Here is a 71,211-nt window from a genome sequence, read left to right on the forward strand (position 1 = left end):
TTTAGAATGGGATTTAGGCTTCATGCACACATGAAGAAACTCTTTTGATTCATGGATGGTGCATAAATAAATAGTCTGAAATGAACGGAATCTCAAGATTAGTCCTCTGACATCTTCCATGATGGTTTTACCTAGTTTTCTGATTTTGACACTGGAATTCTCCAGGGGCTGATGGAGAAACACCACCAAGTACTTGGTGATCAATGAGGTTCATTCCCAGAAACTCAAAGCATCCAACTGAAATCAGGTCATTATCTGTGGCTACACTGTGGCATAATCCATGTAGGGGAACACAGGAGGCCTGGAGCATTCTAAGTGGACAGTAAAATTTCAAAACGCCCTTCTTAGGCGACCTCAGTGCCACCCAGACACTCAAGGTTCGCCCATCCTTGTGGGTCTCCACAGACCTAGAAACTTGGCGTCTTGGTCTTTGGATGCAATGAGAATAAAATAGGGTCTCTGGGCCTCACAAAACCTTGCCTGTCATCCTGCTACAAAGTCTTTCCTGAAATAATATAGTCATGGCCAATGAAACCATCCAAATTAGCTTTCATTAAAATCGTAGAATTATATAGGTAGATCACACTTGCAAATGTGTCTAAATTAAACTTTATAAATTACCACCTTCTGGTGGGGGAGAAGGCTGCTCATAACTGACAGATCTTCCCCTAACATTTCCCATCTCTCCCTACCCAGGGACACAAGGCTTTCAATCAGCAGATGATCAGAGGATGAGTAAGGATGAGGTGGCTGTGGGCAAATGGGTGGCCCTGCCTGTGCTGCCTGGTCCTAGATCAAGGTCCCCTAAATGACGACTCCTGCTGAGGACTCAGGCTGATGGGATTATGCAGTGACCTTAGCCTTAGCTTCCCATCCAAGGAGGAGAAGGAGTTCCACCCAATCTTCTTTTGAGTTATCCTAAAGCTGCCTGTGTATGTGTTCTAATTTGGGCCTGAAGGCTTCTCCACACACAGTGAACTAGAACCCAGTTGGATGTGTAAGCAGACTGCAGCTCACTCTTGGAACAGGTAGCAGAGTCCAGGTCCTACACAGCCAGCCCATCTGTCCCCCACACAGGGATCTGTGTGCCTCACCCCTGTTTATGACACTTCCTTTCCTCTGGCTCTGTGTCTAACTTGCATGTGTGGTGGGTGGGGTGGGGAGTTCTGAACAGCATTCATTCTGCTCTGCTGCTGTATTCTAAGATCAAATAAAGGCAAGGAAGATCTGCAATATGAGATGTGTCATCACTGGTTTTTTTATGGGTTTTTATGACCAAAAAGGGACTTAAAGATATTCTGGTGTGTCCAGACTCCTTGGATTGTATAAGGACTGAGAGTTGCATTTGTCCCCACACAGCCCTAGGGATAAGGCACCCAGACTGCTCTTTGTATTCCTCATCTTTTGACTCTAGGTTCATTTGTGCTGTGAGACAGCCCACAGCTGTAGGATGTCATGACAAACAGGACCGGTTGTGTAAGCATGGCCGGGTCAGAAGGGGACTGGGTTCCACTCTCTGGAGTGCTACTGAAAGGTGCACATTCCTTTGTGCATCTGCATCAAACGGTCTAGATCCCCTTCTGGAACACTGGCCAATTGCACCTGTACAATCTAGGGACCCAGAACCCATGATTTTCTACAGAAATGAGTGAACTTCATAAAAATTAACTGAGGGCCTGGGGACACAGCTCAATGGTAAAGCACTTGCCTAGCATGTGGAAGGGCCTGGGTTCCATCCCCAGAACCACAAATGTATGTGAACAAATAAATGAATAAGTAAATCTGATATTGATGTGACCCCAGGGGGAAGTTTTAATTTGAAGAAAATTATCTCACTGTGAGGAGAACAGGGCCCATATGAACACAATGAAATGCATTGTTTAATTTGAATGCTGGTGAGCCTTTCTCAGAAACACCCTTGGTCTGGAAAGTGAAATGTTTTCCTTCAAATGGCAGCTGTCATTTAAGATGTCCATCCAGGTGCTAACCAAGAGCCTTATAAGTCCTAAAAAGAAAAGAGAAAGTTGGACACAGCAGAGACTCCTAAAACCTACACGTGAGAACAGGGAGGGAGAAGCACTCTTTGGTTCCCCTACAAGATAAAGGGTGTTTGGGGGGGTATTGGCTCAGCAAGGAGGCTTGAGAAGAATAAGCATGCAGAGGGAATGTCTGTCATTAGCCTGTCATGATTAAGTGTGTTTGCAATGCTTAAAATTAATCTAGAATTGTTTGCTGTGAATTGATTATGTCTATTGCAGTGCCTAGCGTTAAAGACTGTCATTTTTCTTGATTAAGAACCTATAGAGGGCTGGGATTGTGGCTCAGTGGTAGAGCTCTCACCTAGCATGGGCGGGACACGGGTTCAATCCTCAGCACCACATGAAATAAAGGCATGGTGTTGTTTCCATCTACACCTAAAAAATAAATATTAAGAGTGAAATTGCATTGAGTAATTTGAGTGAATAAAGCACCAAAAGGGGCAGAAGCACGTGGACATTCTTTATTCCTCCCCTGGACTGCATACATTGCAATTTGTCTCCTTGTGACAGATGCTTTGAGAGGGGGCTTCTACATCCCAAAGCTGAGGTTCTGGAAGTGACCTTTAAGGTGTATAATGAGAGAGGTGAGAAGGCCTGAAAGCAGAGATAGCAGATGCTCTCTCAAGCCATCTGTCCCTGGTGTCACTGGCCCATGGGACGGTCCCTCAGGACCACTCAGACCCTGTTTTAAATGTGGTCAGATGGGTCACTGGGCTCGTACATGTCCCAAGCCTCATAATTTCTGGATTTTTGTCCTAAATGTCATCAAGAGGGACACTGGGCTGCTCACATTCCCTGAGTACATGGGGGCCCCCCAGCCACCTGGTCCTTTGGGTTCCCCTTTCCAACTCTTAGGACTGGCTGCAGAGGACTGAAAAGATCCAGGTCCCCATCACTCAACCACTACCATCACTCCATGGAAACTCAGGGTAACACTGCATATGTCAGGTAGGACCTCTCCTTCCTCCTAGACACCAGGGCTACATATTCAGTCCTTAAGGTGTTCTGGGGGCCGACCACCAACCCTTACAGACACCTAGCCTTGTTTGTGCTTGTGGCTCTCTAATATTTACTCATTCCTCTTTGGTCATTCCACAGTGTCCTGTTCCCCTTATGGGAAGGGACATCCTCACAAAGTTGGGGACTATGCTCTGCTTCTCCCCTCATAGATGCTTCCATGCAGACTCACCTGCTGCTCCCCGACCCTCACCCTTACCTTAGGACCATCCCCTATTCTGTTGGCCAGTACCTTCTTATGACCCACTTCTGAGGTGGACGATTCCAGTCCTTCTATCACCTCACACCATGAGCCCATTCACATCTGTCAAAACCTCCTCCATTTTCTGCCCAATCACAACACTTGCTCTCCCTCCTTGCTGATGCTGTCCCTCTCTTTGCAGAGCAGACTTCATCCTAACAGACTTTCTCTCCCCTCTGAGGATTTGAGCTGGTTTGGACTCTGGTCTGAGGGCCCAGGACAATGACCACACACCTTTTTCCATTCACCTAGGGCTCTTCTCCTTTATCCACACACCAGTCCCATTGGAAAGTGACTCTACCCTTCTCCTCCCCTCCTCCTCACAAGTCTACCCCCTAGAGATGGCAGTGACAAGTCTCCTCTTGAGACACAAAAGTTAACTTAGATCTTGGCCCAGCACCAAGATTCTTGACCTTCCCATCCCTTCTCCTTCCCAAGTTCACTCTGAGTCTTGGTTCCCAGATGGCTCCTTCTTCCTTCAGGAGGGAATTCACGGGGCAGGGTAGGCAATAGTCTCTCTAGCCTCGGTTGTGGAAGAGCCTCCATTCCCAATATCAGCAGGCTGAACTTGTTGTCCTCATCAGAGCCTTCACTTTGGCAAAGGGAGCTTCCCTCAATGTCTACTGTCCCTTGAATTACATTTAGACTGAACTAAACTCCTTCCTTGGCTCTTCCTCTGTCACAGGCCCTCCCAAAGAAGCCACTCGACACCTCCCCTTTGAGCTTCTATATGGACAGCCCACCTCCCTGCTCAGCTCACCACCCTCTGATTCTCCACTACCCCTTGCTCCTCATCTTTTCTGGCCCCTTCTTGCATACACTAGGATCCTTCTTTGGCAACACAGGGATGTTGTTCTGGCAAAGCCAATTCTGCCTCTTCTCTTTCTCCCTCTCTCTCTCCTGGTGACCTGGTACTTTTCCCACTCCCAACAGCCCTCCACCTCCTCTCAATTCTCTGCAAAATGGACTGGGCTCTATTGAGTCATTCTTATCACTTGTTTGGTGGCCCACTTTGCGGGCATCCCATATCGTGTTGCTAACCCCAATTTAAAACAGTCCTCATCCTGTGAGAGCACAGGAGTTTTTTTTTGTTTGTTTGTTTGTTTGCTTTTTTTTTAAATAGATTGTAGTGGACACAGTGGCACACACCTGTAATTCCACCAACTCAGGAGCTAAGGCAGGAGGATTGTAAGTTCAAGAACAACCTAGGCAAGTTAGTGAGACCCTGTCTCAAGATAAAAAACAAAAGAGACCTGGGACATGGCTCAGTGGTCAAACAACCTTGTGTTCAATCCCATTTCTCCAAAAAAGAGCAGGTTAGGAATTGGTTCAGTGTGTAATAGGGGCTCACATGATGCTCTTTTACATATCTCTTGTAGCTTTGAATCTCACATTTTTCTCCCCCAAATCTTCTTCATTACCTCTCCTCCATGATCTTCTCCTTCCTAGTTTCTCCTTTCTAATGTCATTTTCTCTGAAACTGCTCTTTTAAAAAACCTGTTCCTGCTGATGGGCAGAAACACAGCCTTTGGAACAGGAGTTCCCTCATTTCCTCTTTTGCTAGCAAATTAACAAATATTCTTTTTCTTTTTTCTGAAAAATGTGTACTCCTTATAAGGGTTGGCATCAGGGAGACTGAGCTTTTAGCAACCAGTGGTATAGCTCCCTTGGGTTCAATCTCCAATACTAAAAATAAATAATCAAGCAAGCAAGCAGGATCAGCATACCTTTCCCCAGGCCATTGGCAATTATTTCTGTTATAGTCACCATGCTTGCCTTCCAAGCTTTAAAGGGTTTTAAACATGTTAGGTTCAGGACAGGATGACAGCGTAAGCTCTCTGCAGGGCATGCCAAACAAAGTTAGATGCAGGGTGACCTGGCCACTCCAACCCTTCTGTCTTGGTCTTTATCACCTGTTTGCATCAAGCCCAAATGCCCAAGCTCCTGTTCAAGGCTGAACACTTTACACCCCTGCTCAAGGCTGAACACTCAACCCCCCTTGTGCCAACAAGGCAGCTTGCAGACCCAGAGACCCCATTAGATTTGGGCTCTAAAACTTCCTTCCACCAGGCCCCTCTCTCTTGCTCTTGCTCTATTGCTCTTGCTCTATTGCTCTTGCTCTCTCTTTCTTCTCTTGCTTTTGCTCTCAATTGCTCTCTTTTTCTTTTCTCTCTTTTCTCCTCTGTTGCACTGCTGCAATAAAGATCTCTTGTTCGCTCCAAGTGTTGTGGTCACTTTCCTTTCAAAACACATTCCTACAACCACACACTCCAAACTACTGCCATCAGTTTCAGACAACTCAAGGAATCCAACACTGCTTGTGTCCTTGCTGAGGATGTCGATCAGCTGTGAACAACCGTGTACTTACAGGTGAAGCTAATGGTGAAAGTGTTCCATCAAAACGACACCATTCCAACACAGCAGGGCTGGCAGGCTGCTAGGAAGTGGGCATCCTGGACCACAACTGCCTGCTAACCAGAGCCATAACAAAAGACTCACAGAACCACAGCCTTATGCAAAATCCACCACAAATTGTACATAAAAAATATTTTTCTTTCTTTAAAATTTTTTAGGTACCAGGGATTGAACCCTGGGTTCCTATACCACTGAAGCACATCCCCAACCCTTTCTTATTTTTTATTTCACAACAGGGTCTAAGTAAGATGCTTAGGCCCTCAATAAGTTGCTCAGGCTGGCTTTGAACTTGCAATCCTCCTGCCTCCACCTCCTGAGTCTCTGGAATTACACACATGCACCACTGCATCCTTCACAAAATTATATTTTTATGAAAAGACACCCTTCTCAGCAGCTGCTTGTCATCCTGGACCAAGGCCACCCTTGTTACTGCATTGTTGCAGCCAATGATAATGGTTTCAAAGCACCTTATGTGGCCTTTGAAACCCTGTCTTCCTTTGCCCCCTGGATGGGCCTGACTTTACATGGGGTCCTGCATTTTCTGTCTCTTCTAAAGTCAGTTTTTGGAGAGCCACTCTATTGTTACCTGGGTGGCAGAAACATCTACCTGTCTCTAGTCCCAAGCACCAAGTCAAGGGTGGTAGCCGAGAGTGACACCTTGCCATTTCAACCCTCTTGCTCAGCTGCCTCAAGAGATGCCCCAAAGCAAGAAAAAGGTAAGACAAGTCAAATTTGAAGGCTGGACTTCAAATATTACTCAGTTTAAACCACCATCTAGGTTTTAAAATAATCTTAAGCCTGTTTCAACTGCAAACATAAGTGAAACAAATATGGGTGATTTCTTAAGAAAAAGGCACAGCCCAAACCAACAAAAACAAACCAAAAGGACTCTCTAGGTGTAATCACAGCCACTCATGAGGCTGAGGCAGGAGGATGACAAGCTCCAGGCCAGCCTGTGTAAGATAGCAAGGCCTACCTATCTCAAATTTTAAAAAGGGATGCGCCATGTGTGACTGCACATATGGTGCGATGCTACATGGTATGCAACAAGAGAAAGGAAAAGTTGTGCTGCAATTGTGTACAGTGAATCAAAATGCATTCTGCTGTGATATTTCCCTAATTAGAATGATAGATGATAGATGATAGATAGATAGATAGATAGATAGATAGATAGATAGATAGATAATGAAAGAAAAAAGTTCTAGTTACTTGAGATTCATTGTAGAGATTGTCATTTACTGAGATGACTGAAGAGAGTGGAGATATGGGGAATGGGAAAGAATGTTTTGGTGATTTGAGTTTTACAATATGATATGGTTTATCAATTTTCAATGAATTAGAATAAATTTGCACTGAAGCTAAAAATAATAATAAATAAAAAGGGCTAGGGGTGGTGCTTGGTGGACAGCACCCTGGATTCAATCCTTGGAGCTGCAACACCAACACACACCAACAAAGATCCTTTTTGCATTTTCCCATAGGCACTTGCGTCTGACAGGTTGCATGAACGTGCTCAACTTTTTAACTCTGATGCTCCCCAATTTCTGATTGGCTGTTACTCAAACTCTCTCCTTTCATTATGCTACAGAGAATTCCCTTATGGGCTCAAGAGACATAGAAACTGATTACGGTTGATGCAGCCTGGGAAATGTCCCACTTTGGGGAGAACTCAAAAGGCTCCAGATGACAGCCACCATGGAGACAGGGACAGATGCCTATCTGTTGTGTCCCTAAGAGCCCACCATTCACTCCTGGTGTTCACTCAGGTCTATCTTTCCTTCCTTCCTTCCAGCCTGTCTCAGTACAGGGGATGGAACCCAGGATCACTAGGAGAGTGCTCTACCTCTGAGCTCCATGCCCAATCCTTTTCATTTTTTATGTTGAGACACAGTCTTGCTAAGGTGCCCAGGCTGGCCTCAAGAGCACAATCATTTTGCTTCAGCCTCCTGAGTTGCTGCAATTACAGGAGTGGGAAACCTGGATCTGTGTGGTTTTTATCTAGTAAACCTATATATGTTGTTTGTTTTTCTTTTGTTTTGTTTGCATGGACAATGAACCCCCAAGAATGATAAATTCCATTTTTCTTCCCTAATACCAGAAACAGTTTGAGACCCTTATTGGAGACTAAAGGCAGAAGTGTCTCATGCAGCAGCAAGACAGTGGACTTCCACCAGGCAGTACCAGGACATTCTCAAAAACTACACTGTGTCTGAAACGTCAGTGGATATTAAGAAACAGGCCAGGCCAGGCCTGGTGGGGGAACGCCTGTAATCCCAGCAGCTGGGGAGGCTGAGGCACGAGAATGGCAAGTTCAAGGCCAGCCTGGGAACTTATAAAGACCCTCAGCAACCTAGGGAGATCCTGGCTTAAAATACAAAATAAAAAGTGATGGGAGGTAAATCCCCAGTAAAAGATAGATGTCGAAAGAGAAGTAAAGGTCCGGGTATCAGTGACTGGAACAACATGTTTCTTGATTGTTAACAACTTTGTTGGCCTCTAGGGCTTGGGATCAACTGGTGGGCAAACTGGCCACAATGACTGAGATGGCTGTGATCACGTCTAGCTCTATCCCTATGCTATGGTTTGGTGCAATTTATCCCTCAGAGCTTCAGGTAATGGAGCTTTGTGTGTTCTTAGAAAGGAATGGTTCTCCTGGGATGCTGAGCCCGTCCTTCTGAGAGTTGTTTACAAGCCTGACCCTGAGCCCCGGGTTGTTCTTTGGCTTCCTCCCACAGGCCAAACCAGGGGGGCTTCCTGATTTGGGTTGTGTATCTTTCAGAACTGTGAGCTAAATAAATCTCTTTTTTTTAAAAAAAAAAAGCCTGTCTCAGGTATTTCATGACAGTAACAGAAAATGGACTAGAGTACCAATCATCTGAAGGGATTCTTTTGTAGGAGAAATTTTACCTCAGGTAGGAATCTCTAAATTGGAAAATTCACTTAATAATAGTTTAGCAACTGTTACAAATAGTTTGAACCTTTGAATTGCCTACTAGCAGTGCAGTCTGAGAGGGATTTGGCCTCAGGCACACTCCAGAGGGGAAGTGATCTCTTTGTCCTGCTGTTCATCAGGAAGGAGTTTGTGCCCTAATTCGTGAAAAGTGATGTTTCTGATAAAAATCTAAAAGTTTTTAAAGAAGAAATGGGTGCTTTTCATGAGATGAGAACAAGTTCCACCATTGACTTATTCAGTTGGATAAATCTTGGTTCCTGGGAATCTTCATCCAGAAGAATTTTGCAGTCTGAGGCTATTATTCTCCTCATAGGTATGGTGCTTCTCCCTGGTGTGATGCAATCTCTCAAAGGTGTTAAATGCTCTATGGCCAGGTACCATGGTGCACACGTATAATCCCAGCAACACGGAGGCTGAGACAGGAGATTTGAAGGTTTCAAGCCAGTCTGGACAACCTAGAGAGACCCTGCCTCAAAATTTAAAAAAAAAGAAAAGAAAAAGGCTAGGTGTATTGCTAGTAGTAAATTGTCCCAAGTTCAATCCTCAGTACTACACACACACACACACACACACACACACACACACACTGCTTCCAAATCCCTGACTTTCCAAACAAGATGATAAGGTTTTCTCTTGGCTCCCAAGAGATTAGTAAAACAGAGAATGGGACCTGCAAACTCCAAGGAATGCCAGGAGAGCCTTTCTTCTGCACTCCAACTGAGATTATTAAGGTTCATTCTTAAGCACATTTGGAAATTGGTGGACAAATGATACCAAAGATAATTCAAAATGGTGATAGCTTTCATGTGGAATGTTCCAGATGAACAACCACCAAATAGCTGCACTCTAACAAGTACATTTTAAGCCAGGTGAGGTGAGCCATGCATGTAATTCCACCTTCTCAGAAGGCAGGAGGATGGCAAGATTCATGCCAGACTTGGCAATTTGGCAAGCCTGTTTCAAAATAAAACAAAATGGACTGGGTGCGTGGCTTAGTGGCAGAGTGCCCCTGGTTCAATGCTCAGTCCTAGAGCTTTGGGGAGTAACCTTTTACTATTTATTGATTGATTGATCCTAGGAATTGAACCCAGGGGCACTTGACGACTGAGCCACGTCCCCAGCTCTACTTTGTATTTTATTTAGAGACAGGGTCTCACTGAGTTGCTTAGTGCCTCGCCTTTGCTGAGGCTGGCTTTGAACTCTCAGTCTTCCTGTCTCAGCCTTCCTAGCTTCAGGTTGGTTTTAACAAGGTCTCTGATTACTTGGAAAAACAAAAACTGAGTCATCTCTGTTAAAATTTGAATTATTGTTTCCTATGACACAACTTTCTATATTAGCTTTCAAAATCTTTCAGCAGTTTTGCTAAATTAATTATCTTTCATAATGATCTAGGCCCTTACTTTCATTAAGTGCTTTAAACCTTTTCAGATTATTGACTTAACTTCTCTAGGATCAGATTCTACATTGTCACTTGACCTTGAGCTAACATTGGGATGTTCCACAGGGCTCCTGAATTTCTCAAGGTAATTCTAGAAGAAAGACATTAAGGCAATTAGCCTAATTTGTGAGATGGGAAGCCCTGTCAAATAAGACATGATATAGCATTGTTCAAGTTACATTTATTTGGCCCTTTAATTAATATTTGCTTCAAAATTCCACTAAATTCATAAAAATTCTCATATGTTTTCAGACATACTTCAGGAAAATATATTAAAATGTATGCCAATCTAATTACCTTGTTAATAGCTGGTTAAAGCAAATTCTCAACACATTTTTAAGCATGGGTATTCTCAGTGTTTATCAGAAAGTGTAACAATTCAGATTTTTTCCATAAAAGTAACTATAAACAGCTTCATGCAAAAAAGTTTTTTAAAAAAGTAAGAAATGAAAAAGAAGAAAAACAACTCTAAATAATGTACTTGAACACAGGTTTCTGATTTTTTTGTTTGCTTATTTATTTATTTATATATTTATTTATACTTTTCATGCAAGGGTGCAAATCCAGGTTCTTCTGAATGCTAGGCAAATGCCCTACGTTTTTAAATTTTAATTCAAAATAGGGTGTGGTGGTGCATACTTGTAATCCCAACTACTTAGGATGCTAAGGCATGAGGATCTCAAATTTGACCCCAATCTGAGCAATTTAGTGAGAACCTGTCTCAATAAATAAATAAATAAACGGGTTGGGGATGTAGCTGAGTGTTAAACCCTCCCTAGGTTTAATCCCCACTGCTAGAGAAAATTAAAACTAAATAAAATCACCACCTAAATATATTTTTTTTAAATGAACACCTAAACAATAAACTTTCTGCAAAAGTCCAGCTCCCAACAGAAAATCAGAGGCCTGGACCTGGAGATGAGAGAGCCAATGCCTATTGAACAGACAAAATTGATTTTAACAGTGACTTCCAGGTAGAGGGAGCCTGAGAGCCACTCCCTCAAAACCCACCTGTTGCTCAAATGTGGCTCAATGGGTCTCTATGTTGATTCCTAGTCATCCAATAATTTCCCCAGTGGGGACTAAACCAACCAGGACAAGTTCATCCTGACACTGAGATAGAATCAAACCCTAATCAAAGAATGGATGATTCAAGATGCTTCAGGAGAAAAGATAGATCTTCATCACAAGAGGGAATCATAAATGGCGTCCAAATCAACAGGGAGTAACATGTGTCATATCCTGATGAGGGGGAGTGAGGGTGCTGCAAGGAGAAGGTCAGTGGGCAGCACTGCCTCGTGCAACAACTATCACAAACCAGTCAGCCACAACCTCAGCTGTGCATAAAACTACCCCAACCTGTACCCCCATGTTTTCTAAGAGGACACCTGGCCAGTCGCTGCCTGTTGTCCTTGAACTGAGGCCACCCTTGGTACTGAATCTGTGGAGTCAGTGATAATTGATTCAAAGCTGCCTTTGACACCCTGTCTCCCTTTGCCTCCTGGATGGGGCTCTGACTCATCTTTCTTTGGGTGTCCTGCATTCCTGCCCTATTATGTCTGATTACCCTTGTTCTTTGGAGAGCCACTGTCTGTTGTGACTTAGGTTGACAGAAACATCTACCTGCCTCCTGCACCAAGTCAAGGGTGGTAAGAGAAGGCAGGGCTGTGGAGTGAAGTCACCCTTTCCACCTGGTGACACACAGACAAATGGCAGAGAGATTTAGAATTCAGTTGAGAGACTAGATTTCAATTGTTGTGGAGCCTAAAAAGCAATAATGGTTTAGATGCTGTGTCTCCCAACAGCTCACATGTGACAATGTTTTCGAGGAGAAATGATTGGTTTAGAGCCTTCACCTACTCAGTGAATCAATCCCTGATGGGATTAGGGATAAGAGGGGGTGGGTAGAGTGTGGCTGGAAGAAGCTGATCATTGGGGGTGTGAATATGGGTGTATATTTTGTATCTGGCAAGGGGCCATCTCTCTCTCTCTCTGCTTTCTAATGATGTGAGCCACTTCCCTCTGCCACACTCTTCCAACATGATGTTCAGCCTTCCCTTGAAGGTGAGGCCACAAGCAATGGAGACTGCAGTCTTAGGATTGAGACCTCTGAAACCATGAGTCCCCAAATAAACTTTTCCTCCACTGTAGTTGTTGGTGTCAGGTGTTGTAGTGACAGCGTGAAAAAGGTGACTAAGGCAAAGACAGAACATTGGTGTCCATTCTTCCTCCTGAGTGGCCCTGATCTACTGCAAGGTAATGTCACACCTATGTGACTGTTGGACACCTGGTTTCCATCTGTTTTCTTTGTGCATAACGCTAGTATCTTCAAAAAGCTGTTTTTACTATGGAATCTTTAGAAAATATTTAAAAAAATATTTTGGATATGGCAAAGATATCAAAATGATATTTGGGGGGTTTTATTTTTTTCTTACTGTAGGGATTCAGTGCTTTTCTGTCTTCCAGGCAGGAACACGAGAGTCACATATGGGCAAAATTCAGTCCACCGTGTGGAGTGCATGGACGGAGGCAACCCTGGCCCTCACTCTCCCTGATTCTGCCCTCCTGCAAAAACATGGGATTCAGTCAGTTAATCTGGAGAAAGAAAATCCGATCAGGATTATGTGGGTGGAGATTGGGGAATGTGATTAGATACTGCTTTCTGATTGGATACTAGTCAAAAGGTGGAGGTGGGGGCTTGGTCTGGGAGGCCCATAAATGCTTCTGCGGAGCCAGAGGAGAAACACAAGAGTCCTGGAGCCCAAGGAGAACCATCACCACATGCTGAGGCTTTGAGCACCCCGCACACCTGGAAAGATCCCGTAAGTCCCACACCACCCTGAGCACCACCGAGACACCTCCTCAGTTGTGCGGATTCAGGAACAATTTTCTGTTTTTTCTCATGAACCAATTTAGGACTTAGGGTTTGCCTCTTAGTGTAGTTTTTCGTTTATCCTGAACATTAACATTTCCACTTTAGTTTATGTCTCTTTCAATTTTCATTATTTCTTCCTTTTTTTTTTTTTTTTGGTTCCAGGGATTGAACTCAGGGACACTCAACCACTGAGCCACACCCCAGCCCTATTTCATATTTTATTTAGAGACAGGATCTCACTAAATTGCTTAGTGCCGCTCTTGCTCAGGCTAGCTTTGCATGCATGATCCTCCTGTCTCAATCTCAGGAGCCCCTGGGATTATAGGCTTGTGCACGCATGTCTCGCATTTAAAAAAAAAAAATAAACAAATAAGTTTACCTGGACTGCATTCTTTATCTATCTATTTATTTGGAAGTGCTGGTGATTGAAACCAGGGCCTTGTGCATATGAGGCAAGCATATACCAACTGACCTAATCCCCAGCCCGCCATTTATTAATTTTTATGTGCTGCTGAGGATCAAACCCAGTGCTTCACACGTCCTAGGCAACTGCTCTTCCACTGAGCTCCAACCCCACCCACTTTAAAATTACTTAAGTAGATTGCAATCCTGTTACCATCTAATTGATTAGAATTCTATTTTCTTTTATTTAAGGAAGACTTATTTATTTATTTGTACATAATATTTATTTTTTTAGATTTAGGTAGAAACAATATCTTTATTTTTTATTTTTATGTTGTGTTGAGGATCGAACCCAGTACCTCACACATTCCAGGCGAGTGCCCTACTGCTTCAGCCATATCTCCAGCCCTGGAATTCTATTTTCTGATAATAAAAATATTTATATTGTGCATCCTTAAAATTATACTTTTTGCTGTGCTTGGTGGCACATGCCTATAATCCCAGCAATTTAGGAGGTTGAGGAAGCACGAGGATTAGTGTTCAAAGCCAGCCACAGCAAATTAGCAAGGCCCTAAGCAGCCTCAATATAAAAAAGTAAAAAGAGCTGAGGATGTGGTTCAGTGGTTAAGTACCCAGAGTTCAATCTTTGGTATCAAAAACAAACAGGGCTGGGGATGTAGCTCAGAGGCAAAGCACCCTGAGTTTAATCCTGTGCCACAAAGTTAATAAATACAAACCAAAAGGGGTAAGGGTGTAGCTCAGTGGTAAGCTACCCCTTGCTTCAATCCCTAGTATCACCAAAAAAAAAAAAAAAAAAAAAAAAGAAGAAGAAGAAAAGTACAAGTAAGTAAGTAAATTAATTTAAAAATTGCTCTTTTTAAAAATGAAAACCAATGACACCCACTTTAGTTATTTATTTACTGAAGCTAGGGATTCAACTCAGGGGCACTCTACTACTGAGCTACATCCCCAACCCTATTTTATTTTTCTATTTTGATACGTGGTCTCTCTAAGTTCTAGGCTGGCCTGGAATTTGTGATCCTCCTGCCACAGTCTCCCAAGCCATGGGGTTATAGGCCTGAAGCACCAGGCCTGGTTTGCCACCTAAGGAGTGAAATTGGATCAATCAATTGCCAAAGCATCCACTTGGCTGAGTGGTTTTCTCGGGGTGGGTTTAAGGTAGAGCTATGGAGCTTGGCTGTGAATGATGTGTTTGGGCGGGGTATCCCCCAGGATCGCTCCATGCAGACTCCAAAGGATGAGCAGCGGACCCCACCCACACTCCAGGAGCTGGCAGGGCGCAGCCTCCTAAAGGACAAGTCCAGGGCCATCCTAGCTCTGGAGCACCTGCCCATACAGCTCTTCCCACCACTCTTCATGGAGGCCTTCAGCGGGGGGCACACTGAGGTCCTGAAGAAAATGGTGCAGGCCTGGCCCTTCACCCGCCTGCCGCTGGGGGCCCTGATGAAAAAGCCACAGCTGGAGATGATCCAAGCGGCACTGGATGGGCTGGACATGCTGGCTGCCCAGCAGGATCGCCCCAGGTGAGGGGGACCCTGGAAGGGAGCTCCCTGGTGTCCAGGGAAGTGATGGCTGTGGGCAGGGAGAGTGGGTGCTGAAGTGTGCCCAACAGGCTTCCTGTGCTGCCAGCAAGGAGGGGTGGAGAGGCCTTGGCCATGCTGACCCCACCTGGGAGGGGCTTCCAGATGTGGAGTTGCTTGTGGTAGCTGTGCTGACCCCTGAAGGAGGTTGTGCCTGCCCCTCCCTCAGCTGATACAGGTGGGGGCACCAGGCTAGATTGAAGGGGCAAGGGGTAGAGAAAAGTGAGACAGAAGGAAGAGGTGGAGCAGGGGGCAGTAGCTGAGAGGTGAAGGAAGGGTCCTCAGGGCTGAGACTCTGCTGTGGTCCCCGCAGGAGGTGGAAACTGCAGGTGCTGGATTTGCGGAAGGTTCATGGGAACTTCTGGAGGATGTGGTCTGGAGCCGCGGTCGATGCCTGCTCACCAGGAGTCATGAAGGAGAGGCAAACAGTGAAGGCCTCTCCAGACACAGGGCCCACTCTGCCCTTGAAGGTGTTAGTAAACCTGCGCTTTCAGCAAAGATCCCTGAATGCATTCCACTCCTTCCTCTTTCACTGGGTGGATGAGAGGAAGGGTCTGATACAGCTGTGCTGCAAGAAGCTGCAGATGTGCTCTTTGCCCGTCCATACCATCGAGAAGATCTTGGAGAGGTTGGATCTGGACTCTATCCAGCAGTTGGACGTGCAGTGTTTCTGGAGACTGTCCACCTTGGCTACTTTTGCCACCTATTGGGGCCAGATGAGCAACCTGAGGAAGCTCTTCTTCTCCCACGTCTATGTGTCTGCCTATGCTTCCCAGGAGGAGAGAGATCAGTTGATGGATGACATTACCTCACAGTTTGCCAAGATGGACAGCCTCCGGAGGCTGTACCTGGATGGTGTCTTCCTCCTAGAAGGCCGTCTGTGCCAGGTGCTCAGGTGAGGAAGCAGAGGGAACTGTCCTAGGACATCAGAGCAAACTCTTTGTCACATGAAACTTCAGCGGGCACCTGCTGTGTGCCAGCCATGGTGACTTAACATTGATGGAGATGTTAGAAAGTCAATGAAGTGTTTGTATCACTCTGTCCTGAAGCCAGGTCTCACCTAAACCCCCACACAGAAGCAGAGTCCTAAACAGGGGTCCGTGGTCTGAGGAGCAGAACTCTGCTGGGAAGCCAGGTGGTGGGGAGAGGAGCTAGTGAGTGGGTGTGATGTTTCTTCCCTGGGAGGCCTGTCCAGCAAAGGTGGGGAGAAGCAGGGTAGAGGGGAGGGCGCCTGAGGAGGGAAGCCCCTACACCTACACCTTGTAACAGGGAAGCTCTGTGCTCTCCAGCGGGGAGCAGAGGACCTGCCTTAAATGCCCCCCTGGGGAAGGCTGCTCTGAGCTCTGGGTGGTGATTCTGCACTGGAGGGTGAGGAGCAGGGGTGGAGGGTACAGGTGTGAGCCCTGCAGGAAGGCAACCCCAGTTTGTGCGGCTCCATCTTGCCTGGGTTTGTTATTTGTGCATGTCTCACCCTGACCCCCTCTGCTACAGCTGTGGCTTTCTGCTTGGCAGCCAGGAGGGGCACCTTAGAGATGATGGACCCACCTGGTCACTCAAGTGGGGGTGAAAGGCTCAGCATGAGACAGGGTGATGCCAACAAGCAGATTCTGCAACAGGCAGAGTCCTGGGTGGAGACCATAATCAGAAGGTCAAGGTGACCTTGGGCTTGGGCCAATTTGTCTTCTCCCACCTTGACATCACTCCTCAGAACTAACTGCTTGATCTTTGCTTAGGCTCCTGAAGACCCCCCTGGAGACCCTCTCAATAACCGACTGCCTGCTCTCAGATCCAGACTGGAATGATCTGTCGGGGTCTCCAAACCTCGACCAGCTAATACACCTGACGCTGTGGGGCAGCAAATTGACGAGTTTCAGTCCTGAGCCCCTCGTAATTCTGCTAGAGAATGCTGCAGCCACCCTTGAGACCCTAAACTTGCAGGACTGTGGGATCACCAACTCCCAGCTCCAGGCCATCCTCCCTGTCCTGAGCTGCTGCTCCCAGCTCAGGGTCTTGAGCTTCAATGGGAATGACATCTCCATGTCGGTCCTGAGCAACCTGCTGCTTCACACTTCCAGGCTGACCCGGTTGAGCCTAGAGAAGTACCCTGCCCCTCTGGAGAGCTATGATGCCCAGGGTGCCATCCACCCAGGGAGACTTTTCCAACTCATCGATGAGCTGATGGCGACACTGAGGGATGTGAGAGAGCCAAAGAGCATCCTTTTCTATACTAAACCCTGCCATAGATGTGGCAACTGGTTTATCTATAACCTGCCCTCCAGTCCGTGTCGCTGTTGGCTGCCTGCCTAGTGGGATGCATATATGAGAAATGTTCTCCTGTGCACTTGAAAATAAAGGAAAGACACGAGTGTCTCTCCAAGGGGAACTAGAAACAGGATACCAGGGAACTACTTAACATGAGTGGGAACAGAAAAGCTAATGCAGGAGGCCTGGGTCACAGAGTCTTGGTTCCCGTCGGGAGACTTGGAACCGATGGGGACATGTTTCTTAGGAGTCAGGAACAGGAATCTGAATTTGTACATTTGTGCTGAGAGGTACACAGGGTACGACTCCTGCATGGATGGTTGCAAATGAGCGACTTGCAAATGAGCCACTTGGGGAACTTGTGGCAGAGCCTCTGCTGTCCTCCATGGTTTTCAGCTTAAAGGTCAGGAAGCTAACCCAGTGGCTGATCAGTGCTCATCAGTGACACTGGAGCTGAGGACCTCAAGGCATCACAATAATGCAGGGCCATTCTGAGTATACCGTCCATTCTTTACTTCTCTCTGGGTGCCATTCCTTCCGATGCATGTGGCTGTTCGATGAGGTAATGCGCCTGCCTTAAATGCCCCCCTGGGGAAGGCTGCTCTGAGCTCTGGGTGGTGATTCTGCACTGGAGGGTGAGGAGCAGGGGTGGAGGGTACTGAGCAGGGGTGCCAACGGAACTGAGAACACTAACCTGCTCTCCAAAGGAGTTTATCTGAGGATAGTAGGAGACTTCCATCTGAGTTATTCAGGTCATAGTGGACCATAGCCTTTTCCACAAGGGCTGAGGTTCAGGGAAAAATAGTCTGAGTCTTTGTGTATGTGTATGTGTGTGTGTGTGTGTGTGTGTGTGTGTCTGTGTGTGTGTTGGGGATTGAACCCAAGAGTGCACTACTACTGTAGAGAACTTCATAGAATACAACTTATAAATCCTTGTAAAATTTAACAACCCAACAATCAAGAAACCTAAAGGGAGGTTGGACATGTACCCAAGAGTTAGGTGCAATAGATAAAATTATAAATGCAAGTTTTCCTGCAATTCCAATCCCCAGCACCTGTCATCTAATGGGCCTGCAGACTCCAAATGGTTCTCAGCAGACACCTTCACTCTGCTGTCTCTGGTACCCAGGTGATAAGCAGAGCCAACACTGTTGCCTTCTGAAAAATAAGCAATAAACCCAGACTGGGAATCTACAAGTGTACCCTCAAACGCCACATCACCCCTCTCAGGCATCACGCCAAGACCTCTCAACCATACAGTGTCCTAGAAATGCCTCTCACTCAATTTGCAAATGATTTGTTTTATGGTCTCCTACTGCACAGGATTCTAAAATAGTTTTTCTTCACCTTTAACAGTAGGTGGCAAATGAAAGCCATAAGACCTGCTTGGATAAACTTGAGTTGTCTGCAGAAGAAATCCGTTATGCCTGGAGCAGTGGCACATGCCTGTAATCCCAGCAGCTCAGGAGGCTGAGGCAGAGGGATTGCAGGTTCAAAGCCAGTCTCAGCAGAAAGTGAGGCACTAAGCAACTCAGTGAGACCCTGTCTCTAAATAAAATACAAAATAAGCTGGGGATGTGGCTCAGTGGTCGAGTACCCCTGAGTGAAATCCCAGTACACACCCCCACAAAAAAAAACAACAAAGAAATAAAGAAAAAGTCTATTATTTAGGTTATGCTCTGATTATGCAGGAAATTCCCTCTTACCTGAAGAAGAAAAGCCATCCCAGGTCTTCCTAAACCCAGAACTGAGATAATTAAGAGGTTTCCCTTCCATCTCTAAGATTCAAATCCTCTATGATCTTGTAACCCAGCTTTTATAATTTCTCTCTAAAAGTTTCTTTCAGTACTTGGGATGGAACCCCGAGGCTCTCTAGCACTGAAATACAACCTCAGTCCTTTTAATAATTTTATTTTGAGGTAGGGTCAGTTGCCTGAGCTGCTGGACACAATGGCACAGAACTAAAAGCCCAGCAACTCAGGAGGCTGAGGCAAGAGGATCATAAGTTCAAGGCCAGCTGCAACAATTTAGGGAGACCCTGCCTCAAAAAATAAAAAGGGCTGGGAATGTGACTCAGTGGTAGTGCACCCCTAGGTTCCATCCCCAGGACCATAAATGAACAAATAAATTGCACTTGCTATAGCCCGGCCACTGGTGATGTCAGAGAAGGAGATGCTGGAGAGTGACCGAGGGACCTCAGGGTCTGGTCCCCTGTTTAGTCCTGAAGGATGGACTCATCACCACCCACACAGAAGCAGAGGGCTAAACAGGGGTCTGTGGTCTGGGAAGCCAGGTGGTGGGGAGAGGAGCTAGTGAGGTGGGTGTGAGGTTCCTTCCCGGGGAGGCCTGTCCAGCGAAGGTGGTGAGAAGCAGGGTAGAGGGGAGGGTGCTGAAGGAGGGAAGCCCCCACACCTGCACCTTGTAACAGGGAAGCTCTGTGCTCTGCAGCAGGGAGCAGAGAGCCACCTCCAATGCCCCCCTGGGGAAGGCTGCTCTGAGCCTCAGTTGGTGATTCAAAGTTGAGGGTGAGCAGCAGGGATGGAGGCCTTGCAGATGGTGGACCTACCTGGTGTAAGGCTTACCCTGAAATGGGTGATGTGAATGAGCAGATTCTGCAACAGGCAGAATCCTGGGAGTTGACCATCATCAGGGGTCAGGGTGACCTTGGGCTTGGGCCACTTTGTCTTCTCCCACCTTGACATTGCTCCTCAGAACTAACTGCCTGGTGTCTCCTTAGGCAACCCTTCCCACCAGACCCTCTCAATTACTAACTCCCTGTACTTGGAATCAGAGTTGGGGCCTGGGTATCAGACAGCTGAATCTTGATGGCAATAAAATTTAAAGCCAGGTGTGGAGGTGAACACCTCTTATACTAGTAGCTCAGGAGTCTGAGGCAGGAGGATCAGAAGTTCCAAAACAGCTTCAGCAACTTCTCAAGATCCTGTCTCAAAATACAAAAGGAAGTGGACTGGGGATGTAGGTCTGTGTTAGAGCACCCCTGGGTTCAATTCCCAGTCCCTCTTCCTCCAAAAGATGTCCAGTTTAAGTCCTGTGCCCCTCCAAGTTCTGCTACAGAAAGTCGTAGCTACTCTGCAGAGGGGAAGGAAGGGGCCTCAGGGCTGAGACTCTGCTGTGGTCCCCGCAGGAGGTGGAAACCGCAGGTGCTGGATTTGTGGAAGGTTCATGGGAACTTCTGGAGGTCGTGGTCTGGAGCCATGGTCGATGCCCGCTCACCAGAGGCCATGAAGAAGAATTGAAAATTGAAACATGGTCCAGCAATGGCAGCTAAGCCACCCTTGAAGGTAGTCATAGACTTGTGCCTCACAGAAAGGCCCCTGGATGAATTCCAGGTCCACTTGTTCCTGTGGGTCACACAGAGAAGGGACATGGTACACCTGTGTTGCGAGAGGCTGAAGATCTGTGGGAAACCCACCCGCCACACCAGGAAGGTCCTGAGACTGCTGCAGCTGGACTCTGTCCAGAAGGTGGAAGTGCACTGCACCTGGACGCCCTCCACCTTGGCTGCTTGTGCTCCTTTCTTGGGCCAGATGAGGAACCTGAGGATGCTGCTGGTCTCCCAGGTCCGCGTGCCTGCCCACACCTCCCCAGAGGAGCAGGAGCGGCTGCTGGCCCAGCTCACCTCGCAGTTCCTCAGGATGCACTGCCTGCGGAAGTTCCATGTGGATGCTGTCCTCCTCCTCAAGGGCCACCTGGAGCACGTGCTGGGGTGAGTAAGGGGGGTGAGCATCTTCTGCAGAGCAGTATCAGTAAATCTGAAAGGGCACCTACTGTGTGCCAGCCACTGACACTCTCATGGTGAACAAGACACTGGAAGGTAAATAACCCCTCATCTGTCCCTTTTGTATCCTGAAGCTCCATCTCCTAACCTGTGTTAGAGCAAAGGGCTAAACCAGGGTCCGTGGTCTCGGAAGCATAACTCTGCTTGGAAGCCAGCTGGGGAGAACAGGAGCTAGAGAGGGTGGGTGAGGTTCCTTTTTTGGGAGGCCTATCCAGCGAGGGTGGTGGGAGACGGGGTAGAGGAGAGGGCGCTGGAGGAGGGAAGCCCCCTCACCTGCACCTTGCGACAGGGAAGCTCTGTGCTCTCCAGAGGGTAGCAGAGGAGCTGCTTCTAATGCCCCCCTGGAGAAGGCTGCTCTGAGCCTCAGGTGGTGATTCTGGGGTTGAGGGTGAGGAGCAGGGATGGAGGGTACAGGGTGTGAGCCTCGCAGGTGGACAACCCCGGTGGGTTTCCTTCATCTTGCCTGAGTTTATCCTTTGTAGATGACTCCCCATTTCCTCCTGTGCACAGAGCTGTGCCCTTCTGCTTGGCAGTGAGGAAAGGAGCCATAGAGATGTGTACCCATCTGGTCACAGGAGTGATGGTGAACCTCGCCCTGACATGGGGTGATGTGAATGACCAGATTCTACAAGAGGCAGCATCCTAAGTGTGGACCATTGTCTGATGACCAGGGTGACTTTGGGTTTGGGCCAATTTGTCTTCTCCCACCGTGACATTGTTCCTCAGAACTAACTGTCTGGTTTCTCCTTAGGCACCCGAAGACCCCCCTGAAGACTCTCTCAATAACCAACTGCCGGCTGTCAGATTCTGACTGGAATTATCTTTCCCGATTTCCAAACACCAGACAGCTCAGACACCTGGAACTGAGGGGCATAAAACTGACCAATTTCAGTCCAGAGCCCCTCAAAATTCTGCTGGAGACTGTTACAGCCACCCTGAAGAGCCTGGACTTGGAAACTTGCAGGATGACTGACTCCCAGCTCCAGGCCCTGCTGCCTGTCCTGAGACGCTGCTCCCAGATCAGGGTTTTGAGCTTCCATGGGAACCGCATCTCCATGTCAGCCTTAAGGGACCTGCTGCTTCACACTTCCAGGCTGAGCCAGATGAGCATAGAGCTGTACCCTGCCCCTCTAGAGAGCTATGATGCCCAGGGTGCCATCCCCCCAGGGAGATGTTCCCAACTCTGTGCTGAGCTCACAGCAATAGTGAGAGACTTTAGGCAGCCAAAGGTCCTTGTGTTCTGTACTGTCCCATGTCCTCAATGTGGTAGCTTGTTCCTCTACAACCAGGGCCTCCTTCACTGTTCCTGTCCAACAGCTGTCTAGTTGGGTGTGTTTCAAAAGCATACTTCTAGGCAATTGGAGGTATAACCAGGATGTAAGGTCACCTCAGAGGGAACTCAGAGCCCACCATTTCAGACACTGCCTGAGGTGTGGATGGGAAAGGAAGGTGCAGCAGGGGGCTCCATTGGAGGGAATCCCCCCAAGGATAGGACCTTCAGGACATGTGTCTTCATAGAGACATACACAGGGACCTGGATTTCTACAAGGGGATTCAGGCTTGATGGGCACAGGAAGAAGCTATTGTGTTTCATGGCTGGTCCATAAATAGTCAGAAATGAAGGGAATCTCAAGGTTAGTATTCTGATGTCCTCTGTGATGGATTTACCTGGCTTTCTGATGAAACCTTGGGATTCTCCAGGTGCTGATGGAGAAAGACGGCCCTGGGTACTTGGTGAACAATAAGGTTCAGCCCCAGGAAGTCAAGGGATCAAACTGAAATCTGGTCATGATGTATGGCTACTCTGTGTCTTAACACATGCAGGTGCACACAGGTGGCCTGGAACATTCTATGTAGGCACTGAACATGAGCCAAGGCAAGAAAACCTCTTCTCAGGGACCTCAGTGCCACCCAGACATTCAACACTGCCCCTTCCTCATGGATCTTCATGTAGACTCAGAAACCTCAGGTCCCTGACTCTGGATGCGCTGGGCAACGGCATCTGTGCATATGACAGGCCCCAGTGTCTGACTCCCAGTGCCTGCAGGAGGTGTCCATGCTGTACTTTGATCAGAGCCTCTGGGTCTCACCAAACGTTGCCTGTCATCCACCTAGGTAGTGTGTCCTCAAACTATTGGTGCCCATTGAAGGTGTCCAAATTCTCTTTCAGCAAAATAGTAGAATCATATAGGTAGATAAAACTTGCAAATATTTCAAAATGAAACTGAATAAATTACAAGCTCTTGTGGGGCGGGGGTTGCACATAACTGACAGACCTTCCCCTAACACTTCCCTCTGCTGAGGACTGGGCTGATTGGGTTGCGCAGCGACCTTAGCCTTAGCTTCCCATCCAAGGATGAGAACGAGGTCCCCCTGTCTTCATTTGAGGTGTTCTAAAGCTGCCAATGGACGTGTTTTAATTATGGCTTGAATAACTCTCGACACATGGTGAACTGGAACCCACTTGGATGTGTAAGCAGACTGCAGCTCACTCTTGGAACTGGTATCAGAGTCTGGGCCATGCACACCAGCTCATCTCTGCCCGAAACAGTGAACTATGTGCCTCACCCCCTCTTCATGGAAGTTCCTTTTTTGTGGCTCTAAGTCTAACTTGCACATGTGGCAGGAGGAAGGTTCTGAGCAGCATTTGTTCTGCACTGCTGCTGGACTCTGGGTTCAAATGAAGCCAAAGATATGCATAATGAGATCTGTCGTCATTTGTTCTTTTAAGAATTATCATGACTAAAAAGGGACTTGAAGATACTTTGGTGTCTCCAGACCCCTTGAACACTGGAAGGGTTGTGAGGGCTCTTGGTCTTCCCAGAGCCCTGGGGATAAAGCACTCACCTCTCTTTGAGCTGCTCATTTTGGACTCTAGGTTCATTTGTGCTGTGAGACAGCACACAAATGTAGGATGTCATGACAAACAGGATCGGGTGTGTAAGGGTGGCTGGGTCAGGCAGATGGGACTGGGTTCAACTCCTTGTGTGATAGTCCAGCCAAAGTGACTCCATATTGTTTTGTGACTCCATTTTGTAAAACCACCATGCCAAGTAGAAAGTCATGACCAGGGCAAGATGTTCTTTTCTTTTGGCTATAGAAACCTTTAAGAACACGGAACTACCTAATGGGGCATTGTTTCTGTAACTAGGGGAACGGGACTCTGTTTCTGTAACTGGGGTGACTGGGCTAATTGTGATTGGCTGAGCATCCCTCCACCTGACTGCACTTTCCCGCTTCTGTAACTTGGCTTGCTTGCATTGGCTGGACCCCCAAACACCCCTTTTGTGGTTTTCAGGCTTATAAGGAGCAACCTTGCAATTGTTTGGGACTGATCAGGGGAACAGCTTTATGTTTGGTCAGTTGCCATCTGTGTACTTCAATAAAGGCTTGATTCAATTATAAGTGAGTGGTCTAGAAGTCAATCTGTGAAACCCGGGATGATGCTTTAACTATAACACTTGGAGCAGCTACTGAAAGATGCAGAGTCCTTTGTGCATCTGCATCAAAACAGTGTAGAACCCCTTCTGGAACACTGGCCAATTTCACCTGTACAGTCTAGGAACCCAGAATCCATGCTTTTCTAGAGAAATGAGTGAACTTCATCAAAGCTAATTCAGGGAGCTGGGGAATCACTCAGTGGTAGAGCACTTGCTAGCATGTGGAAGGGCCTGGGTTCCAGCAAGGCATCACAGAAATAAATAAACAAATAAATAAGTCCAAAAATGATGTGACCATATTGGGAAGGTTTAATTGGAATAGATCTGTCTACCTGGTAGAAATATTCAAAAAGAAAGAACCAAAACCCACATAAAAAAAATGGAATGCATTCTTTAATTGGTCTGCACAGGTATGTAAAATTGATGTCCTCAAAGATTCTTTTCCAAAAACAACTGCAAAAGCCGGCTTGGTGGTGCTCAGCTGTAGTCCCAGCAGCCCAAGAGGCTGAGGCAGGAGGGTGGTGAGTTCAAAGCCAGCCTCATCAATTTAGTGAGGCTGTAAGCAAGGTTACAAGACCCAGTCTCAAAATCCCCTCTGAGGGTGTGCCTCAGTGGCAAAGCACCCTTGGGTGCAATGCCTGGTCCACAAGACAATAACAAGTAGGAAAAGCTGGTTGGAGTGGCACATGTCTGGAATCCAGCTACTTGTAAAGTTTAATTAACTCATATCTTCTCCCAATTTTACTAATTGGGGGCATAGTCCATGCATATATTTTCCAGTCCCTTGACATGCAGGACTAGGCCATTTATTTGAGATTTTTTTTCCTAATGTAGGTATTTCTTGCTGGAAACTTCCCACTTAGAATTACTTTTGTTGTGTCCACAGGTTTGAATATCTTGTGTGGCCCTGTTCATTGGTCTGCAGGCATTTTACACTTTCATTTTGATTTCTTCAAAGACCCATTGGTTGTTGGGGAGCACGCTGAAGAATTCCCATGCTTTGTAACTGCCCGGGGGTTCCTCCTGCTATGGACCTAACCTATGCACATGCTCCTGTGTGCTTTAAGTCACCTCAACCTTCCTTATGTCACTGCATACAATGGGAACATTACATAACGGTTTACAATGTGCTGCTTAGAGAATAATGACAAGAAAAAGTCTTTAAACCTTCAGCCCAGATGCACTTATTTTCAACCTTGTTCAATCCACGGCTGATTGAGTCCAAGGATGCAGACCCTACAGCCTCAGAGCCCAGACGAGAGACGCAGTAGCACAGAAGTGTGAGCAGAGGCAGAAGCAAACAGAGACATCAGTTACAGAAGATGACAAAGAACCAGGAAGAGCAGCCTCGAGAATTAGAAGCACCGCAGCTCTGCCATCTGCTTGGTGTCGGCATAGAGAGACCTACACCCCTGGGGCCACTAAGGACATTTCTGAGAAATTAGTAGTAAGAATGAAGCTGGTAAAGTTCATTCAGTGCCTAGGTTTCAGTAATGCAGGGAATTGTGTCTCTATTAATTTTTCAATGGATCAGTCCAATGTTTCATCTTACCTCAAAGCAATAAGCTTCAGAAATCAGGGGACTGAATAATAGGAGAGGCCTAATTGCCTATCACACTCTATAATTAAACTATTCTTTTCCTTTAGGTTGTATTTATTGAATGAAAAGAAAGAAAGGGAAAAAAAAGGCTGGAAATGTGGCTCAGCAGTTCACTGTCCCTGGGTTCATCACCTGGTACCAAAAAAAAAAAAAAAAAAAAAAAAAAAAAAAGTGATTAGTGGTACTTTGTTCTTTTACTGAACACAATTTGTAGTGGGTTAAAAATGTGGATTGTAGTGGACATGGTGGCACACACCCTAAGTCCACCAACTCAGGAGCTGACCAGGAGGATTGCAAGTTCAAGGACAGCCTGGGCAAGTTAGTGAGACACTGTCTGAAATTAAAACATGAAAAGGGCTGGGGATGTGGCTCAGTGGTCCAACAACCCTGCATACAACCCCCAGTTCCTCCAAAATGTGGGGTTTGGGGATGTGGTTCAGTGCAGAACAGGGGTTCCCTTGATGCTTTGACTCTATCCCTTGTGGCTTTGAAACTTATATTTTTTTTTTCCAAAATCTCCTCCCTAAACTTCTCCTCCCTGATCTTCTTTTCCCTGATCTCCTTCCTGGTTTCTCTCCAATCTCATTTTCTCTGAAACACCTCTTTAAAAACAACCTGTTCCTGCTGATGGGCAGATCACAGCCTTTAGGACAGGTCCCCTGGGTTCCTATATGTGAGCAAAGTAATAAACATTCTTTTTCCTTTTTCTCAAAACTGTGTCCTTCTTACTAGATTGTTATCAGGGACACGGACAGAGCTTTAGGCATCTAGTGGTATAGCACCCCTGGGTTCAATCTCTGGTATGAAAAATAAATAAATAAGCAAGAAAGCAGCATGAGCATACCTATCCCTAGGCCACTGGCCAGTGGTCCTTTTATAGTCCCCATGCTTGTTTCCTGGTTTTAAAGAGTTTTAAACACTTTCCTACAACCATACACACTCGAAACTACTGCCATCAGTTTCAGACAACTCAAGGAAACCAACTCTGGTTGTATCCTTGCTGAGGATGTCTATCAGCTGTGAACACCTGTGCACTTACAGGTGAAGCTAATGGTGAAAGTTTTCCATCAAAATGACACCATTCCAACACAACAGGGCTGGCAGGGTACTAGGAAGCGGGCATCCTGAACCACAACTGCCTGCTAACAGGAGCCGTTACAAAAGACTCACAGAACCACAGCCTTATGCAAAATCTTAGGGCCTCACTAAGTTGCTCATACTGGCTTTGAACTTGCAATCCTCCTGCCTCTGCCTCCCGAGCATTTGAGATTTTAGACATGCACCACTGTGTCCCGCTCATAATTATTTTTTTTTCTGAGGAGAAACCCACACAGCAGGTCCCTGTCATCCTGGACCAAGGCCACCCTTGTTACTGAATCCTTGCAGCCAATGATAATGGTTTCAAAGCACCTTATGTGGCCTTTGAAACCCTGTCTTCCTTTGCCTCCTGGATGGGCCTGACTTTACTTGGGGTCCTGGATTTTCTGTCTCTTCTAAAGTCAGTTTTTGGAGAGCCACTCTATTGTTACCTGGGTGGCAGAAACATCTACCTGTCTCTAGTCCCAAGCACCAAGTCAAGGGTGGCAGCTGAGAGTGACACCTTGCCATTTCAACCCTCTTGCTCAGCTGCCTCAAGAGATGCCCCAAAGCAAGAAAGAGGTAAGGACACGTCAAATCTGAAGGCTGGGCTTCAAATACTTCTCATCAAAAACCCCCATTATGTCTTAAAAATAATCCTAAGCAGGCTTTAACTGCAAACATAAGTGAAGTGAACATGGGTAATTTCTGCTAAACACTTAAGAAAAAGGCACAGCCCAAACCAACAAAAACAAAAAGAGCAACTATCTGGGTGTGGTGTTGCACACTTGTAATCCCAGCATCTCAGGAGGCTGAGGCAGGAGGATGACAAGTTCCAGGCCAGCCTTGGCAACTTATCAAGGGCTAGCTCAAATTTTAAAAAGGGCTGGGGACATATATGACTGCAACATACATAGTGTACAACCAGAGAAATAAAAAGTGGTGCTGCAATTGTGTACAATGAATCAAAATGAATTCTGCTGCCATATAAGCCTAATGAGAATAAGTAAATAAATGGGTAGATACTTAAAGAAAGAAAGTTCTAGTTAGTTGAGGTTCATTATAGAGACTGTCATTTAACTGAGACAACAGAGAGTGGAGATATGGGGAACAAGAAAAATGTTTTGGTGATTTGGGTTTTACAATATGAGATGGTTTGTCAATTTTCAAAGAATTAGAATAAAATTTCACTGAAGGTAAAATAGATAGATAGATAGATAGATAGATAGATAGATAGATAAAAAGGGCTAGGGGTGGAACTCCGTGGACAGCACCCTGGATTCAATCCCTGGAGCTGCAACACCAACAAAGATCCCTTTTGCATTTTTCCATAGGCACTGGTGTCTGACAGGTTGCATAAACATGCTCAGCTTTATAACTCTGAGGCTCCCCAATTGCTGATTGGCTTTTTATCTTGAGGCATGGCCTTGCTAAGCTGCCCAGGCTGGCCTCAAACACAATTCTCCTGTCTCGGCCTCCTGAGTTGCTGGAATTACAGGTGTGGGTCACTATGCCTGGCTCTCAGTGGATTTTTATCTAGACTCTTTTCCCCTGGTTCTGACCATGAACCTGCTCTCTGGATTTCTGTGTTAATTCACTTTTTTGGAGGTAATCTTGTCCATCAGGTTGACTGTGCTGATCCCAGATGGAGACTCCCCTTTTCTTTCTTGGGGAATCAAAGAAGGCATCTCCCTCCCTTACCTCAAGGACAGCACTGAGATTGAAGGGTCTCTGTTGTCCCTCTTGTAGCTACTTCCCCCTTCTGACCTCTAAACTCCTTCTAAAACAGATTTTTTAATCTTTCCACACCCACCACCAAAGAGAACTGCACCACGCCAAAACAAAGCCCCAGGCAGGCACCAAAAATAGCTGCGTGTACTTCCCACTGCCTTGGTGATCCAGAGTTCCAGTGTCCACACGCAGCAGCCTCAGCGGCCCAGGCCCCAGCTCTGCTCCCATTATAGCTGCGGCCTAATCCTCTGGACTCAAGTTTTGGAAGATCAGTCATGTCCTCAGGGGTTCCTCTCTCCCTGCCTGAGTGGGCACATGAACTGGTATGTTAGGAAACATAAAACACAAGTGACAGTTAATACACTGGGTAACTCTGACATATGTGTGTAAATTCAATGTGTCCCGTTGGGATGGTGGGGCATGCCTCTAATCCTGGTAATTCAGGAGACTGAGGCAAGAGGATGGCAGGTTCAAGGCCAGCCTTGGCAACTGAGTGAGACCCCGTCTCCAGGAAAAAAATACGAGGAGCTGGAGATGAAGATCAGTGGTAAAGGGTCCCAAGGTTCAATCCCCAGTACCGAAAAAAATCATTTCTGTGTATATAGAGAGAGACAGATAGGAGGGCATGGCCAAAGAAATCCCAAGAATGATGCATTCAGTTGATTTTCCCTAAGACCAAAAACAGATTTAACCCTTTCCTGTCTCACACTCAGGACTATAAAAGTCAAATACTAATAAAAGTCAATCAATAATATAGAGTGAACAATTAATGTGTCCTTCATTGAGACCCTACTCTTCAGGTATTCCCTTTCAGGTATGGACTTTTGATTAAATCAGTTAGTTTGGGGGAAAAAAAAGAAGTTCAGTGGGATTAAGTGGGTAGAGATTCAACTATTTAACCAGATAACTCTGATTGGAGCTAGGAGTTGAAAAGAAGAGGGGGAATTAGAAAGACCCCATAAAAGCTTCAAGGAGCCAAAGAAGCACAGAAGCCTGGAACCTGTGTCACTGTCTGGCACTGCTAGGATTCAGAACTCCCTGCCAATCGTCCAGCTCTGGTAAGTCACCAAACCCCATGGAGACCCCATTCAGGCTGCCTGGTGGCATATACCTTTAGTCCCAGCTACTCGGGAGGCTGAAACAGGAGGATTGCTTGAGCCCACGAGTTCAAGACCAGCTTGGGCAACTGAACTCAAAACAGAACCTCTATGGGGTCTACTCTCAGCCAGTCTTACCCAGTTACCTAGAGCCTAGGAGAGGTAGCACATGTCTGTAAACCCAGCAACTCTGGAGGCTGAGGCAAGAGAAGCACAAGTTGGAGGCCAGCCTGAGCAATTAAAAAGCAAGATCCTGTTTCCAAATAAAAAATAAAAGGAGCTGGAGATGTAGCTTGGTGTTAGAGTGCCACTGGGTTCAGTCCCCAATACCAAAAAACAAAACAAAAAATGGTGACATGTAGTTTGTGATGGCAAAATATCATATTCTGTCTCTCCAAAGGATCAGATGTCTGCATTTCGTGTCTCTAAATGCAGTTTTGCCTTCATCCCAATAATTTTGATTTCTGCTTTGGTTTAGGTCATATTAAATTTCTTTCCTTCTGTTTTTCTTTTTTTTAGATGAATTTCCACCTCTTTATCAACTTTAATTTCAAAATACTTCTTCCTTTGCATCTTCATGGTAACTTTGATTCCAGTTAGAGAAACAGACTCAAAAAATTAGGTGGGACTCAAAGGAATGGCTACTGCAGTTTTCCAAACATAATTGTCCTTCCTTCTCTCTGGGTCTGATAGTCTTAAGACAAGTCTCTTCTTAAATAATTCAACACAACATCTTCAATGGTGGCTGGACTGGAACAGGCATTTCATTCAGCCACTCAGTACCTCAAAGTTTCTTAACACTCTCATGCTTGGGCTTAGTTGCCTTCACTTAGAATGTTTTTTTTTTTCTGGAACCACACAATATTTTTCATAGGCTGCACTCTATTCTGATCTATTTCTTTCCCAGGACTCCACTCCAAAGTGGCACGCTGTCACGTGTACAAGATATATGTGACAATCGAGCCTCATCTCAGAGTTAGCTTTTTCCATCTCTTACTTCCAATGCTCTCAAATACTGTATGTGGCTTTTAGCATTGCTTACATTTAAACTGTTCATGGTGGTACCTGTCTGTAATCCAGCTATTCAAGAGGCTGAGGCAGGAAGATCAGGAGTTTGAGACTTATCTGGACAACTTTGTGAGATCCTGTTCAAAATAAAACAGGGTTGGGAGCCGGGTGTGGTGACGGGTGTCTGTCATCCCAGTGGCTTGGAAGGCTGAGCCACAGCAAATTAGCAAGGCCCTAAGCAGCCTCAATATAAAAAATAAAAAGAGCTGAGGATGTGGTTCAGTGGTTAAGTACCCAGAGTTCAATCTTTGGTATCAAAATCAAACAGGGCTGGGGATGTAGCTCAGAGGCAAAGCACCCTGAGTTTAATCCTGTGCCATAAAGTTAATAAATACAAACCAAAACGGGTAAGGGTGTAGCTCAGTGGTAAGCTACCCCTTGCTTCAATCCCTAGTATCACCAAAAAAAGAAAAGTATAAGTAAGTAAATTGATTTAAAAAATGCTCATTTTAAAAATGAAAATCAATGACACCCACTTTAGTTATTAATTCACTGAAGCTAGGGATTGAACTCAGGAGCAATATAGTACTGAGCTACATCCCCAACCCTATTTTATTTTTCATTTTGATACGAGGTCTCACTAAGTTCTAGGCTGGCCTGGAATTTGTGATCCTCCTGCCTCAGTCTCCCAAGCCATGGGGTTATAGGCCTGAACCACCAGGCTTGGGCCAATTGGGCTTGGGCCAATTTGTCTTCTCCCACCTTGACATCACTCCTCAGAACTAACTGCTTGATCTTTGCTTAGGCTCCTGAAGACCCCCCTGGAGACCCTCTCAATAACCGACTGCCTGCTCCCAGATCCAGACTGGAATGATGTGTCGGGGTCTCCAAACCTCGACCAGCTAATACACCTGATGCTGTGGGGCAGCAAATTGATGAGTTTCAGTCCTGAGCCCCTCGTAATTCTGCTAGAGAATGCTGCAGCCACCCTTGAGACCCTAAACTTGCAGGACTGTGGGATCACCAACTCCCAGCTCCAGGCCATCCTCCCTGTCCTGAGCTGCTGCTCCCAGCTCAGGGTCTTGAGCTTCAATGGGAATGACATCTCCATGTCGGTCCTGAGCAACCTGCTGCTTCACACTTCCAGGCTGACCCGGTTGAGCCTAGAGAAGTATCCTGCCCCTCTGGAGAGCTATGATGCCCAGGGTGCCATCCACCCAGGGAGACTTTTCCAACTCATCGATGAGCTGATGGCGACACTGAGGGATGTGAGAGAGCCAAAGAGCATCCTTTTCTATACTAAACCCTGCCATAGATGTGGCAACTGGTTTATCTATAACCTGCCCTCCAGTCTGTGTCGCTGTTGGCTGCCTGCCTAGTGGGATGCATATATGAGAAATGTTCTCCTGTGCACTTGAAAATAAAGGAAAGACACGAGTGTCTCTCCAAGGGGAACTAGAAACAGGATACCAGGGAACTACTTAACATGAGTGGGAACAGAAAAGCTAATGCAGGAGGCCTGGGTCACAGAGGCTTGGGTCCCGTCAGGAGACTTGGAACCGATGGGGACATGTGTCTTAGGAGTCAGAAACAGGAATCTGAATTTCTGGAAGTAGGTTGTGCTGAGAGGTACACAGGGCATGACCCCTGCATGGATGGTTGCAAACGAGCGACTTGTGAACTTGCGGCAGAGCCTCTGCTGTCCTCCAAGGTTTTCAGCGTAAAGGTCAGGAAGCTAACCCAGTGGCTGATCAGTGCTCATCAGTGACACTGGAGCCGAGGACCTCATGGCATCACAATAGTGCAGGGCCATTCTGACTATACCCTCCATTCTTTATTTCTCTCTGGGTGCCATTCCTTCAGATGAATGTGGCTTTTGAATGGGGTAATGTGCCTGTGGTTGCCCACAGAACTGAGAACACTAACCTGCTCTCCAAAGGAGTTTATCTGAGGATAGTAGGAGACTTCCATCTGAGTTTTTCAGGTCATAGTGGAACACAGACCACAGCTTTATCCACAAGGGCTGAGGTTCAAGGAATAATAGTCTGAGTCTTTGTGTGTGTGTGTGTTGTGGATTGAACCCAAGGGTGCCCTACTACTGTAGAGAACTTCATAGAATACAACTTAAATCCTTGTACAATTTAACAACCCATTAGTCAAGAAACCTAAAGGGAGGTTGGACATATACCCAAGAGTTAGGTGCAATAGATAAAATTATAAATGCAAGATTTCCTGCAATTCCAAACCCCAGCACCTGTCATCTAATAGGCTTGCAGACTCCAAATGGTTCTCAGCAGACACCTTCACTCTGCTGTCTCTGGTACCCAGGTGATAAGCAGAGCCAACACTGTTGCCTTCTGAAAAATAAGCAATACACCCAGACTGGGAATCTACAAGTGTGCCCTGAAACCCCACATCACCCCTCTCAGGCATCACGCCAAGACCTCTCATCCATACAATCTCCTAGAAATGCCTCTCAATTTGCAAATGATTTGTTTTATGATCTCCTACTGCACAGGATTCTAAAATAGTTTTTCTTCACCTTTAACAGTAGGTGGCAAAGAGAGCCATAAGACCTGCTTGGATAAACTTGAGTTCTCTGCAGAAGAAATCCATTATGCCTGGAGCAGTGGCACATGCCTGTAATCCCAGAGCTCGGGAGGCTGAGGAAGAGGGATTGCAGGTTCAAAGCTAGTCTCAGCAAAAAGTGAGGCACTAATCAACTCAGTGATACCCTGTCTCTAAATAAAATACAAAATAAGGCAGAGCAGAGTCGCCGCCCGTGCCAGGAACAGGCCCAGTGTCCTGCAGGCGGGGTAGTCACGACACCCCAATTGGAGTAGGGGCAGAGCAGAGCCTCCACCTGTGCCCGAAAGGTGGGCAGATCTGCGACCGACCAGCGGGACAGGCCCAGTGGCCTGCCGGTACGACAGACACGTCACCCCATTTGCAGTAGGGGCAGAGTAGAGCCGCCGCCCGCGCCTGCAGGGTAGGCAAACCTGCAACCAACCGGCGGATCAGGCCCAGTGGCCTGCCGGCGTGGTACACTCGTCACCCCAATTGGAGTAGGGGCAGAACAGAGCCGCCGCCAGCTCCCAGAACAGGCCCAGTGACCTGCCGGCGTGGTAGCCACGACACCCCAATCGGAATAAGAAGAGAGCAGAGCCGCCGCCCGCACCTGCAGGAAAGATACGCAAGCAGTATGAAAAGACAAGGAAAGAAAGGACCACAAGCAATGCAGGTCAACGCAACTTTAGAAGAGGTAACAGCTGCAGCAGATGGAATGTCAGATAAAGAATTCAGGATATACATGCTTCAGATGATCTGGAGTATCAAGGAAGACATTAAACAGCAAAATCAGACAATGAAAGATCACTTCGACAACGAATTACGCAAACAAATCCAGGAAGCAAAGGATCAACTATACAGGGAGATAGAGGTTATAAAAAACAAACAAACAGAAATCCTAGAAATGCAGGAAGCAATAAACCAACTTAAAAACTCAATGGAGAATACTACCAGCAGAGTAGAACACTTAGAAGATAGAACATCAGACAATGAAGACAAAGTATTTCAACTGGAAAAGAACATAGACAGCTCAGCAAGACTGTTAAGAAACCATGAGCAGAACATCCAAGAAATATGGGATAACATTAAGAGACCAAATTTAAGAGTCATTGGGATACAGGAAGGTACAGAGCTCCAAACCAAAGGAATGAGAAGTCTATTCAATGAAATAATACAAGAAAACTTCCCAGACTTGAAGAATGAGACAGAATCCCAAATCCTAGAAGCCTACAGGACGCTGAATGTGCAAAATTATAAGAGATCCACACCTAGACACATTATAATGAAGATGCCCAACATACAGAATAAGGAGAGAATTTTAAAAGCTACAAGAGAAAGGAAGCAGATTACATTTAGGGGTAAGCCAATCAGGATAACAGCTGATCTTTCAACACAGACTCTGAAAGCTAGAAGATCCTGGAATAACATATTTCAAACACTGAAAGAAAATGGGTTCCAACCAAGAATTGTGTATCCAGCGAAATTAAGCTTCAGGATGGAGGATGAAATTAAAACCTTCCACGATAAACAAAAGTTTAAAGAATTCGCAGCTAGAAAACCATCTCTTCAAAACATCCTCGCCAAAGCATTACAGGAAGAGGAAATGGAAAATAACAATGAAAACCAACAGTGGGAGGTAGGACAGTAAAGGGGGGGGGGATAATCAAAGAGGAAAACAAACCATGTTTAGTAACAGAAATAAACAAATATGGCTGGAAGAACAACCCATATCTCAATAATAACCCTAAATGTTAATGGCTTAAACTCACCAATTAAGAGACACAGGCTAGTAGAATGGATCACAAAACAAGACCCAACAATATGCTGCCTACAGGAGACGCATTTGATAGGAAAGGACATACATAGGCTGAAGGTGAAAGGTTGGGAAAAATCATATCACTCATATGGACTTCGGAAACAAGCAGGAGTGTCCATACTCATATCAAATAAAATAGATTTCAAGCCAAAGTTAATCAAAAGAGATAAAGAGGGACACTACATACTGCTTAAGGGAACCATACACCAACAAGACATAACAATCATAAATATTTATGCCCCAAACAATGGTGCAGCTATATTCGTCAAACAAACTCTTCTCAAGTTCAAGAGTCTAATAGACCACCATACCATAATCATGGGAGACTTCAACACACCTCTCTCGCCACTGGACAGATCTTCCAAACAAAAGTTGAATAAGGAAAATATAGAACTCAATAACACTATTAATAACCTAGACCTAATTGACATATATAGAATATACCACCCAACATCAAGCAGTAACACTTTTTTCTCAGCAGCACATGGATCCTTCTCAAAAATAGATCATATATTATGTCACAGGGCAACTCTTAGACAATATAAAGGAGTAGAGATAATACCATGCATCTTATCTGATCATAATGGAATGAAACTGAAAATCAACGATAAAAGAAGGAAGGAAAAAGCATACATCACTTGGAGAATGAACAATAGGTTACTAAATGATCAATGGGTTATAGAAGACATCAAGGAAGAAATTAAAAAATTCTTAGAGATTAATGAAAACACAGACACAACATATCGGAATCTATGGGACACATTGAAAGCAGTTCTAAGAGGAAAATTCATTGCTTGGAGTTCATTCCTTAAAAAAAGAAAAAACCAACAAATAAATGATCTCATACTTCATCTCAAAATCCTTGAAAATGAAGAGCAAAACAACAGCAAAAGAAGTAGAAGGCAAGAAATAATTAAAATCAGAGCTGAAATTAATGAAATCGAAACAAAAGAAACAATTGAAAAAATTGACAAAACTAAAAGTTGGTTTTTTGAAAAAATAAACATAATCGACAGACCCTTAGCGATGCTAGCGAAGAGAAGAAGAGAGAGAACTCAAATTACTAGCATACGGGATGAAAAAGGCAATATCACAACAGACACTTCAGAAATACAGAAGATAATCAAAAACTATTTTGAATCCTTATACTCCAATAAATTAGAAGATAGTGAAGGCATAGATAAATTTCTTAAGTCATATGATCTGCCCAGATTGAGTCAGGAGGATATAGAAAACCTAAACAGACCAATATCAATTGAGGAAATAGAAGAAACCATCAAAAGACTACCAACTAAGAAAAGCCCAGGTCCAGATGGGTATACAGCAGAATTTTACAAAACCTTTAAAGAAGAACTAATACCAATAGTTTTCAAGCTACTTCAGGAAATAGAAAAGGAGGGAGAACTTCCAAATTCATTCTATGAGGCCAACATCACCCTGATACCTAAACCAGACAAAGACACTTCAAAGAAAGAAAACTACAGACCAATATCTCTAATGAACCTAGATGCAAAAATCCTCAATAAAATTCTGGCGAATCGGATACAAAAACATATCAAAAAAATTGTACACCATGATCAAGTAGGATTCATCCCTGGGATGCAAGGCTGGTTCAATATACGGAAATCAATATATGTTATTCACCACATCAATAGACTTAAAAATAAGAACCATATGATCATCTCGATAGATGCGGAAAAAGCATTTGACAAAGTACAGCATCCCTTTATGTTCAAAACTCTAGAAAAACTAGGGATAACAGGAACATACCTCAATATTGTAAAAGCAATCTATGCTAAGCCTCAGGCTAGCATCATTCTGAATGGAGAAAAACTGAAGGCATTCCCTCTAAAATCTGGAACTAGACAGGGATGCCCTCTCTCTCCACTTCTGTTCAACATAGTTCTCGAAACACTGGCCAGAGCAATTAGACAGACGAAAGAAATTAAAGGCATAAAAATAGGAAAAGAAGAACTTAAATTATCACTATTTGCAGATGATATGATTCTATACCTAGCAGACCCAAAAGGCTCTACAAAGAAACTATTAGAGCTAATAAATGAATTCAGCAAAGTGGCAGGATATAAAATCAACACACATAAATCAAAGGCATTCCTGTATATCAGCGACAAATCCTCTGAATTGGAAATGAGGACAACCACTCCATTCAAAATATCTTCAAAAAAAATAAAATACTTGGGAATCAACCTAACAAAAGAGGTGAAAGACTTATACAATGAAAACTACAGAACCCTAAAGAGAGAAATAGAAGAAGATCTTAGAAGATGGAAAAATATACCCTGTTCATGGATAGGCAGAACTAACATCATCAAAATGGCGATATTACCAAAAGTTCTCTATAGGTTTAATGCAATGCCAATCAAAATCCCATCGGCATTTCTTATAGAAATAGAGAAAGCAATCATGAAATTCATATGGAAAAATAAAAGACCCAGAATAGCAAAAACAATGCTAAGCAGGAAGTGTGAATCAGGCGGTATAGCGATACCAGACTTCAAACTATACTACAGAGCAATAGTAACAAAAACAGCATGGTACTGGTACCAAAACAGGCGGGTGGACCAATGGTACAGAATAGAGGACACAGAAACCAATCCACAAAACTACAACTATCTTATATTTGATAAAGGGGCTAAAAGCATGCAATGGAGGAAGGATAGCATCTTCAACAAATGGTGCTAGGAAAACTGGAAATCCATATGCAACAAAATGAAACTGAATCCCTTTCTCTCGCCATGCACAAAAGTGAATTCAAAATGGATCAAGGAGCTTGATATCAAATCAGAGACGCGCCGTCTGATAGAAGAAAAAGTTGGCTACGATCTACAGTCGGTGGGGTCGGGCTCCAAATTCCTCAATAGGACACCCATAGCACAAAAGTTAATAACTAGAATCAACAAATGGGACTTACTCAAACTAAAAAGTTTTTTCTCAGCAAAAGAAACAATAAGAGAGGTAAATAGGGAGCCTACACCCTGGGAACAAATCTTTACTCCTCACACTTCAGATAGAGCCCTAATATCCAGAGTATACAAAGAACTCAAAAAATTAGACAATAAGAAAACAAACAACCCAATCAACAAATGGGCCAAGGACCTGAACAGACACTTCTCAGAGGAGGACACACAGTCAATCAACAAGTACATGAAAAAATGCTCAACATCTCTAGCTGTCAGAGAAATGCAAATCAAAACCACCCTAAGATACCATCTCACTCCAGTAAGATTGTCAGCCATTAGGAAGTCAAACAACAACAAGTGCTGGCGAGGATGTGGGGAAAAGGGTACACTTGTACATTGCTGGTGGGACTGCAGATTGGTGCAGCCAATTTGGAAAGCAGTATGGAGATTTCTTGGAAAGCTGGGAATGGAGCCACCATTTGACCCAGCTATTCCCCTTCTTGGTCTATTCCCTAAAGACCTAAAAAGAGCATGCTACAGGGACACTGCTACATCGATGTTCATAGCAGCACAGTTCACAATAGCAAGACTGTGGAACCAACCTAGATGCCCTTCAATAGACGAATGGATAAAAAAAATGTGGCATTTATACACAATGGAGTATTACTCTGCATTAAAAAATGACAAAATCATAGAATTTACAGGGAAATGGATGGTATTAGAGCAGATTATGCTAAGTGAAGCTAGCCAATCCCTAAAAAACAAATGCCAAATGTCTTCTTTGATATAAGGAGAGTAACTAAGAACAGTGTAGGGACGAAGAACAGGAGAAGAAGATTAACATTTAACAGGGATGAGAGGTGGGAGGGAAAGGGAGAGAGAAGGGAAATTGCATGGTAATGGAAGGAGACCCTCAGGGTTATACAGTGGAGGAGGTAGAGAGAGAGGAGGGGAGGGGAGGGGAGAGGTGGGGAGGGGGGAGGGTGGAGGATGGGAAAGGCAGCAGAGCACAACAGACACTAGTATGGCAATTTGTAAATCAATGGATGTGTAACTGATGTGATTCTGCAATCTGTGTATGGGGTGAAGGTGGGAGTTCATAACCCACTTGAATCAAAGTGTGGAATATGATATGTCAAGAAATTTGTAATGTTTTGAACAACCCACAATAAAAAATTAAAAAAAAAATGCAAAACAAAAAAATAAGCCTTTAATGAGCCAGAGGAATTTAATTATCATTGACAAGTTCTATAAAAGGGACTTATCTCTTAGTGGTAAGGCTCAATTAGGGAAAAAAGGAAAAGGAAAGAAATATATAGAACTATATGCAAGTACAGGGGAAAAAAGAGACTTTTGATGTAGAGAAAACATGTTCTTTCAGTTTGTGTATAGACAAGATTTTTTTTCACATTTGGGGAAAATAAAAATATTCTAAAAAGGAAAAAAAATAAAAATAAAAATAAATAAAATACAAAATAAGGCTGGGGATGTGGCTCAGTGGTCGAGTACCCCTGAGTGAAATCCCAGTACACACCCCCACAAAAAAAAACAACAAAGAAATAAAGAAAAAGTCTATTATTTAGGTTATGCTCTGATTATGCAGGAAATTCCCTCTTACCTGAAGAAGAAAAGACATCCCAGGTCTCCCTAAACCCAGAACTGAGATAATTAAGAGGTTTCCCTTCCATCTCTAAGATTCAAATCCTCTATGATATTGTAATCCAGCTTTTATAATTTCTCTCTAAAAGTTTTTTATTTCAGTACTTGGTTTGGAACCCTGAGGCTCTCTAGCACTGAAATACAACCTCAGTCCTTTTAATAATTTTATTTTGAGGTAGGGTCAGTTGCCTGAGCTGCTGGACACAATGGCACAGAACTAAAAGCCCAGCAACTCAGGAGGCTGAGGCAAGAGGATCATAAGTTCAAGGCCAGCTGCAACAATTTAGGGAGACCCTGCCTCAAAAAAAAAAAAAAAGGACTGGGAATGTGACTCAGTGGTAGTGCACCCCTAGGTTCCATCCCCAGGACCATCAATGAACAAATAAATTGCACTTGCTATACCCCGGCCACTGGTGATGTCAGAGAAGGAGATGCTGGAGAGTGACCGAGGGACCTCAGGGTCTGGTCCCCTGTTTAGTCCTGAAGGATGGACTCATCACCACCCACACAGAAGCAGAGGGCTAAACAGGGGTCTGTGGTCTGAAGAACTCTGCTGGGAAGCCAGGTGGTGGGGAGAGGAGCTAGTGAGGTGGGTGTGAGGTTCCTTCCCTGGGAGGCCTGTCCAGCGAAGGTGGTGAGAAGCAGGGTAGAGGGGAGGGTGCTGAAGGAGGGAAGCCCCCACACCTGCACCTTGTAACAGGGAAGCTCTGTGCTCTGCAGCAGGGAGCAGAGAGCCACCTCCAATGCCCCCCTGGGGAAGGCTGCTCTGAGCCTCAGGTGGTGATTCAAAGTTGAGGGTGAGCAGCAGGGATGGAGGCCTTGCAGATGGTGGACCTACCTGGTGTAAGGCTTACCCTGAAATGGGTGATGTGAATGAGCAGATTCTGCAACAGGCAGAATCCTGGGTGTTGACCATCATCAGGGGTCAGGGTGACCTTGGGCTTGGGCCACTTTGTCTTCTCCCACCTTGACATTGCTCCTCAGAACTAACTGCCTGGTGTCTCCTTAGGCAACCCTTCCCACCAGACCCTCTCAATTACTAACTCCCTGTACTTAGAATCCGAGTTGAAGCATCTGTCCCTGTGCCTGGGTGTCAGTCAGCTGAATCACATGGATCTTGATGGCATCAAAATTTAAAGCCAGGTGTGGTGGCGAACACCTCTACTCCTAGTGGCTCACGAAGCTGAGGCAGGAGGATCAGAATTTCCAAACCAGCCCCAGTGACTTAGATCCTCAGCAACTTGGCAAGACCCTGTCTTGAAATAAAAAAGGAAGTGGACTAGGGATGTAGGTCTGTGTTAGAGCACCCCTGGGTTCAATTCCCTGTACCCCTTCCTCCAAAAAACGTCCAGTTGAAGTCACATGCCCCTCCAAGTTCTGCTACAGAAAGGTCGTAGCTACTCTGCAGACCCTGGAATTGCAGGACTCTGAGGTCATGGGCTGGCAGCTCCATGCCACCCACCTTCCCTGAGCCGCTGCTCCCAGCTCACCATGTTCAGCTTCAATGGTACCTCCCCATGTCAGTCCTGGAGAACCACCTGCTGCACTCTGCAAGGCTGAGCCAGTTAAGCCTAGAGCGTGTGCCCCGCCCCTCTGGAGACCAATCAGTGTCCTACTCTCCACGTTGGTGGTTTGTCCAGCTTCCTGCTAAGCTGATGGGGATACTGAGGGACATTAGGCCTCCCCTGAACATCTGGATCTGTGCCTTCTCCTGAGCTTACTGGGCAGATAGGCACCCTTTAACCTGGTGCAACTGGATGTTTCATGGCCCAGGACCCTGTCAGGAAGCAGCTGTGCTGTTACTGTGTGCCTTCCCAGTCAGGTGCATAGGAAAAGCTTTCCTCTGGGCACTTAGAGATGAAACTTAGCACGTGGCTGCAAATTCAGAGGACACAGAACCTTGGCTTCAGGGTAGCTGGGAAAAGACTGAGGTGAAGGATTCCCCCCTTCCTGGGGTGGGAATAGAACTCCGCCTTCCTGCCCACTAGGTAAACACACTACCCCTGAGCTGCATTTGCAGCTCAGCAAGTTAGCCAGGCCCTCAGCAACTTAGTGAGAACCTGTCTGAAAATGAAAAAATTTCAGGGCTAGGGATGTGGCTCAGTGGTAGAGCACCCCTGGGTTTCATCCCTAGTACCAAAAATTTGTTTAAGCGGCTGGCCGGCGGGCAGGCTTGGCTTGGCCCTTCTGTCCAGCCTGCGGTGGCAGCGGGGAGGCGGCGTGATTCCTGCAGCCAGCAGCCCGCCCATGGAGGCTTTTCCCTGGGCGCCCTGCTCGCCCCGCCGTGGCCGCGTCCCCGCGCCCGTGGCGGTCGTGCCCAGTGTCCGCTACGTGAGTGCCCAGGGTCAGGCGCACCGGCAGCAATTCAGCTCGTGGAACTACTACCTGGGGCTCGCTATGCTCATCACCAAGGCGGTGGATGGCGAACTGCGCTTCTGGCTGCGCCCTTGGCAAGGATGGCGGTGGCAGCTCTCAGCCCTCTTTGTCGTCCTCCTACTGTTGCTCCCCCCACACGGGGGCGGGCCGGGCGCTGGGGCCAGCCTACTACGACGAGGACGACGACCACAGCGACGAGCCGGGATCTGGGGCTGCTTCCTGGGGGGCACGCAGGAGCTACGCGCAGGCCCCGCTGAAAATGGTCTGCTGGAGGAGCCCTTCGCCGAACTGAGCCCGTTCGCAGGTCGCGCCGCTGCGTTTCTGCTGGGCTGCGTGCACGCCGCCACCCCTGAGGTGACGCCGCGAGAGGAGCGGGCCCCTGCGTGGGCGGCCGAGCCCCGACTGCAAGCTACCTCGGGGATCGCCACCGCCAGGCTGCTCAAACCCGAGCTGCAGGTGTGCGTGTTCTGCAGGAACAACAAGGAGGAGGTGGCTCTCTACACCACCCACATCCTGAAGGGCCCTGACGGGAGAGTGTTGTGCCCGATTCTGCGTCGCTACACGTGCCCCCTGTGCGGTGCCAGCGGGGACAATGCGCACACCATCAAGTACCGTCCGCGGGGCGCTAGGGACAGCCTGCCAGGCAGGAAGCTGCGCTGAGGGCCTGGCGTCCAGTCTGTGGGCACCTGAGGCTACTGCATTTGCTGCCTGCCCTCCGTTTTGTTCTGCCAAGGGTCTTTCCCTGTTTATTGGGGAGATGCGGAGCTGTCAGCACAGGCTCAACCTGGAACGTCGTGAAGTCAAAACGTGACCTTTCAGGGGAACATTTCTAGATCCAAACCATAAGAAGTCCTTTCAAATACTACAGTAGGATATTTAAAATAAATGTCTAACTTGATTTGCTGTCTCAAAGCAATCAAGACTTAAAAAAATAATTTTAGATTTAAATGAGTGAAATTTATTTCTTTAAATAATAATTCAGTATAGTAAAATGTTAGCTGGGCATGGTGGCTCATGCCTGTCATCCCAGCAACTCTGGAGGCTGAGGCAGGGGGATCTCAAGTTCAAAGTCAACCTCCCCAATATGGCAAGGCCCTGAACAACTTAGTGAGAACCTGTGTTAAAATTAAAACAAACAACAACAAAAACAGGGCAGAGAGGGTGGACTAGGAATGTGGTAGAAAGGTAAAATGGCCCCAATTCAATTCTCAAAAGGAGGGGACTGGGGATGTGGCTCAGTGTAAAGTGCCCCAGGGTTCAATTCCCATTACCAGAAGAAAAGAAAGAAGAGGAGGAGGAAGGAAGAAGGGGAAGTAGAGGAAAGAGGAGGAGGAGAAGTGAAGCCAGATTTTAAGGACAGGTAGTTAGTGTAGTTAGGTAAATCGGGCCAAATATCAAGTTCCATAAAGAAAATGGAGACCATAGTGGGAATGGAAGAAGAGGGTGTCTGATCTGAGCCTGGGAAACCACAACAACACCTGGGGAAATTGAATGTTAATGTCCCCAAGGCCTGGGGCGCATCCCAGAGAACTGTTCAGGAAGTAGCTCCCAGCAAACAGGGAGGTGCTAATCAAACCACCCCAGGCCCTTCCTGCCCAGATCACTCCTCCCCTTGCTCCTCCCTGGCCCATCCCTTCACCTATTTCCCACCTTTTGGCCTTCCCACCGGCATCCCCCACCACTGTAGGATGGAGGGAAACAAAGGACAGGGGTGTGGGAGGACTAAAAGAAGACCTTAGCTATAAAAAAGGGGAGATTCCCCTTCCACTGTAAGGGTCCAGGGAAGCGTCGGAGGAAGAGACCACAAGAGACTGGCTTCATGCAATAAGCAGGAGGGAGTTTATTGAGGATCCAATTCAGCGCGCTGAGGCTCCAGGCAGGCTCGCTCAAGAACGGAGGGCAGCCCAGAGCCCAGAGCAGAGGTCAAGCAGTGCTTAAGTACACTTTTTTGGGGGAGGGCGGGGATTTTACATACATCACAGTCTCCTTTAACAAATCATCATGCACCGCGGGAAACTCAAACAACAATTCTTAGACTTGATTAGTACATGCATTGGTGGGAACAGGTCAGGCGGGGGTGATAGGTCAGTTCTAAAGCGGGGTACACATTCAAACTGATTGGTTTAGGCCCTGTGATGCCTACGTGCGAGACCACACAGAGCCCTTCAGTTATTAAACAACCAAGCAGTCAGGGGAAATATTTACTGGGCGGTTCCAAGCATTGTCTTAACAGCTACAGAAATTTCAGGTTTTGCAGGTAGCATAGAAACATAAAATACCTAATCCTTTACATTTTAACTCAGACCTTGCAGCTTAGAAACTTTACAATACCCGGTCTTTTACCCTTTAACTTTTACGCTTTAACTTCAATTTCTTTTACCCTTACACCACAGATTCCGCCTTTCAGGTCCCCTTCTTCCTCTGGGGGGAAGTCATTTCTGCTGTCCTTTAATAAAGCCTTCTGTTAAACCACGATGCAGAGAAGACCCCCGACTCCAATTTTAAATCAACTTAAAGCAAGCTTGTAATTCTGGCCAGCCGGGACTCTCTCTGGAAACCCGTGGGTTAGAGGACACTGCCCCAGCTCTCTAGGAACAAGGTTTTATAGCACAAAAAGTTGCAAAAGGGGGGGGGGGTCTTGAAACTTACAGATTACAGGATTTTGTCAAACATAATACTGAAAGGGTAAAGTTTCTAAGCAGCAAAGCCTGAGTTAAAATGTAAAGGAGCAGGCATTGTAAACCTGCTTCTAAACTGCAAAGCATGGGTTAAATTCCTGAGGCAGTTAAGACAAAGCCCTACTGGCCATTTAGTTGATTTATAGCCTAAGATCCTGTGCAGTCCAGCACGTACACACCTCAGGGCCTAAACTAATCAGTTTAAATGTAACCCCCTCCTTAGGAATGACCTATCACTCCAGCCAGCCCTGTTCCCGCCAATGTATGTACTAATCAAGTCTAAGAATTGTTGTTTGACTTTCCCGCGGTGTATGGTGATTTGTTAAAGGAGACTGTGATGTATGTAAAGTCCCCGCCCTCCCCCAAAAAAGTGTACTTAAGCATTGGTCAACCCCGGCTCTGGGCTCTGGGCTGCTCTCCCTTCCTGAGTGAGCCTGGAGCCTCAGCGCGCTGAATCGGATCCTCAATAAAAATCCCCTTCTGCTTATTGCATGAAGTCAGTCTCTTGGTGGTCTCTTCCTCCGACGTTTCGCCGGTCCCTTACAATACAAAGGCAGGTAGTAGGTTAATGATCCACATGGCTCAACATTTCAAGTTAGGGAGTAAATTTAGATCCCAATGGCAGAATTTATGAGGCCCCACTAAGGTTTCAGAGAGGGTTGTTATCTGGTCAGGGAAAGCCAGGCACGGGTGAGTTCCAGGCACGGGCAGGCATTCCAAGCAAGTTTAGATATCACAGTAATTTATAGTAAAACAGAAATGACCTTTTCATGTCTTTGTGACAAGATGACTCCCAATCTTAAGATGGAATTAGGCTGGACTCATCACCTTCCCCTGTTCCCTCTCCCCTTGCCTTGATGGGCCTCTCTGGAGTTATACTTCCGCATTCTGGGAAGCAAGGACTCCTGAGTAAACAGAAGGAGAAACCAACATTAGATCTGGAAGCCTACCCTTATGTTTTTTTAACATAGACTGGATTTTGTTTGTTTTGTTTTAGAGTAGTTTTAAAACCACAGCAAAACTGAGCAGAAGTTCCCAAATCCCTCTGCCTACCCAGCCTCCCCCAGGACCAGCATCTCACACCAGAGTGGTACATATGCTACAATTCATGCCTCTGAGAAACTGATGTGACTCCATTTTTGAAAACAGCTTCTACATCAAGGCCTGTCCAGAGGGAGGGGGTGTGACCCTTGTCCTTGGAAAAACCCACTGAGCACTCCTAGGCACATGCCCACCCTGCTGACTTGTTTGTCTACAAATAACAGGAGAGATCTGCAGCACCAGGTGTCCCTGACTCAGTTAGGCTAGGAGAGGACCCATAGCAACCCCCTAGCAACCACCAATCAGCATGAGACAGGGAAAATACCTGGAATGCCAGATGACCCCCCAGTAGTCTTGGTGGTTGATAACATGTTGGGAAACCATGTAGTTTAGCACATACACCCCTCATGGATTAAACCAATCAGTTCAAAGGAATCCCCCTCTTGAACTAAGATTCACTTGTTCCCACCAGTGATTGTGCTAATCAATGTTAAGAGTTGTTTGATTTTCCTGCGGTGTGTGATGATTTGCTCTGTGAAGTTGTGACACATAGAGTATCCCCCAAAACCTATAAAATCTCACTGAACAAAGGACCAGGACTCACTCCCTGGGACCACTGCATCAGAAACGGTTGTGAGTCCAGGCTTGAGTTTGCAATAAAGACTCTTGTGTGATTGTATCGGATTCGGCTCCTGGAAGTCTATTGGGGTCCCAGAAATCTGGCATTATACCTCTACTGTGACACATCAGTGTTATGCAAAGACCATAGTTGACTCCGGTTCTAGAGTCTACACTTCTGGGGTTAGAAATGCCCAATGACATGGTATCCACCATTATAGTGTCACGCAGAATAATTCGCAGCTTACAGCCCCTGGGTGCTCCAGCTGCTCAGCCCTCTCTCCCACCCAAACCTAGCAACCACTGGGCTTTATTCTGTGCCCCTGGTTTTGTGTCTTCAGGAGTGTCTACAGTACACTACCGTCAGTTGGCTTCCCTCCCTGGTGACTGCACTTCAGGTCCCTTGCACCTTTGCACAGCTGTGTGGACCACTGTGTGTGTCTCCATTCCCCAACTACAGGACATCTTGTGACACTGAACAGAGCAGCTGGGGTCCCCACCCGACCCCCAGGGCAGCTTCACTCATGGGAGCTCCAGGGCTGGATCATGGGCTAAGGATGTTTTCCAGCTGTTTACTGGACAATCTCACCTGATAGATGGAGCTGCCCCTTGAAGGGCAGGGGCTGTGTCTCCATCTCCCTTGGAGCTGAGCATGGAACCTGAGGCTATGATCACTACATGAGTGCATGTGTGAGTGTGTGTGTATGTGTGTGTGTGTGTGTGTGTGTGTGCACGTGTTTGTGTATGAAAGTCCAGCAATCCTAAGGGCCCACGTGGGCAACCTTCACTCAGTTTTCATACGTTCTTTGCCCACGTAATGCATAACCACATTCTCCCTGTAAAAGGTCCAGTAATGCAGACACCTTCCCTGGCCTTGCCCTTCATCCTGTACCAAGCATGGGTACCTCTTGGCTTCTCAATGTTTTCTCCCTGTTTTTAGCTCCATCTCTCTTGAATCTTGTTTCATCTTCTCTCATAGATCATTTTTATCAATTTAAAAACAATTTTCCATTGAAAACAAGGAAGAAAATGAAAAGAAAGAAAAACCTTTCTCGCTCTCCACACACCCCCCCCCCCCAGCCACCTATTCATTCCTGCCTAGGGGACCTTCTTAGCCTTCTTTTCTCTCTGAATCTCCCATATATTTTTTGCAGGGTGGATGGGTACTTGGGATTTAATCCAGGGGCATTTAACCACTGAGCCATGTCCCCAGCCCTTTTTATGTTTTATTTTTGAGACAGGGTCTCACTGAGTGGCTGAGGCTGATTTTGAACCTGTGGTCCTCCTGCCTCAGTCTCCTGTAGCTGGGGTTAACAGGAATGCACCATCATACCTGGCACACAAATATTTCTCCCTGTGTCAATTGAGATGATTCTTCTTTCTTTTTTTTTTTTTTGCTTTATTCCATTGATATGGTTAATCAATGAAATTGTTATTCAAATATGAAAGGAGATTTGCATTCCAGGTTTATTCCAAGTGTTAAGCCAATCTTGCAGGGGCTGGGGATGTGGCTCAAGTGGTAGCACGCTTGCCTGGCATGCGTGCGGCCCAGGTTGGATCCTCAGCACCACATAACAAATATGTTGTGTCTGCTGAAAACTATAAAAATAAATAAATAAATATTAAAATTATCTCTCTCTCTCTCTCAAAAAAAAAATGTTTACTTATTTAAAAAAGCAATCTTGCGTTCCTGATGGATTCTCAACCCCTAACCAATCTTGCCTGGTCTTGGTCTGTATACTGCCAGAGGCAATTTCTTTCTCCCCCTTCCTTCCTTCCTTTCTCCTCCCCTACCCTCCATTTCTTTCTTTTTTTTCCTTTCTTTTCCTCCCCCTACCTTTCTTTCTTCCTTCCTTCCCTCTCTCCCTCTCTCTCTCCCTCCTTTCCTCCCTTCTTTCCTTTTCCCCTGTATGAAGGATTGAACTCAGGAGTTCTCTGTCACCAAGCTACATCTCTGCCCTTTTTATCTTTTCTTGTTTTATTCTGAGACAGGGTCTCACTAAGCTGCTGAGGCTAGCCTGGATCTTGCCATCTCCTGCCAGCTTCTCTGAGTTGCTGGGGTTACAGGGGTGAGCCACCTTGCCTGACTGTCAAAGGCAAATTTACCCAGACCTCAAAGTCAGGGAAAAAAAATCTTGAACTTCACTTAAGAAGTTCTGCTAATATCAGAAACCTGCCCTTGGACCCTCAAGCTTGTCTCAGGGCTGGCAGGCTCCCAGCAAGAAATCCAAATGTGAATCTGAAGATTCTTCTGGAATCTGTAAAGCCCCTAACTCACCACTTTCCCCAGAACTAACACAAGTGAAAGATTTAATGCTTGAACCTCAGCTTTCTTCTTCAGTGAAAAATAAAACTAGTGCCAGAGATTTTCTCTCCCTCTGGAGATAGCCTGCACTCTGCCTTTGTTATGCTCGAATTCGGGACCCCCAAAAGACCACCAAAGACCAAGATTGATGTAAACAGCAAAGAGGTGTTTATTGTGAGATAGCTTGGTCCTCCGCATGCACACAGCAACTGGTGATGATGAGAGGCCTGAAGCCCAGGGTTTGCAGCAGTTTTATACATTCTTTGGAGAAGGCGAGGACCCCCACACACATCATAGCATCTCAGCAAATCATCACACACCCCAGGAAAATCAAACAACAACTCTAAAACATGATTAGCACATTCACTGGCGGGAACAAGGTGGGTAGGGGTGATTGGTCAGTACAAAAGGGGTATTCATTTGAACTGATTGGTTTAAGCCAAGAGGGATGTTCATGCTGAATTACATGGTTTTCCAACACCATAAACTACTGGGAGGGTCATCTGGCATCCCAGGTATTTCCCTTTCTCCTGCTGATTGGTGGCTGCTAGGGGGTTGCTATGGGTCCCCACCTAGCCTGACTGAGTCAGGGACACCTGGCACAGCAGATCTCTCCCATTATTTGTAGATAAATAACTTAGCAGGGTGGGAATGTGCCTAGGAGTGCTCTGTGGGTCTTTCCAAGGACAAAGGTCAAGTCCCTTCCTTGGACAGGCTTTGCTCTGAGGTAGAGGCTGTTTTTCCACCTTGAGTGAGTATTCCTTGCTTTACCTCAAAGGCATTTTCCTTGATATTGCACCATTCTCCCTAGAATTTGTATCTACTTTACCAAATAAACCTCTCTCTGCGGCTTAGGGAAAAAAACAGTGTTAGAGCCAAGTGTGGTGGCAGATACCTAGAACAGTGGCCACATCAGAGGCTGAGGAAGGAGGACAGCAAATTCAAGGCTGACCTCACCAATTTATCATGGCCCTTAGCAATTTGGCCAGAAATTGTCTCAAAATAAATGAAAAGGCTGGGGAGGTAATTAAGTGGTAAAGCATCACAGGGTTCCATCACCAGCATTTAAAAAGGGTGGGGAGAGGCTGGGGATGTGGCTCAAGTGGTGGTGTGCTCGCCTGGCATGCATGTGGCCCGGGGTTTGATCCTCAGCACCACATACAAACAAAGATGTTGTGTCCGCCGAAATCTAAAAAATAAATATTAAAAAAATTCTCTCTCTCTCTCTCTCTCTCTCTCTCTCTCTCTCTATCTTTAAAAAAAATAACAAATAAAAAAATAAAAAGGGTGGGGAGAACGAAGATGGCGGGCCAGAGGGAGGCAGCATTCTTTGTCAGTCTGTGGTCCAGATCTCACCTAGTTGGAATACTGCATCACAGAGAGTGTTCAAGGACTCCTAAACAGCTGCTTTCCACAGAAATCACCAGCACTGTGACCCCGCACAAGGCTCCAGGCCTCAGCATTGGAGCAGGAATGAATAAAAAAAAAAAAAGTGCCTATATACACAATGAAATTTTACTCAGCAATAAAAGAGAATAAAATCATGGCATTTGCAGGTAAGTGGACGGCATTGGAGAAGATAATGCTAAGTGAAGTCAGCCAATCCCCCAAAACAAAGGCCATTCTAATGTTTTCTGAGATACAACGTGAGAGACTCATAGTGGAGTAGGGAGGGGGAGTTTGGGAGGAATAGATGAACTCTACATAGGGCAGAGGGGTGGGAGGGGAAGGGAGGGGAAGGGAGGGGGCAGGGGATTAGCAAGGATGGTGGAATGTGATGGACATCATTATCCAAAGTACATGTATGAAGACACAAATTGGCATGAACATAATTTATATACAACCAGAGATATGAAAAATTGTGCTCTATATGTGTAATATGGAATGACTGCATTCTGCCATTGTGTATAACAAAATAGAATAAAAAATAATAAAATGAATGAACAAGATGTTCCCTCAATATTTTCAAAAATTGTTCATAATATTAGCTTATTTAGAGAGTCTGCTGGGATTACGAGAGTCTGTACCTCAAGGTACAATTGACTGATATTTCTTTATGACTAGACTCAGGTTAAATATGCACAACTGACTGAAATGCTATAAAATCAATTTTAAAAAAGCAGATCCAGGGGGAAACAGCAGGAGCAGCAGAGGCTGCGGCTCTGCAGAGAAAATAAATGCTTCCAAGGAACGTGCAGCAGGGGCTCTGTGCCGCCTGGCAGGACACCACTGTGGCTGTGCCTCTGGTGGACAATGTGGGCTGGCTCTGGGAAGGTCCCACATGGGTTGCCCGGGGACTGGGGTGCACCAGAGATTCCCAGAACTGGCAGTAAAGTGGATGCCAGCCCCAGAGGCCGACTAGAGCACCCAGGTATTTTCTGTAGTTCACTCAGGACATAAATTGTGACAAGGACCCATAGTTCCTGAGCTCCGCCCAGGTCCCCTGAGCATTTTAATAATACTTTGGATGCTCTTCCAGCAGTGTGATCTGAGGTGAATAACTTGGGCTCATAGTAGTTCTTGCTTTCTTTTATTTTATTCTATTCAACAGAAAGAAACTTGTACCCTAATTGATGAAAAGTGATGTTTTCCTGTAAACAAAGCACTACCACCCTCAATTTTCTTTCTTCTTTTTTTTTTTTTTAACCAGGAATTGAACTCAGGGGCATTCAACATCCCGAGCCCTATTTTGTATTTTATTTAGAGACAGGGTCTCACTGATTTGCTTAGCGCAACAGCATCCTTGCTGTTGCTAAGGATGGCTTTGAACCCACGATCCTCCTGCCTCAGCCTCCTGAGCCGCTGGGATTACAGGTGTGTGCCACCATGCTCAGCTTTTATATTTTATTTTAAGACAGGGTCTTGCTAAGTTGCTGAGGGCCTCATTAAGTTGCTGAGGCTGCCCATGAACTTGTGATCCTCTTGCCTCAGCCTCTCCTGTCTCTGTGAAAACAGGCGTGTGCCACCATGCCTGGCATCACCCCAAATTTAAACACCTTGAAGAACAAACATGAGGTTTTGATCAGATAAGCAGGCCTCCACCATTGATTTATTAGTTGGTTAAATCATGTCATTTACAAAAAATATATAAATATAATGGTATTTATTAGGGTATATATTTTTTTCTTTTTTGATATTATGGATTGAACCCAGGGGCTTGACCACTCTGCTACCTTCCAGCCCTTTTTGTTTTATTTTGAGACAGGCTCTCACTAAGTTGCTTAGGGCCTTGCTAAATTGCTCAGGCTGTGATCCTCCTGCTCAACTTCCCCAGTTGCTGGGATTTGGAGTGTGTGCCATGGCACCTGGCCAGGGAGTGTCTTTGAATGTGGAGTTCCCCAGTTCATGGATTGCTTTTTACTCAAATAAACTTTTTTATCTTTAATGTATTAGATTTTAATATTGAACATTATGGCTTTAGGAATGTTCTTTCCTGAAACAAGAAAAGAGTGTTCATTAGAATAAAAGAAAATACCCATATTGGGTGAGGATGTAGCTCTATGGTAGAGGAGTTGCTCACTGCAAAATAAAACAGAAAACTGGGCCTGATGGTGCACACCTCCCTGTAGTCCTGGCCACTTTGGAGGCTGAGGCAGGAGGATCACATACTCTAGGCCAGCCTGGGAAACTTGGTGAAGCTTTTCTCAAATAAAATCAAAAAGTGTTGGGGATATAGCTCAGAGGTAGAGCACTCCTGAGTTCCACAGAAACCAGTACCACAAAACCCCCCAAAGGCAACAAGAGGGGAGTTTGAATTAGATTGATAGCTTCAAAGTTATTTTCCATGTAAGGAGGGGCCAGGGATGGCTTTGAACTCAAGATCCTCCTGTCTCAGCCTCCTGATCCACTGAGATCATAGGCATGTGCCACTGTGCCTGGCTTCCCCAGTCCTTTTCATTTTTAAACTTGGACTTGATATGCTGCTGATGGTCTTACTAAATTCAAGTGCTGAGGCAGGCCTCAAACTTGCAATCCTCCTGCCTCAGCCTCCCCAGTTTCTCAGACTGCAGACCTGTACCACCATGCCTCGCTATTATCGAACAGTCTTTAAAATGTCATTGTTCCTTAGACTTTGCTTTTATAGGATAAAGGACCCTGGCACTGTGTGGGGCTCAGCATTGCCTGGGAAATGTCCCTGTAGGAAGAACCCTGACACTGAAAGGCTCCAGATGGTGGCTGCCATGATGAGAGGGACCCACACTTTGACCTACATTTCTTGCTCCCCAACATCCTGAGAGGTACCCACAGCTTCCACCCTCAGTGGCTTCAGACATGGAAAAGTGGCCTTCCCAGGGCTGGTAGTCAAAGCTGCTCTCTGGTCTCAGGTCCCAGCTCATATTTGGTGACACTATTCTCAAGCCAGTTTGCTGAGCTGATCCCCCTGAAACATCCTTTACCTTGTAAGGGAACAAAAGACTGCTTCTCCCTCCCTGTCCTCGAGGGTAGCAAGAGGTTTTAGGAGTCTCTGTTGTGTTGTTATGCTCCAATTCGGGACCCTCAAAGACCACCAGAGACCAGGATGTAAGCAGCAAAGAGGTGTTTATTGCGAGCTAGCTCAGTCCTCCACGCGCACACAGCAACTGGTGATGCTGAGAGGCCTGAAGCCCAGGGTTTGCAGCAGTTTTATACATTCTTTGGAGAAGGCGAGGACCCCCACACACATCATAGCATCTCAGCAAATCATCACACACCCCGGGAAAATCAAACAACAACTCTAAAACATAATTAGCACATTCACTGGTGGGAAGAAGTTGGGTAGGGGTGATTGGTTACTACAAGAAGGGGATTCATTTGAACTGATTGGTTTAAGCCAAGAGGGGTGTTCATGCTGAATTACATGATTTTCCAACACCATAAACTACTGGGAGGGTCATCTGGCATCCCAGGTATTTCCCTGTCTCATGCTGATTGGTGGCTGCTAGGGGGTTGCTATGGGTCCCAACCTAGCCTGACTGAGTCAGGGACACCTGGCTCAGCATATCTCTCCTGATATTTGTAGATAAACAACTTAGCAGGGTGGGAATGTGCCTAGGAGTGCTCTGTGGGTCTTTCCAAGGACAAAGGCCATGTCCCTTCCTTGAACGGCTTTGCTCTGAAGTAGAGGCTGGTTTTTAGTGTCTCTAGCAACTCTTTTCCAATTTCTTTTTTACTGAGCCACTTTTTGTATTTTATTTTGAGACAGGGTCTTATTGAGTTGCTCAGGGCCTCACTAAAATTGCTGAGGCCAGCCTTGAACTTGCAATCCTCCTGCCTCAGCCTCTGGAGCTACTGGGATTAGAGGTGTGTGCTGCCACGCCCGGCTTCATAAAGTATTTTTGTTTTTGTTTCTGAGATGGGTTCTCACCCTGCTTACCAGGCTAGCCTGGAGCTCCTTGCTTTAGGGATTGCCCTCCTTCAGCCTCTGGGGCTGCTGGCATAGATGGGATTAAAGAAGTGAGCCATCACACCTAAGAGGTTTTAACTCTAGAACATGTTCACAATATCAGTGTGGCCACGGACCCCTGAACAATGAGCTTTCAGGTGCCGCGTCCGGCCAAGGGAGCCGAGTCCGTCGAGGGACGGCGAGGTTAAAAGACACACAGGACACCAAGGTTCTTCATCCAGGAGTCAATACCCTTTATTGCTAACACACCTTTTTTATACCCCAAGCAGCAGAAGTGGAAAACTACCCAAAAGCAGGAGGGAAGGGGGAGAAATTTAGTTTCAACATCTATTATTGTCAGGTACCGAAACCTCCCTTAACAATAAGTCCATCAGACCAGAAAAGGTCAAGGCATTCCCGTGGGATACATATGTCTCAGACGGACAAGCAGGAACAGAAAAACCGCAAGTTCGCCATGGCCTTGTGAGCTGGCCACACTGGCATGCAGAACAAACTAGTGGAGGTAGGGCTCCAGGGGCCAGGGTGGACCTGCTGCCAACAAGTCCCCCTCTTTTGTTTTTTGCATGCCAGTGGGAATCAAGTAGCCCCTGTCTTAGGTCGTTCACAGCCCTTGCAATGCTTACCCGTCTCTGGGAAGGCCCCGATTCCCTGTCTTAGGTCGCACAGCAAGCGTGAAAGTTGCCCGTCACTGGGTACTACAAGATCAGCTCAAGGTGTTATGACCTATCAAGACATTATTGCGGTGAACGCTTAACCGTCTCCACCTACGGGACCCACGACTGTCACTGCCGAATGGCAGATGTGATTGGACCGAGAGATTAGACAGCAAAGATCCTAGTACAGGAAAGCAAGAGGGAGAGGTATGCATAGAGAAAAGATATGGCAGGAGTTCTTCTTTTAAGGAGGACACTCATCTTCGGATCGGTCTGAAGTATATCTCAGAGGGGCGATCATCCATCTTCAAGCGTTGATAGTGAACCTGTATCGGCTTAGAGGCTAAGATATTAATTTGATCCTTAATGAATTGTACTATCTTATTTACAATGCAGGGTCCTATTGCCACTACTAGAAGGAGGCCTAACAATGGCCCCAATAAGGGAAGAAGATAAGGCAAAAATCCATTAAGTCCATTCCAGAGAGGGTTCTCAAATAATTCCCTCCTCCTTTTTTCTAGGTCTTCTTGGAGTTGTTTAATTTTTGTGCGAACTATGCCAGACTTGTTAGCATAAAAACAGCACCTCTCCCCAAGGGCTAAACAAATTCCCCCTTGATTGGCAGTAAGCAAGTCTAAACCCCGCCTGTTCTGAAGAACTACTTCTGCTAGAGAGTCTATCTGGTCTTGTAAGTCTTTAATGGTTCCCGACAGGGTTTGCACATCATCTATAAGCTGTTGAGATAGGCGGCGGTAAGAATGTATAGCCGTACCCATTTTGGTTGCTCAAATCCTCTGATGTTTTGATTGAGTTCAGCTGCCATATAGGCTACTTTAGTCCCACAATCAATGCTCTGGATATAACCAGAGGGGGCCAAGTGCCGGGGCCCTCCCTTACACTCACAAGGGGCTCCAAAAAGATATTCATGAATATTCCCAGGTGGGGGGTCAAGCCCTCCTTCAGCAAACCTGTCCAGAAGGAATGCTGCAAGCGGGGTCCAGCTCATGAGGTGTGTCTCGGCACTCACTTGAAGGGGTGAGAACAACAGCGGCAGGATCAGCCATCTTGGGAACTTCATTTTGTCTTGAATTTTCATTCACCGGTCTGGTGCAGCGCTCCGGGATCCAAATGGGCTTCTCAGTTCCTGGGGGAAAAACACATACAGCTCCCCTCACTCTAGCTAAGAGTGGAGCCGGGGGTTGCCACTTTCCGGTGGATAAATCTTTCCACCTTATTTGAGCATCTTGTACAGTGGGAGGGGAAAAGTGGTGTTGTGCAGCCGTGCGCCCTCCAGTGTCAGTGAGTAAAAAATTTAAAGTAAATAGGGTTATACTTAGAAGTGCTTGTGGTCCCTGACAATTCCAGTATATCTCCCCCTCTTTTGTTTTTTGTAAATAAGTTTTTAAATGTTGATGGGCTAGTTCCACGATAGCTTGTCCCTGTGGATATAAGGGATTCCAGTCTTATGATTAATTTCCCATTGGGTGCAAAACCGTTGAACCGCCTGGCTTACATATGCGGGACCATTATCGGTTTTGAGGCATCGTGGGGTGCCCATGGAGGAAAAGGCTTTTAGAAGATGACTGATTACGTCCTTAGCCTTCTCTCCAGTATGTAAGGTGGCAAAAATGAAGCCAGAATATGTGTCAGTGGAAACATGTATAAAGGAGAGCTTACCAAAGCTAGGGAAGTGTGTAACATCAGTTTGCCAGACATCATTAGGTTGTAGTCCTCTTGGATTAACCCCAAGGGAAGGAGAATGAATAAATGTTGCACAGGTTGGACATAATGAGACAATCTGTAAAGCTTGGTCCCGTGAACATCCTGTGTGGAAGCGTAAAGACTGTGAATTTAAATGAAATTTGTTATGGAATTGTAAGGCCTTATCATATTCGGTCGTCACACAGGAAAGGCCGACAGCATGAGTAGCAGCGTCTGCTTTTGCGTTGCCCTCTGACAAAGGTCCAGGGAGCCCTTAATGGCTTCGGATGTGGCCAATGTATAAAGGATCTCGTCTAGCCCAAATGAGAAGCTGAACTACCTGTAGTTTTTCTGTGATGGTGGATTGCTTTCCAATATATGATGCTGTTTCTATGACTAGAGCCAGATTGGCTACATACAAGCTGTCAGTATATACATTAAGAGGAATAGAACTATAGACTTTGAGAGCTATGATTAAAGCTTCAACTTCCGCCTTTTGGGCCAACTGACCTGACACAGGTTGTCAGAGAATTTGAGATCCATCAAAAACGACTGCAAATCCATTTTTGGCCCCATCTGTATATACAGTTTGGGCCTTTGGAATAGGTTCCCTTTTCATAATCTTTGGGAAGTTGATGGGACACCTTTTAAAGCCCTCCAAAAGTCTATGTTGAGGGAAGTGATTATCAATCTGACCCTTGAAGCTGCACAGGAAAGGACACCAAAGGTCATGTTCTTGTTGTAACTTGTGTATCATATCTTGAGTGTAAGGTTGAATAAGTATGCCAAAGGTTTTTCCAAACAATGCATCACCCAAATATTTAGCCTTCCAAATTAAGTTAATAACTAGCTCATAAAAGGGAGTCAGTACCCGGGGGTTAGAAGCCGGCAAGTGGACCCAATAAATGGGACCCGTTTGCCAGAACACTCCAGTGGAAATAATTTTAGAAGGTAGAACTATAAATGACAAGGGCAGAGAATAATCTATCTGCGTAATCTGCATGTCCTGCAGAGCCTCTTCTATTAGCCTCAGTGCTCGTAAGGCTTCTGGTGTAGGTACTCTACACGACGTAGGAGAAGGATCTCCTCGCAAGAGGTCATACAGGGGTTTGAGCTCTCCAGTTGGAATATGAAAGGATGGGCGCAGCCACTGTATTTCTCCGAGGAATGTCTGCCACTGATGTAAAGTTTTGAGCTGATTTATCTGGAACTGGGGTCTCTGGGGAAAGATTCCTATGTTATTAATGATGTATCCCAAATAATTGTAAGGGTGTTGAAACTGCACCTTTTCGGGTGCTATGACCAGCCCTGCCCCTTTTAGAAGGGATTGGAGGACTTCATAAGATTGAAGAAGCCTTTCTTTCTTGGGCCCTGCCAGTAAGATGTCATCCATATAATGAATGAGGTAGAGCTGTGGGAACTGCTGTCGAAAGGGTCGTAAAACCTCAGCTACAAAATATTGGCACATTGTAGGACTATTAGTCATCCCTTGAGGTAGGACGGTCCATTCATACCATTGGTAAGGTTCCCTAAAGTTTGTTGAAGGCAAGGAGAAAGCGAAACGCTTTTGGTCTCGTGGGTCTAAGGGGATAGAGAAGAAACAATCTTTTGAATCTATGACAATAAGAAGCCAATCCTTTGGGATCGCAGTAGGAAAGGGTAGCCCTGGCTGTAAGGGTCCCATGGGTTGCATAGTTTTATTAATAGCCCGTAGGTCCTGAAGAAGTCTCCACTTCCCAGACTCCTTTTGTATAACAAAAGTAGGGGTATTCCAAGGGGAGGTAGAGGGCACCACGTGTCCTAACTTAAGCTGGTCTTGAACTAATAGGGAGGCGGCCTGTAATTTGTCCTTAGTTAGGGGCCACTGTTCTACCCACACAGGGTCATCTGATAACCAAGTAATGGACAGTGGAGGTGGCCGCACTTCAGTGGCCCCTAGGATAATTTTCCCAGTCCTCTCCGGTCTCTTCCCCGCCGGGTAACCTGTTCTGCTGGATCCACGGGTGATATTCTGCCCTCATGTTTCTTTCCTAGTCCCCTTCCAGGGATCCATCCCATGTCTAGCATTGCATCATTAACAAAGTCATTATTTCCTTTCAAAGTCTGGGTAGTGAGAATAGCCCCCATTTGATGAAGCAAGTCCCTCCCCCAAAGGTTCGTGGGGAGTCCAGTCACTACATAGGGCTGGAAATGGCCACTATGTCCTTCGCCATCTCTCCATTTTAAAAAGGAAGCACTTCTTTTTGGTCGGGTCTGTCCTATCCCCTGTAATATGGCCGAGGGACTCTGGAGGGGCCAGGCAGGTGGCCATTGTTTTTCAGAAATGACAGAGACATCCGCCCCCGTATCTAGTATTCCCTTGAAAGCCTTGTCCTGTATCTCAATGGTCAGGTTGGGACGCGAATCCAAATGAGCTACCCAAAAGGCCTGGGGAGTTCCAGTGAAGCCAAAGCTGCCGTCGCCCCGGGACCCACGGAGGGCGTGCCCAGGAATGGAAGCTAAGGGTAGCAGCAGCAATTGAGCTATACGCTCCCCGGGGGGAAGAATAACAATTCCTTGGGTAGCTTCTACTACTATTTTTATCTCTCCCTGATAATCAGCATCAACAACCCCCGTAAGAATCTTTAAGCCCCACTGAGGTGCGCTACCTCGTCCCAACACTAGTCCCACCGTCCCCTCTGGCAGGGGTCCAAAAACCCCAGTAGGCAGCGTCTGAGGTCCCATTTGGGGAGTTAATACCGCTCGGGAGGTGGAACTGAGGTCCAGTCCTGCGCTTCCTGGTGTTCCCCTGGGGAGTTCCCAGATAGAAAGGGGTTGGTCAGTGGGAGGCGGCGGAGACGCCCACTCCCCGGGGCACTGTTCTGTCCCTGCACTGCCCCGTACACTTTGGCTTCCGGGGCCTGGGGAGGGCCCCTGTTCCCGTTTCCCGACGGTATTGGGTTACCCTGTATGTCAAATTTTGACCTGCACTCACTGCTCCAATGATTTCCTTTATGACATCTAGGACAAATTCTAGGCATCCCTCTGCCAGCACCCTCGCTCCTTTCCGGGCAGTTTCTCCTTATATGTCCCTCTTTCCCACACTTAAAACACCCCTTAGAGCGGGTTCCCCTGTTATCAGATTTTTGCATTCCAGTCTTAAGGGCAGCAGCCAAAACCTGACCAGTAATATGAGGCCCATCTATATCTTTGCATGCTCGAATCATGTCATCTATACTTTTGGCCCGGGAGGACTTAATAGCATTTTGGCAGTAAGTGTTAGCGTTTTCATATGCCAGTTGTCTAATAAGTGGCATAGCCTGTTCTAGATTAGGGAATATTTTTCCAGCCGCCTGCATTAGGTGGGCTACAAAGTCCGAATAAGGTTCAGAGGGTCCTTGAGAGATCTTGGAAATTTTTGCTTCAGTCTTAGAAACGGGCAGGGCTTTCCAGGCATGGACTGCAGCTGAGGCTATTTGAGCATAAACACCTGGGTCGTAACTAATTTGTTGGCCTATGGTGGCATACTGCCCAGTTCCTGTCAACATTTCGGCATTTCGCCGTTGATGGCCCGCATTCAGGTTAATCTGAGCCAGCTCGCGGCACCTTTCATGATATTAACTTTTCCACAATAAGAAATCCCCTCCAGATAACACAGCCCTGCAAAGTTGCTGCCAATCATTGGGTATCAGTTGACTGGCTGAGAAGGACTCGAAGAGGGTCAATGTGAAAGGGGCATGAGGTCCATAATTAATGACCGCCTCCTTAAGCTGTTTTATGTCCTTGAAGCCTAGGGGGACATGGGCTCTGGCAGGCTGTCCATCAGCATCAGAGTTTTCAATCATTGGAAAAACCTGAGCCGCTCTTGAACCCCAGTGGACCCGCGCCTGTCTAGTAGGGGCGTCCTCATTCCAATCAGGATTATAGGGAGGAGGTGCGGCAACTGAGGGGGCCCTATGCACCCTCACATTTGCCCTTTTAAGGCGATGTTCTAATTCCTCTATCTCCCTTTCTAATCCCTCCTCTTCCTCAGGGAGAGAACTGAGGTCCTCAGGATCCTTTTTGGGCTTAGAAATCTGGAGGCGTTTCCTACCCCCCGAGCCCGAGTCCTCAAGAGGACCCTCATCCTTTAAGGATTCTGCCATTTGCTCCTCCTGCACCTGATTAAGGGCCTGTTCACATTCAGCAAGTTGATCCTTGATCTTTACTTTATCTGTTAATAAAGCATCCTTTACCAACCTCCATAAGGAAAAGGTGGCAACTGGGACACTGTCCGAGCCCCGGTCCCTCAATAATTTCTGAAGGTCATGCCTCACCAGGTCCCAGTCACTATTATTAAGAAATCCTCCTGTCAGAAACCAAGGACAAGCCTGGGCAATAATTTCAATGAATTCGGTTGCAGTCTTAGTTTTTATTCCTGTTCCTTGTGTATTTAACAGCTCTTTCAGTTCGTTGGCCAGATGAACCTTTGCTGTTGAGTTACCCATGGTACGTACCCTGTCTCTTTAAATTATCTTTAAACCAATCCTCCCCCTTCTTTCTTAGAAGGTGAGCCCCGTCTGCTTACCCCTGCTTTCCGGATCTCGGTGGGAACCTCCAATTGCCGCGTCCGGCCAAGGGAGCCGAGTCCGTCGAGGGACGGCGAGGTTAAAAGACACACAGGACACCAAGGTTCTTCATCCAGGAGTCAATACCCTTTATTGCTAACACACCTTTTTTATACCCCAAGCAGCAGAAGTGGAAAACTACCCAAAAGCAGGAGGGAAGGGGGAGAAATTTAGTTTCAACATCTATTATTGTCAGGTACCGAAACCTCCCTTAACAATAAGTCCATCAGACCAGAAAAGGTCAAGGCATTCCCGTGGGATACATATGTCTCAGACGGACAAGCAGGAACAGAAAAACTGCAAGTTCGCCATGGCCTTGTGAGCTGGCCACACTGGCATGCAGAACAAACTAGTGGAGGTAGGGCTCCAGGGGCCAGGGTGGACCTGCTGCCAACATTCAGGGGTTTCTCTGAGTCCAATATCAGATTAAGTCCTTTGGTGTCTCATGCTCAGAACTGAGGGTGACCCTGTGAATGAAGCTCTGTGAAAGAAATCCCTGAGAGGATCTCCACCCCACCCAGAATCCCTTCCCCTTCCTGCCTGGAGATCTGCTAAAACCAATCAATAAGCTGAAAATCCAACCAGGATTAATTGGATGAGATTCAATAATCTAGTCAGATATGAGCTTCCAATTGGAAGGGAGGGGTTTGGAGAGGAGGAATAAAAGCTTCAGAGCAGCCAGAGAAGGTTCCAGAGAATCCTGGACCAAGAGTCACTGCCTGGATCTGTTGACACTTGGAGAGCCAGACCGTTCCATCCAGACGTGCAGAGAGGGTAAGTGACAGCCCCCCCCCCCCCAAGGATGCGCCACCCTGTCTACCACAGCCAGTCTGCCCTGGTGACTGCAGCCCACGTTGCCACCACTGCTGCTGCTGCTTCTTTAGGGATTGAACCCAAGGATGCTTTACCACTGAGCCTCATCTCCACAGACCCGTGTTTTATTTTGAATCAGGGTCTACCTAAGTTGGTCAACGTCTTGCTAAGGTGCTGTGGCTGACTTGCAACTTGACTTTTTGTGGACTGGGGATTGAACTCTGGGCTGCTTAACAAATGAGCCACATCTCCAGCACCTTTTACATTTTTTTTTTGACACAGGGCCTCCGTAAGTTGCCTAGAATCTCCCTAAATTGCTAAGGCTGGCCTTAAACTTTTGATGCTCCTGCCTCAGCCTCCTAAATTGCTGGGATTACCAGCATGCACCACTGCACCCAATGATTTTTTTTTCTTTTTTGGGCACCGAGGATTGAACTCAGGGGCACTTGACCATTTGAGCCACATCCCCAGCCCTATTTTTATATATTATTTAGAAACAGGGTCTCACTGAGTTGCTTGGACAGGGTCTCACTGAATTGCTTAGTGCCTCACCATTGCTGAGGCTGGCTTTTAAGATCCTCCTGTCTTAGCCTCCCTAGCTGCTGGGATTACAGGTGTGTGCCACTGCGCCTGACCCAGTGCAAAATTTTTAAGCGAGAGCTATCTATTTGATTTTGAATTGTCTTGACAATTTTCATATGTAGTCTATATTACTTTAAATGACAGTTCATGGAATTTGTGGTATTGTGGTTTTACAAGTTATTTTATATTTAGAGCTTAAAACAGGGTGAGGGTGTTGCTCAGTGTTAGAAGACTTGCCTCGTATGAGGACCTGGGTTCAAACCCCATTACTGCAAAACAAAGGAATATGTGCACATATGTGTGATGTATATATTTTATATCAATGTTTTATTACTAGATTTTGGTGACCCTGTTTGGATAGGATGTATTCTCCCAAAGGTTCAAGTGTTAATGAAAGGGGTGAGACAATTGGGTTATAAGATCCATAATCAGTACATTCATCTATTTAACCCAATTATAACAATTGGGTTATAAGATCCATAATCAGTACATTCATCTGTTTAGAGTTTAATCACCCATGATAAACTGGGTGATAAACTCTAGGCAGGTGGGGTGTAGCTGGAGGAAATAGGTCCCTGTGGATGTGTCTTTGGGTTTATATTTTTGCAACCAAAGGCTTGGCCCCATCCTCCATGCTGATCCAATAGCAATGACAAGATATTGAGAAAAAGGAAAAAGGTTTATTGTTTTGGTAGCAAAGAAGAAACAGGGACTAGTGTCCCAAAGCCTGTGCTTCTGCCTATCCTCAGGAACAGGGGGCTTTTATAGAGGTGATTCAAGAAAATGGGATTAGGAAGGGGAGATCAGGAAGGACATCAGGGAGATCATGAAAGAGAAGGTTAGAGAAAAGAAGATGCAGGGGTGGGGGGAGAAACATGTAAGTTTCAAAGCCACAAGGGATATAATGAAAGCATCCCGTGAACCCCTGTTAAAGTTTCTTGGCACCGTCCCCACCACCTCCAGGCTGCCCTGTACTGATCAGCTTTTCTGAGGCTGTTTGGTCATGTTCTTCTGCCTCTTGAGCAATGGAGCTGGCTGTCCATGGAATGAACCTCTGAAACCAGGAACCCCAAAGAAACTTCCTCTAAGTTCAGCAACCAAAAGTTCTGATTTTCATTTTTGGGGTCCAATGGGGATCTCACCCAAGGCTATATGTGGGCTCAGTAACCTCCTATATCACTGAGCTACCACCCTCAGCACAGCTCCTAAGCTATAGCTATATCTAGATTTACATCTGTACATGTCCACATATGTTTATGGTTTTGTGTGTGCATGTGTGGCTACAGGGAATTGAACCCAGGGTCTCACATGCTCGGCAAGCTCGCTACCACTGAACAACATCTTGAGCCTCGGACAAGGTCTTGCTCAGTTTCCCAATCTGCCCTTGAACTTGAGGTTCTCATTTTTTTAAATTATTTTTTGGTAATGGGGATTGAACTCAGGGTGCTTTACCACTTAGCCACATTCCAGCCCTTTGAATTTTTTATTCTGATTGGATCTCTCACAAGGGCCTTGGGTCTTGTTAAGTTGCTGAGGGTAGACTTGAGCTTGTAGTCCTACCGCCTCAGTGTCCCAAGTTGCTAGAATTACAGGCTTGTGCCACCAGTCTGGGCATTGGCCCTGTGACATTTCCATTCTCTTTAAGGTGGTCCTAAGTGAGGTTTAGGTTTGGGATGTGGATCAGTGGTAAGGCACTTGTCTGGCAAGCATTCAGCCCTTTGTTCACTCCCCAGGATCTCAAAAGTGAGGATGAGTCACCTGTCCATAGGGGGACTGGTGAGCCTTCAGACTCCTTGATAACTAGTGGGATTAGAGTTGGGAGGACCAGAGGTGGACCTGGATACTGGGGATTTGATCCCCACCACCACAGAGCTGTGGCTTACCAGGATTTGGACCTCGGCTGGATGAGAAGGGGTTTTTCAGGCTTGGCCTGAAAGGGTGCCTCTGTTCCCTGCAGATTCAACAAGATGAGCTTCCAGACCGTACCCACACTCCAGGAACTGGTGATACAGAACGTACTATGTGAAAAGGACTTGCCCATCCCCAATCTGGAGTACCTGCCCAGGGTGCTCATCCTACAGTTGTACAAGGAGGCTATAATGGGGGGTCACAAGGAGATGCTAAAGAAGATGGTGCTGTCCTGCCCCTTGGCCTGTCTGCATGTGGACTACCTGGTGAAGACAGGAGATCTGACGGCCTTAAGAACTCTACTGTATGGGCTAAGCTCGCTGATTTTCAACAAGGTTCACCCCAGGTGAGGGGGGCCCAGGAAGAGACATGGGGTGGGGGGAGGCAGGGCAGGGTGAAGGGTGGACCAGGTGGTGCCAGGGAGGAGGCTGCCCTGCCCCCTCCACAGGAAGAGTCCCTGGCTGGATTCAAGGAGAAAGGACACGGAGAAAACATAGGAGAGCAGAGGAGCAGCCACCCAGAACAAGGGGTTCACTGGGGTCTAATGCACAGGTTGGAAGCCAGAGGGTCTTTGTCTATTTTTCGAGCCTCCTTCCCATTTTCTCCATAGGAAATGGAAACTGAAAGCAATCGATTTTCGAATGAATCAGGCCTGCCCCAATCAGTGGTCCAGAGCCCCACTGGGTGCCTGCTCACAAGAGGCCACGTCTCCAAAGGAAAAAGAGAAATGCAGCCAAAGAGCAGCGAAGCCACGCTTGAAGATCTTCATAGAATTCTGTCCCGACACAGTCTTCCCAAGATTACTTTTCATCCTCACTGAGTGGGTGATGAAAGCAAGGAGGGTGGTCCGTATATACTGCAAGAAGCTCCAGGTCGATGGTTACTACTCAGAGTATGAAATCCGGAGGACTGTGTCCTTTTACTACGTGCGGGAACTGGAGGTGAATGCTGACCACTGGAGTTTGGAAATAATGTTCCGTTTTTGTTTTATCCTGAGCAAGATGAGGAACCTTCGCGTCCTCCATTTCTCCAACATGAGCCCGCAGGTCTTCACCAAGCGATCCAAAAACAGGTGGTATTCCCATAGATACAGCTTTCAACTGCGCAAGGTGAACAAACTCCGCGAGCTCTACGTGAACAACGTCTTCTTCCTCTGCGGAATGCTGCACAAAATCCTCCTGTAAGCACAAGGGGTGCGCATTGCCGCAAAAGCCATTTTTGCTTACCGAGCAGTAACAGGGCTTGTGCCCTGGCCACTAGCCATGTCAGGGAAGGAGATGCTGGAGAGTGACCGAGTGACCTCAGGTTCTGGTCCCTGCTCAGTCCTGAAGGATGGTCTCATCACCACCCACACAGAAGCAGAGGGCTAAACCGGGGTGCATGGTCTTGGAAGTGCCACCATGTAGGGAAGCCAGCTGGGAGGGACAAGAGCTAGTGAGGGTGGGTGAGGTTCCTTCCCTGGGAGGCCTGTCCAGCGAAGGAGGTGAGAGATGGGTAGAGGAGAGGGCGCTGGAGGAGGGAAGCCCCCTCACCTGCACTTTTCAACAGGGAAGCTCTGTGCTCTCCAGCGGGGAGCAGAGGAACCGCCCCCAATGTCCCCCTGGGGAAGGCTGCTCTGAGACTCAGGTGGTGATTCTGGACTGGAGGGTGAGGAGCAGGGGTGGAGGGTACAAGGTGTGAGCCCCACAGGTGGACAACCCCGGTGGGTTTCCTTCATCTTGCCTGGGTTTGTCCTTCGTACATGACTCCCCCTGACCTCCTGTGGCCAGAGCTGTGGCCTTGGGCTTGGCAGTCAGGGGAGGAGCCTTAGAGATGATGGACCCACCTGGTCACTCAAGTGGTGGTGAAAGGCTCACCCTGAAATGGGCGAGTGTAGGAGCAGATTCTGCAACCCACAGTGTCCTGGGGGTCCACCATCATCAGAAGGTCAGGGCGACCTTGGGTTTGGAATTAGACAGTTCTCACCTACCATTTCCCACTATATCCACGTGGTGCCTTCATTCTCCAGAAGTAACTCTTTGCTTTCTCTCCAGTAGTCGGACCCCCTTGAAAACACTCTCGCTGAGAGATTGTCCGCTCAAGGAGAAGGATTTAAAGCATCTGTCCATGTGTCCGAGCACTGATCAACTGAAGTGTCTGGATCTCAGCTCTTTTTCCATGAAAGATATTAGTCCTGAGCCCCTCCTGGTCCTGCTGCAGAAGGTGGCACACACCCTTGAGACCCTGGTCTTAGAGTTTTGTGAGATAACAGAGTCCCAGCTAAATGCCATCTCACCAGCCCTGGGTCACTGTTCCCAGCTCAAAACCTTCAGTTTCTGTGGGAACCAAATCCCCCTGACTGCTCTTAAGAACCTGCTGAGCCACACCGCTAGCCTGCCGCTGGAACAAGCGAAGTACCCTGCCCCTCTGGAGATCTTTGACGAAATCCTCGGGGATTCTTGGACTGAGATCAACCCCATGAAATTTGACCAGGTTCAGAAGGAGCTGATTCAGCTGGTGAAGGACATCAGGCCTGTCCACGACATCCAGATTTATTCTTGCAATTGTATTCTTCACTTCAAACATACAGATTTTATTGCCTGAAACCCAGTGACAATTCGGTAGGCAGGGGATTGTTGACATGCACAACACATTAGCTTTCTTGGCCTGGGGGTGAGGCTCAGGTAGAGTGAGTTTGATCTCCAGAACCTCAAGAAATGCTTCTTATAAATTTCTGATGGGATTCATGTGTGCGTATGTCTTCAAGTTTGAGTCCAGTCTTGACAACTCAGGATGACTGTCTCAAAATAAGGGCTGGGATGTAGCTCTGGTCAAATGCCCTGGCTTCAATCCCCAGTACCCCTGAAAAATGGGTTAGGGTTGGCCTTCAGGAGAGAGGTATAAGGGCCTTCATTTTACTATGCTACTTGGTTTTTGGATCTATTATTCCATAATAAAAATGTACTAAATTTTCACTAATATGATTTTTTCTTTTGTGTGTGTGTGTGGGGTGGTATTGAACCAAAAGGTGCTCAACAATTAGGCCACATCCCCAACCCTTTTTAAGACAGGTTCCAAGTTGCATAGGACATAGTTAAGTTGCTGAGGCTGGCCTTGAACTTGGTCCCCCTGCCTCAGTCTCCCAAGCTGCTGGGACCACAGGTGTGTGCTACCACACCCGGCTGCTAATTTGAAATCCTTTGGAAGCATGGGACATAACTGCCATACCTTCCTTGCTGGGTTTGAAGCCCTGCTTTTTTTCTGTGCCTCTGCTTAGGACCAAGAAGCAAGTCTGAGCTACCAAGACAGACCAGCAGTCCTGTAAGCCTGGTGCTGCCTGCAGATTTGTTCAGGGAAGTGAAGGGGGAGGTTAACTCAGAAAGATCAGACAAGGGTAGCCAAGGTCAGAGGACAGAAACCACAGGTATTTTAGAATTTTAGTCTGCACTGTGTGACCAGGCTATGTAAAAGGACTTCCAGTTGCCTAATTCAGACAACACTGGAGGTTCAAGACTACCTTCTGGCATAACTGAGGAAGAGGATTCAAAACTAGGATTGTTTTCTGTTTGGTGGGGGCTCAAAATGGATTTTTTTATTTGGTCATTTTCTGACAATCTTCCCAGTGTGATCAATAAAGCAGGACACTCCTGGGCCCCCTTCCTGTGGATTTAACCAAACCATTTCTCGACTGTTCTTTTTGCCATCAAATAACTCTCTCCTTGCTCCAAGCATCTGCAGCTTCCTGAACGAGTGGACGAGTGTTCTGAAGGGGCTCAGATCTACAGAATTGTGGCCAGGCCACCATTTGGAGGAGTGTGGAGAAAGATCAAAGCGCTGTCACCTTCTGCAGCTGCAGCATATTGCCGAGGTCGCTCTCCTTCAAGCAGACTGGCTCTCTCTCCCTCTTGGGGTGAACATCTGCTACTTGCCAGGCAGGAGCAGCTGCTGGAGCAGGGGTTCAACTGCTGTGGTGACTGGCTCTGGCTGTGGAAGGGGCAGGCAGGGGGCTCTCTGCTGTCCCCATATGCCCCCTATTCCCCAATACTAGACTGGCTCCTCCTCCAGGTCTCAGTTGGCATCACCTCTGAGGCCCTCCCTGAATACCCTGTTGACCACCCATGGTTGTTCCATAGAAGGAATGGATCACAGTTGGCCACATTGCACATTCTTGCTTCTTATAGGTGGCCAGCCCCAGAGACAGGGACTCACCTGCCATCTTCATCCATGTGGACCCTACCTGACCCCCCTGCCTAGCCACACAGGTGCTTAATACATAGTGTTATGACTGAGCTACATCCCAGTCCTTATTTTTTATTTTGACACAGGGTCTCAAGTTGCTAAGGCTGGCCTGCAACCTGTGATCCTCCTGCCTCAGCCTCCTGAGTTGCTGGGATTACAGCTATGTACCACAGTGCCCTCTGGTCTTCTCTGTATGTGGCCTGTTGCCCACCAGGGCCTCCCCCTGTTGGGTGCACTTTCCAGCCTGGTGGTCTCAGGAGGGCTGAGCTTCCTACATGACAGTGGCTCCCAAAGGGCAGGAAGCACAGCCTGCCAGGTGTGTTAGGCTCCTCTCCAGGGCCCAGTTCAGCAGCACTCCAGCATATTTATATTCTATTCCTCAGAGCAGGGTTGGGGGTGTAGCTCATTAGCAAATGCCCCAGTCTCACTCGCTTATACCAGGCTCAATTCCTTATAAATAATAATAATAAGGAACGCTGGGTGTGGTTGCACATGACTGTAATCCCAGTGACTGTGGAGACCAAGACAGGAGGACCTCAAATTCAAGGCCAGCCCCAGCTATTAGCAAGGCCTTAAGCAATAGGGAGACCCTATCTCATTAAAAAAGTAAAAGGCCAGGACGTGTGGCTCAGTGGTAGAGAACCCCTGGGTTCAATCCCCATTACAAAAAAAGAAAAAAGAAAAGTCATTGTCCTGTGGATGCCAGGGAACCACTGTGAAGCTTCCTGCCAGTCCCATCCAGAGCCCTTGGACTGGCTGTGTTTCACTGGGCACAGGATTTCCCTCGTGAGCACCAGTGTCCACAAGGGAAAAGCAGCTAGTAGGACCAGTCTGGCGTGGAGATTTGAAAACTATGGAAAGTACTTGGCCTGCGCTAGGAGCTCCCAGTGGCAGCAGGGCTTCCCTGGCAGGTACAAGGATGTGGCCATTAAGCTGTAGCTCTCTAGGTCAAGGGAAGGACACATTGCCCCGTGGGTCTGGGCTCAGCGCTGCCTCCACCCATCCCATCTTCTCTACTTTGAAAGTTCTAAGGTTCCAGCTGTAACTTATTTCCTTAATCCACCCTCCCTGATCCCAGGGCTGAGATGGAACCCAGGGCCCTGTGCATGCTGCTGGGCTGCCCCACCACTGAGCACCCTCACCAGCCATGTCTATCCAGGACTTGCTCTGGGCAAGGAGGTTCACCACCTGTCTCCTCCCCTGCCCAACCAGACGTGCTGTGGAACCACTGGGAACGAAACTCGGGGCCAGGGCTGCCCATGAGATGTGGAAATGCTTCTTGTTTCTGTTTCTTCTCCTTTTAACATATTTCATTTCTTTTCTGGGCTAGGGGTTGCTCTCTGGTTGCCTTCCATCCTCGGCTGTAACCCCACACACTATCTATAGTCCTCACTCAAGATCCCAGCGGAAGGGAGGGCAGAATTGACGGTGAGCTGACTCTGGGCATTCAGGGGATCCTCTCTGTGTCCGCAACCCTGTCCTCCCAGCCCCTGTGGCTGCTCAGGCCACGAGACAGTTGCCCATTGACGGAGGGCTGCGGTCGGAGGCCCCTGCCTGACGTAGAGGGCTGCAGAATCCTGGAGACTCCGACACTCACTTTCCAAATCAGGAACTAACAGATTTCTTTTTTTCTTTCTGATGCTGAGGCAGAAACCACACAGGCTCTAGCATACAAGTAAACAGTTGCTGCACCTGGTGCCATGAGTTCTGAACTCAGGAAGAAAGACACAGAGGTATCCAGGTAGCATTTCCTCAAGAGTCCATTGTCCATTTGCCCCTTTGGAGAAACAGGCCTGGAGAGATCAAAGGACCTGATCACTGTCAGAGCCCTCAAGTCTATGCAGCAGTAAGGACAGGAGGGGGGCTCAGGGGTGGGGGGCTTGCCTAGCAGGATGGAAGCCCTGGGTTCCGTCCCCAGCACTGAAAAATAGACAAAAGCTCCTTAGCAATAAAAAGAATGAACTTTTAATATGGGTAATAAGGATGAACCTTGAAACAGTCATACTGAGTGAAAGAAGCCAGACCAAACAGAACAGGAATGTTCTAGAAAATGCAAGTTATTTTAAAGTGACAGAAAACATACATCTTTGATAACAGCAGCCTTGAAGTCCATGAGGCATTGGCAATAAATTCGCACTGAGTGTATCTGCAATATCCATTGAACTTGTGTGATGTTAGTAAGGTCATTAACTGTTTCAAGTTCATTATTTCTGTGCCCTGTCTGTGCTTGCTCTGAAGGATCAAGACACATTACCCCAAAATATGCTGCACTGGCCTAAGGACTAAGTGGAGGAGGACTAAGGGCAACTCAGACTCCCAGATGCAGGTAGAGTTCTCTGCAAGACAGGGCTGTCCTGGGAGGAAGGCCCCAGGCCTGAGGCCAGCAGGGC

At 46.6% G+C, this 71,211-nt stretch overlaps 2 protein-coding genes and 1 pseudogene across 2 annotated transcripts; all 3 read left to right on the top strand.

Annotated features, from left to right (window-relative positions):
• The first annotated feature begins 14,622 nt into the window (after positions 1–14,622).
• Positions 14,623–20,532, top strand: LOC114078864 (PRAME family member 12-like). The gene is made up of 4 exons (XM_071618548.1): positions 14,623–14,924; positions 15,295–15,876; positions 16,715–17,177; positions 20,389–20,532. The coding sequence occupies exons 1-4, from the start codon at positions 14,623–14,625 to the stop codon at positions 20,530–20,532; spliced, it is 1,491 nt and encodes a 496-aa protein (XP_071474649.1).
• Positions 20,533–42,206: 21,674 nt separating this feature from the next.
• On the top strand, positions 42,207–42,995 carry LOC114082194 (nanos homolog 1-like; annotated as a pseudogene).
• A 20,526-nt stretch (positions 42,996–63,521) lies between these two features.
• On the top strand, positions 63,522–67,186 carry LOC139707340 (PRAME family member 12-like). The gene is made up of 4 exons (XM_071618549.1): positions 63,522–63,556; positions 64,653–64,949; positions 65,214–65,783; positions 66,637–67,186. The coding sequence occupies exons 1-4, from the start codon at positions 63,522–63,524 to the stop codon at positions 67,184–67,186; spliced, it is 1,452 nt and encodes a 483-aa protein (XP_071474650.1).
• Positions 67,187–71,211: the final 4,025 nt, after the last annotated feature.

This window comes from Marmota flaviventris, chromosome 10 (assembly GCF_047511675.1).
Source record: "Marmota flaviventris isolate mMarFla1 chromosome 10, mMarFla1.hap1, whole genome shotgun sequence".
Lineage (NCBI taxonomy): Eukaryota > Metazoa > Chordata > Mammalia > Rodentia > Sciuridae > Marmota > Marmota flaviventris.

Bases quoted from the DNA above. Each gene is read 5' to 3' on its own strand.
- LOC114078864 (XM_071618548.1), top strand. From the start codon at position 14,623: ATGCAGACTCCAAAGGATGAGCAGCGGACCCCACCCACACTCCAGGAG. The intron at 14,925-15,294 runs GTGAGGGGGACC...TGGTCCCCGCAG, and splicing joins GCCCAGCAGGATCGCCCCAG to GAGGTGGAAACTGCAGGTGC. The intron at 15,877-16,714 runs GTGAGGAAGCAG...ATCTTTGCTTAG, and splicing joins CGTCTGTGCCAGGTGCTCAG to GCTCCTGAAGACCCCCCTGG.
- LOC139707340 (XM_071618549.1), top strand. From the start codon at position 63,522: ATGAAAGAGAAGGTTAGAGAAAAGAAGATGCAGGG. The intron at 63,557-64,652 runs GTGGGGGGAGAA...TGTTCCCTGCAG, and splicing joins AGAGAAAAGAAGATGCAGGG to ATTCAACAAGATGAGCTTCC. The intron at 65,784-66,636 runs GTAAGCACAAGG...CTTTCTCTCCAG, and splicing joins ATGCTGCACAAAATCCTCCT to TAGTCGGACCCCCTTGAAAA.